General features: G+C 39.7%; 1 protein-coding gene and 2 pseudogenes across 1 annotated transcript; 1 reads left to right on the top strand and 2 right to left on the bottom strand.

Moving 5' to 3' along the window:
* Positions 1–10,763: 10,763 nt before the first annotated feature.
* LOC103010140 (pepsin B-like) lies at positions 10,764–21,224 on the bottom strand. Its single transcript, XM_028163338.1, is given in 4 exon segments — positions 10,764–10,867; positions 10,870–10,953; positions 20,481–20,641; positions 21,169–21,224. Coding segments are annotated over 4 exon segments (405 nt in total).
* LOC103021097 (proteasome subunit alpha type-3-like) lies at positions 13,509–14,395 on the bottom strand (annotated as a pseudogene).
* A 17,596-nt stretch (positions 21,225–38,820) lies between the features above and the next one.
* LOC103010725 (acidic mammalian chitinase-like) lies at positions 38,821–64,767 on the top strand (annotated as a pseudogene).
* Positions 64,768–64,974: the final 207 nt, after the last annotated feature.

The following is a 64,974-nucleotide window of genomic DNA, read 5'->3' as shown; positions in this document are numbered from 1 at the left end:
GGGAGTTGTTTTAGGATTTAAACAATCACAGACTTTTCAGGCTAAGCTAGAGTGCTTTGAAAATATAAATTTCCCAAGGCATGGCAGGCTTTTAGTCAATTTACATATATACTTGACTCTTGAAAAACATGGAGGTTAGGAGCGCTGACCCCTGTGCAGTTGAAAATCCACATATAACTTTTGATTCCCCCCAAACTTAACTACTAATAGCTTACTGTTGACCAGGAGCCTTACTGATAACATAAACATTGATTAACGCATATTTTGTGTATGTATTATACATTGTATTCTTACAATAAAGTAAGCTGGAGAAAAGAAAATGTTATTAAGAAAATCATAAGGAAGAAAAGTACATTTTCAGTACTGTACTGCATTTATCAATATTATAAGTTTACATTGTCTGTTTACAAGTTGAATTGTCTGTCAGTTTCTACATTAATATTGTCTTACATGACACAATATACTGTAGATGTTACATGTGTTACTAACACTGGACATCAAAAATGAAAAGAGAATGTGAAAAAATTCATATTTATTTACAGGTATAACAATTTATGCACTGATAAAGAAACAGCAATTTGTTTGCTGTATGTTAGCCTAGTGCTACTGATGTGACCACTTCATGGCAACCTAGCCTATCCACTAAAAAATGAATCATAAATCGTAAAATTTTTATGGCATACAGTATTATAGTCATATTCATAATACAGTATTGGAAACATGGTTACATTTTTTTTAAAAGCCACTGAATTGTGATGATAGGTTGATACACAGTCTCTCCTATTGTGAGAGAGAGCGAGAGAAAGGGGTATACTGTATGGTAATGTAATTCCTTGAATGCAAAGTTATGAAACAGTAAGAAAGCTAACACATTATTAATTTATATTAAATATCACTTACCTTATGCCTATGTAAGGATAGGGCTATCCACTTCAATACAAGTCTTGAACACGATGTTCTACATGATGAATATTTAGGCAATGATGATGATGATGATGAAGACACAAAAACATCTCATACAGTTCTTGCCATACAGTTATTAGATTTTTTCACATGAAGACACACATGCATACACCATAGGCAAGCTTATTAACTGTATAGCATGATGATTATTTACTGTTCATTAGGTGAAAGTGGATTGTCAAAAAGGTCTTCATCTTCATCATCTTCATGTTAAGTAAGCTGAGGAGGAGGAGGAAGAGGAGGGGTTGGTCTTGCTGTCTCAGGGGTGGCAGAGGCGGAAGAGGTGGTGGAGGTAGAAGGGGAGGCAGGAGAGACAGACATACTCAATATAACTTTACAGAAATACATAGTAATTTCTGTCTGACTTTTTGCTTTTTCATTTCTCTAAAAATGTTTCTATATGTTACCAATCCTCCTTCCACCATTTGCTTTAATTTCAGTGCCCATATAATAGAAGTGTCATGTTGTAAAAGAAATCAAACGTAGTCTTGAGTAAACGGAATAGTTCTGCCAAACTGTCTAATGTCAATTTGTTTACTGGTACTGCTTCTTCTGCATGTTCCTCCTCATTGTCTGGCACTGGTTCGGAAGCACTCATCTCCATCAAGTCATCTTCTGTTAATTCTATTAGCTTCATTGCAGCTCTATTTACAATAGCCAGGACATGGAAACAACCTAAGTGTCCATCAACAGATGAATGGATAAAGAAGATGTGGCACATATATACAATGGAATATTACTCAGCCATAAAAAGAAACGAAATTGAGTTATTTGTAGTGAAGTGGATGGACCTAGAGTCTGTCATACAGAGTGAAGTAAGTCAGAAAGAGAAAAACAAATACCGTATGCTAACACATATATATGGAATCTAAAAAAAAAAAAAAAGGTCATGAAGAACCTAGGGGTAAGATGGGAATAAAGACACAGACCTACTAGAGAATGGACTTGAGGATATGGGGAAAGGGAAGGGTAAGCTGTGACAGAGTGAGAGAGTGGCATGGACATATATACACTACCAAATGTAAAATAGATAGCTAGTGGGAAGCAGCCGCATAGAACAGGGAGATCAGCTCGGTGGTCTGTGACCACCTAGAGGGGTGGGATAGGGAGGGTGGGAGGGAGGGAGACGCAAGAGGGAAGAGACATGGGAACATATGTATATGTATAACTGACTCACTTTGTTATAAAGCAGAAACTAACACACCATTGTAAAGCAATTGTACTCCAACAAAGATGGTAAAAAAAGAAAAAATTTCTATTAGCTCTTGAATTTCTCCAAGATCCATATCTTGAAACCGTTCATCCCCCCTCTTTTTTGCCATATCCATAATATCTTTCATGATTTCCTTGACTGGCTCTGTTGTAAATCCTGTTAAGTCATGCACAACATCTGGACGCAGTTTTCTCCAGCAGGAGTTTATTGTTTCGGACTTGATGGCTTTCATGGCTTTCTCTGCAACAACACTGATGACATCTTCAATGGTTTAATCCTTCCAGACTTCCATGATGTTCTCTCTATTGGGGGTTCTCTTCCACAGCATTGATAGAGTTTCCATAGAGTACTGTGTGTAATGAGCCTTAAGGGTCCTTATGACCCCATGATCTAGCGGTTGAATGACAGACACTGTGTTTGGAGGCAACTAGATCACTTCAATGTCTTCAGTGTTGAACTTGTGGGCATCTGGGTGGCCAGGGTAATTGTTCAATATCAAAAAAAAACCTTAAAAGGCAGTCCCGTATTGGCAAAGTACTTCCTGACCTCAGGGACAAAGCACTGATGGAACCAATCCAGAAAAAGTGTTCTCAATGTCCAGGCCTTCTTGTTGTACAAAGACTGGCAGTTGGTGTTTATCTTTTCCCTTCAAGATTCAGGAGTTAGCAGATTTGTAGATAAGAGCAGTCCTGATCATAAATCCAACTGCATTTGCACAAAACACTAGAGTTAACCTATCCCTTCCTGCTTTAAATTCCAATGCTTGCTCTCCTCCTTACTAATAAATGTCCTTTGTGGAATTATTTTTTTTTCCAGAATAGGGCACTTTTGTCTGCATTAAAAACCTGTTCAGGCTGATATTCTTTCTCCTCAATTATTTTCTTAATGGCATCTTGGAATGAGTCTGTTGCCTCTTGGTTGGCAAAAGCTGCTTCTCCTGTTATCTCGACATTACTCAAGTAAGCCAAGCCTCTTTCTAAAATTATAATCCTTTATTGGCATTAAATTCTCCAGGTTTAGATCCTTCACCTTCCTTTTGTTTTAAGTTGTCATGTAATAACTTCATATTTTCTGGAATTATATTAGAATTTAGAGGTATGCCTTTCTTTTTTATTGAATATAGTTAATTGACAATGTTGTGTTAGTTTCAAGTGTACAGCAAAGTGATTCATATATATATATATATATATATATATATATATATATATATATATATATATTCTTTTTCAGATTCTTTTCGAATACAGGGTATTATAAGATATTGAATATAGTTCCCTGTACTATGCAGTGGGTCCTTTTTGTTTATCTAGAGGTATGCCTTTCTTATATCAGTCCTGCACCCACATAAAAGTTGCATTTTCAATATGAGATAAAAAGGTTATTTCACAAAATGTGTGCATGGTTTTTGTGCCTGCTGGCCTAGCTGCAGAGATGGCTTCACAAATTTCCTTTCTTTTCTTTTCTTTTTTCTTTTCTTTTCTTTCCTTTTCTTTCTCTCTCTCTTTCTCTCTCTTTCTCTCTCTCTCTCTTTTTTTTAATGGTTCTTACGCTGGATCATTTATCTTGAAATGGAGGGCAAATGCAGCTGCAGACCTCAATCTACAGGACACATCAAGCAATTCAAGCTTTTCTTGTAATGTCATGACTTTTCTCTGCTTCTTGGAAGAATTTCCAGCATCACTAGCAGCACTTTGTATGAGTCCCATGGTATTATTCAAAGTTTACAGTATTGCAATAAACACAATGAAAAATACAGGAGAACTGCAAAAGATCACTTTTTACGCAATACAAAATTTACCAGAGAGACAACTTCTAATGTGGAGATGATTAGCATTACACAGTATTGTAAGCAGGTACTCACAGCACTTGAGCTCACCACAATAGCAACTGGAGGTGGCTACGAGATTATTACAGTAGTACAGTATGTACTGCAGTTAATTCTATGCAGTTATGATTTAATACTGCATCTTTACATTTGTTTACATTTCTCTTGACTGCGAATGGCACCATATACAGTCTGTGTGTGCATAAGTTTTGATAAATTTTAACTTTCAATGATAGATTTATGTGTGTATTATTTTAGTAAATGATACATATATTTTAAACATTCATGACAGACCTAGTTTTTTTTTAAGTTTTTTCAATATTTTTAGGCTAGGTGATTCGTCTGTGAGTTTTTTCAAATTGTCACAAATCTCCAAAAAATTTCCAATACATTTATTGAAAAAAATCCACATATACGTGGACATGTGCAGTTCAAACCTACATTGTTCAAGATCAACTATAGTTAGTTCCAACTGTGAGTAACCACAGTCAATGATTTCCTCTGGATACAGTTTTAATCCTGGAAGTTGTGGTCTTTTGATTTCTTGGCTGTGTACTCTACCTATCTTTCCCCACCCCTTAACTTAAAGGTGACTATCTATAGGTTACTGAAACATAGATTTAATTGAGGAAGTCAACATACTGGCTCTGATCTGTGCTCCTGGCTTGGGTCCCATTGTCTGGCCAAGAACTTATTTGGGAGATTCTTTTTTTTTTTTAACTTTGATTTCTGAGTTTCCTGGTACCTCCTTTATTTTTATTTTATTTTTTTGGGATTTTTGAATTTTATTTAATTTATTTATTATACAGCAGGCACTTATTAGTTATCCATTTATACATATTAGTGTATATATGTCAATCCCAATCTCACAATTCATCACACCACCACCACCCCGCCCACCACTTTCCCCCCTTTGTGTCCATACGTTTATTCTCTACATCTGTGTCTCTATTTGTGCCTTGCAAACCAGTTCATCTGTACCATTTTTCTAGGTTCAACATATATACGTTAATATATGATATTTGTTTTTCTCTTTCCGACATATTCACTCTGTGTGACAGTCTCTAGATTCATCCATGTCTCTACAAATGACCCACTTTTGTTCCTTCTTATGGCTGAGTAATATTCCATTGTATATATGTACCACAACTTCTTTACCCATTCGTCCGTTGATGGGCATTTAGGTTGCTTCCATAACCTGGCTATTGTAAGTAGTGCTGCAAAGAACATTGGGGTGCATGTGTCTCTTTGAATTATGGTTTTCTATGGGTGTATGCCCAGTAGTGGGATTGCTGGGTCATATGGTAATTCTATTTTTAATTTTTTAAGGAACCTCCATACTGTTCTCCGTAGTGGCTGTATCAATTTACATTCCCACCAACAGTGCAAGAGGGTTCCCTTTTCTCCACACCCTCTCCAGAATTTCTTGTTTGTACATTTTCTGATGCTGCTTTTTCTAACTGGTATGAAGTGATACCTCATTGTAGTTTTGATTTGCATTTCTCTAATAATTAGTGATGTTGAGTAGTTTTTCATGTGCTTCTTGGCCATCTGTATGTCTTCTTTGGATAAATGTCTATTTACATCTTCTGCCCATTTTTGGATTGTTTTTTTTAATATTGAGCTGCATGAGCTGTTTATATATTTTGGAGATTAGTCCTTTGTCTGTTGATTCGTTTGCAAATATTTTCTCCCATTCTGAGGGTTGTCTTTTCGTCTTGTTTATGGTTTCCTTTGCTGTGCAAAAGCCTTTAAGTTTCATTAGGTCCCAGCTTTTTATTTTTGTTTTTATTTCTGTTACTCTAGGAGGTGGATCAAAAAAGATCTTGCTGTGATTTATGTCAAAGAGTGTTCTTCCTATGTTTTCCTCTAAGAGTTTTATAGTGTCCAGTCTTACATTTAGGTCTCTAATCCATTTTGAGTTTATTTTTGTGTATGGTATTAGGGAGTATTCTAATTTCATTCTTTTACATGTAGCTGTCCAGTTTTCCCAGCACCACTTATTGAAGAGACTGTCTTTTCTCCATTGTATATCTTAGCCTCCTTTGTCATAGATTAGTTGACCATAGGTGCATGGGTTTATCTCTGGTCTTTCTATCCTGTTCCATTGATCTATATTTCTGTTCTTGTGCCAGTACCATATTGTCTTGATTACTGTAGCTTTGTAGTATAGTGTGAAGTCAGGGAGTCTGATTCCTCCAGCTCCGTTTTTTCCCTCAAGACTGCTTTGGCTATTCGGGGTCTTTTGTGTCTCCATACAAATTTTAAGATTTTTTGTTCTAGTTCTGTAAAAATTGCCATTGGTAATTTGAAAGGGATTGCATTGAATCTGTAGATTGCTTTGGGTAGTATAGTCATTTTCACAATATTGATCCTTCAAATCCAAGAACATGGTATATCTCTCCATCTGGTTTGTAATATCTTTGATTTTTATCATTAGTGTCTTAGAGTTTCCTGCATACAGTTCTTTTGTCTCCCTAGGTAGGTTTATTCCTAGGTATTTTATTCTTTTAGTTGCAATGGTAATGGAAGTGTTTCCTTAAATTCTCTTTCATCATTAGGGTATAGGAATGCAAGAGATTTCTTCATTAATTTTGTATCCTGTAACTTTACCAAATTCATTGATTAACTCTACTAGTTTTCTAGTGGCCTTTTTAGGATTCTCTATGTGTAGTATCATGTCATCTGCAAACAGTGACAGTGTTAATTCTTCTTTTCCAATTTGTATTCCTTTTTTGTCTTTTTCTTCTCTGATTGCCATGGCTAGGACTTCCAAACCTATGTTGAATAAGAGTGGTGAGAGTGGACATCCTTGTCTTGCTCCTGATCTTAGAGGAAAGGCTTTCAGTTTTTCACCATTGAGAATGATGTTGGCTGTGGGTTTGATGTATATGGCCTTCATTATGTTGAGGCAGGTTCCCTCTATGCCCACTTTCTGGAGAGTTTTTATCATAAATGGGTGTTGAACTTTGTCAAAAGATTTTCTGCATCTATTGAGATGATCATATGGTTTTTATTCTTTAATTTGTTAATATGGTGTATCACATTGATTGATTTGCATATATTGAAGAATCCTTGCATCCCTGGTATAAATCCCACTTGATCATGTTGTATGATCCTTTTAATGTGTTGTTGGATTCTGTTTGCTAGTATTTTGTTGAGGATTTTTCACCTATGTTCATCTGTGATATTCGTCTGTAATTTTCTTTTTTTGTAGTATCTCTGTCTGGTTTTGGTATCAGGGTGATGGTGGCCTCATGGAATGAGTTTGGGAGTGTTCCTTCTTCTGCAATTTTTTGGAAGAGTTTGAGAAGGATGGGTGTTAGCTCTTCTCTAAATGTTTGATAGAATTCACCTGTGAAGCCATCTGGTCCTGGACTTTTGTTTGTTGGAAGATTTTTAATCACAGTTTAAATTTCATTACTTGTGATTGGTCTGTTCATATTTTCTGTTTCTTCCTGGTTCAGTCTTGGAAGGTTATACCTTTCTAAGAATTTGTCCATTTCCTCCAGATTGTCCATTTTATTGGCATAGAGTTGCTTGTAGTAGTCTCTTAGGATGCTTTGTATTTCTGCAGTGTCTGCTGTAACTTCTCCTTTTTCATTTTTAATTTTATTGATTTGAGTCCTCTCCCTCTTTTTCTTGATGACTCTGGCTAGCTGTTTATCAATTTTGTTTATCTTCTCAAACAACCAGCTCTTCGTTTTATTGATCTTTGCTATTGTTTTCTTTGTTTCTATTTCATTTATTTTTGCTCTGATGTTTATGATTTCTTTCCTTCTATTAACTTCCGGTTTTGCTTGTTCTTCTTTCTCTAGTTCCTTTAGGTGTAAGGTTAGCTTGTTTATTTGAGATTTTTCTCGTTTCTTCAGGTAGGCTTGTATTGCTATAAACTTCCCTCTTAAAACTGCTTTTGCTGCAACCCATAGGTTTTGGGACATTGTGTTTTCGTTGTAATTTGTCTCTAGGTATTTTTTTTATTTCCTCTTTGATTTCTTCAGTGATCTGTTCGTTATTTAGTAACGTATTGTTTAGCCTCCATGTGTTTGTGTTTTTTACGTTTTTTCCCCTTTAATTGATTTCTAATCTCATAGCGTTGTGGTCAGAAAAGATGCTTGATATGATTTCAATTTTCTTAAGTTTACTGAGGCTTGATTTGTGACCCAAGATGTGATCTATCCTGGAGAAAGTTCCATGTTCACGTGAGAAGAAAGTGTAATCTGCTGTTTTTGGAGGGAATGTCCTTTAAATATTAATTAAGTACATCTTGTTTAAGGTGTCATTTAAAGCTTATGTTTCCTTATTCATTTTCTTTTTGGATGATGTGTCCATTGGTGTAAGTGAGGTGTTAAAGTCTCCCACTATTATTGTGTTACTGTCGATTTCCTCTTTTATAGGTGTTAGCAGTTGCCTTATGTATTGAGGTGCTCCTATGTTGGGTGCATAAATACTTACAATTGTTGTATCTTCTAGGATTGATCCCTTGATCATTATGTAGTTTCCTTCTTTGTCTCTTGTAAGTCTTTATTTTAAAGTCTATTTTATCTGATATGTGTATTGTTACTCCAGCTTTTGATTTCCATTTGCATGGAACACCTTTTTCCATCTCCTCGTTTTCAGTCTCTATGTGTCCCTAGGTCTGAAGTGGGTCTCTTCTAGACAGCATATATATGAGTCTTGTTTTTATATCCATTCAGTGAGCCTGTATCTTTTGGTTGGAGCATTTAATCCATTCACGTTTAAGGTAATTATCGATATGTATGTTCCTATGACCATTTTCTTAATTGTTATGGGTTTGTTTTTGTAGGTCCTTTTCTTCTCGTGTGTTTCCCACTTAGAGAAGTTCCTTTAGCATTTGTTGTAGAGTTGGTTTGGTGGTACTGAATTCTCTTAGTTTTTGCTTGTCTGTAAAGCTTTTGATTTCTCCATCGAATCTGAATGAGATCCTTGCCAGGTAGAGTAATCTTGGTTGTAGGTTCTTCCCTTTCATCACTTTAAGTATATCATGCCACTCCCTTCTGGCTTGTAGAGTTTCTGCTGAGAAATCAGCTGTTAGCCTTATGGGAGTTCCCTTGTATGTTATTTGTCATTTTTCCCTTGCTGCTTTCAATAATTTTTCTTTGTCTTTAATTTTTGTCAATTTGATTACTATGTGTCTCGGCGTGTTTCTCCATGGGTTTATCCTTCCTGGGACTCTCTGCACTTCCTGGACTTGGGTGGCTATTTCCTTTCCCATGTTAGGGAAGTTTTCTACTATAATGTCTTCAAATAATTTCTCAGGTCCTTTGTCTGTCTTCTTCTTCTTCTGGGACCCCTATAATTCTAATGTTGGTGAATTTAATGTTGTTGCAGAAGTCTCTGAGACTGTTCTCATTTCTTTTCATTTATTCTTTATTCTGCTCCTTGGCAGTGAATTCCACCATTGTGTCTTCCAGGTCACTTATCCGTTTTTCTGCCTCAGTTATTCTGCTATTGATTCTTTCTAGTGTATTTTTCATTTCAGTTATTGTATTGTTCATCTCTGTTTGTTTATTCTTTAATTCTTCTAGGCATTTGTTCTTAAATTCTTCTAGGTCTTTGTTAAACATATTTTGCATCTTCTCGATCTTTGCCTCCATTCTTTTTCCCAGGTCCTGGATCATCTTCACTATCATTATTCTGAATTCTTCTTCTGGAAGGTTGCATATCTCCACTTCATTTAGTTGTTTTTCTGGGGTTTTATCTTATTCCTTCATCTGGTACATAGCCCTCTGCCTTTTCTTGTTTACCTTTCTGTGATTGTGGTTTTTGTTCCACAGGCTGCGGGTTTGCAGTTCTTCTTGCTTCTGCTGTCTGCCCTCTGGTGGATGAGGCTATCTAAAATGCTTATGCAAGTTTCCTGATGGGAGGGACTGTTGGTGGGTAGAGCTGACTGTTGCTCTGGTGGGCAGAGCTCAGTAAAACTTTAATCTGCTTGTCTGCTGATGGGTGGGGCTGGGTTCCCTCCCTGTTGGTTGTTTGGCCTGAGGTGACTCAACACTGGATCCTATCCAGCTAATTGGTGGGGCTAATGGTGCACTCTGGGAGCACTCATGCCAAGGAATACTTCCCAGAACTACTGCTGCCAGCGTCCTTGTCCTCATGGTGAGCCACAGCCTCTCCCTGTCTCTGCAGGAGATTCTCCAATACTAGCAGGTAGGTCGGGTTCAGTCTCTTATGGGGTCACTGCTCCTTCCCCTGGGTCCTGATGTGCACACTATTTTTGTGTGACCTCCAAGAGTGGAGTCTCTGTTTCCCCCAGTCCTGTCGAAGTGCTGCAATCAAACCCCACTAGCCTTCAAAGTCTCATTCTCTAGGAATTCCTCCTCATGCTGTTGGACCCCAGGTTGGGAAGCCTGACGTGGGGCTCAGAACCTTCACTCCAGTGGGTGGGCTTCTGTGGTATAAGTGTTCTGCAGTTTGTGAGTCACCCACCCAGCAGTTATGGGATTTGATTTTATTGTGATTGCTCTCCTCCTACTGTCTCATTGTGGCTTCTCCTTTGTCTTTGGATGTAAGACATCTTTTTTGGTGAGTTCCAGTGTCTTCGTGTTGATGATTGTTCAGCAGTTAGTTGTGATTCCAGTGCTCTCCAGAGGGACTGAGTGCCCGTCCTTCTACTCTGCCATCTTGAACCAATCCCCAGGACTTCTCAAATGTAGACCAATGGCAAGATTTCCAGATGTTTTAACTTAAGGAGCATGAGATAATGTTTATGCACCAAGAACTCTGGACTTGGCGTTATCAGCCTGTGCTTAATTCAGATGGTGCCCCTCCTTCTGCTCCCATCCAGGAGGTGGTAGTGATAGTGGTATACTCACAGTAAGCCTGGGTCTGGCAGTAGGTAGAGGCACCCATAGGTTGGAGGAGCCCATGTCAAAGAGGACCAGGAAATTTTGGGGTGGTGTCCTAATGTTGATATCCCCAAAATAGACTGAAAAGAAAGTTTTATCACCCTCATTAAGCAACCAAGCCTTGTCCTAAGGATGGGGAAGAATTTGGCCCACTGGAAGCCATATTTTGCCCAAATGATTTCCTTGAGGAATAAGAGACTTCTCTCTCAAGTTCGTCTTTCCACCTGGAGCCAGTTGATCTCAATATTCTACTTTTGTGTCCCTAATTGAAAACCTTTGACCAGCTGAGACTTAGTCTGGAAAGACAATATCCTCTTTTATTTATTTTATTTTATTTTTTAAATTTCTATTTTATTGCTTTCCTTTCCATTATCAATATTCTGAAAGAAAAATTAATAATCATCATAATGTCCAAAAGGTGAACAGGAAAAATATAAACACATGTATAACTTGCCAGTTCAGAAATTAGGAATTAACTAAACAATGACATGTATTTTTCATAAGAACTCATATATTCATGATCCTGAAAACAGTTGACCATAAATATTTTACACAGAATTTTCTTTTCTCCTCTGTCCTTTGTAAGTTTTGTGTATTTTGTCCAGAGTCCTTAGTCTGACCAAGAAAAAAACAGTGATTAGTTAACTCTATTTTGGCAAAAATCCTAGGGTATTTTTTTTAAACATCTTTATTGGAGTATAATTGTTTTACAATATTTGTGTGTTAGTTTCTGCTTTATAAAAAAGTGAATCAGTTATACATATAAATATGTTCCCATATCTCTTCGCTCTTGCGTCTCCCTCCTCCCCACCCTCCCTATCCCACCATCTAGGTGGTCACAAAGCACTGAGCTGATCTCCCTGTGCTATGCGACTGCTTCCCATTAGCTATCTATTTTACGGTTGGTAGTGTATATATGTCCATGCCACTCTCTCACTTTGTCCCAGCATACCCTTCCCCCTCCCCATATCCTCAAGTCCATTCTCTAGTAGGTCTGTGTCTTTATTCCCGTCTTGCCCTTAGGTTGTTCATGACCATTTTTTTTTCTTAGCTTCCATATATATGTGTTAGCATACGGTATTTGTTTTTCTCTTTCTAACTTACTTCACTCTGTATGACAGACTCTAGGTCCATCCACCTCACTACAAATAACTCAATTTCGTTTCTTTTTAAGGCTGAGTAATATTCCATTGTATATATGTGCCACATCTTCTTTATTCATTCATCTGTTGATGAACACTTAGGTTGCTTCCATGTCCTGGCTACTGTAAATAGAGAAGCAATGAATATTTTGGTACATGACTCTTTCTGAAATATGGTTTTCTCAGGGTATATGCCAGTAGTGAGATTGCTGGGTTGTATGGTAGTTCTATTTCTAGTTTTTTAAGGAACCTCCATACTGTTCTCCATAGTGGCTGTATCAATTTATGTTCCCACCAACCATGCAAGAGTGTTCCCTTTTCTCCACACCCTCTCCAGCATTTATTGTTTCTAGATTTTTTGATGATGGCCATTCTGACCGGTGTGAGATGATATCACATTGTACTTTTGACTTGCATTTCTCTAATGATTAGTGATGTTGAGCATTCTTTCATGTGTTTGTTGCCAATCTGTATATCTTCTTTGGAGAAATGTCTATTTAGGTCTTCTGCTCATTTTTGGATTGGGTTGTTTGTGTTTTTGATATTGAGCTGCATGAGCTGCTTGTAAATTTTAGAGATTAATCCTTTGTCAGTTGCTTCATTTGCAAATATTTTCTCTCATTCTGAGGGTTGTCTTTTGGTCTTGTTTATGGTTTCCTTTGCTGTGCAAAAGCTTTCAGTTTTCATTAGGTCCCATTTGTTTATTTTTGTTTTTATTTCCATTTCTCTAGGAGGTGGGTCAAAAAGGATCTTAATGTGATTTATGTCATAGCGTGTTCTGCCTATGTTTTCCTCTAAGAGTTTGATAGTGTCTGGATTTACATTTAGGTCTTTAATCCATTTTGAGTTTATTTTTGTGTATGGTGTTAAGGAGTTTTCTAATTTCATACGTTTACATGTGCCTGTCCAGTTTTCCCACCTCCACTTATTGAAGAGGCTGTCTTTTCTCCACTGTATATTCTTGCCTCCTTTATCAAAGATAAGGTGATGATATGTGCATGGGTTTATTTCTGGGCTTTCTATCCTGTTGCATTGATCTATATTTCTGTTTTTGTGCCAGTACCATATTGTCTTGATTACTGTAGCTTTGTAGTATAGTCTGAAGTCAGGGAGCCTGATTCCTCCACCTCTGTTTTGCTTTCTCAGGATTGCTTTGGCTATTCGGGGTCTTTTTTGTTTCCATACAAATTGTGAAATTTTTGGTTCTAATTCTGTGAAAAATGCCAGTGGTAGTTTGATAGAGATTGCATTGAATCTGTAGATTGCTTTGGGTAGTAGAGTCATTTCCACAATGTTGATTCTTCCAATCCAAGAACATGGTATGTCTCTCCATCTATTTGTATCATCCTTAATTTCTTTCATCAGTGTCATAATTTTCTGAATACAGGTCTTTTGTCTCCTTAGGTAGGTTTATTCCTAGGTATTTTAGCCTTTTTATTGTAACGGTAAATGGGAGTGTTTCCTTTTTTTTTTTTTTTTTACAAACAAAGATTTAATGAAAGTTGGTCAGTGGGTATGTATTAATCCAAAGGGCTAAATAGTTAAATAGAAGTAAATAAAGTAAATGTTACATGTCATCATCATCTGATTCGTCTTCTTCCTTCAAAGATTCCTTAACATATTTCTCTGTCTCTTCCATTATATCTTTTGGAACAATTTCATGTCTTCCATTAGTTATTTCACCAACCCAGCTGAGCTCTAGTTCAAAAGCTTTATCCTTAACTTCATCATGTACTATGTAAATTATTTTTGCAACTTCTTTAACAACATCATGGCAGGTCATTTCTTTCATCTGAAGCTTTTTGATTTCTGTCTTTGCAGTTTGTCTGGCTTTGCCAATGGCACAGGCCCAATAACCATATGAAACACCAGATAGGTCAATCATGTAGAGTTGTGCACCATCATTCACACTGTAAGACCCTAACATGAAACTGCAGCCAAAAGGTCTAACAGCAATGTAGAGTGTATAGGCATGTACATACATGGCCACTCTGTCTGCAAGATGTTTTAGTGGAATGTTATATCCAAAGCTAGATCTAAAGTTGGAAGCCTCTTCTCTCACAATGTCTGCTAAAGAATGAGCACCTGCCAACAAACCTGCTACTGCCATTTCGACATGCCAATCAACATTAAAAAGTCATTTGTTAGAACCTTCTTCATAAAGTTTAGAAAGGACTAATTTTTCTACCCCAAAGACAATGCCGTCTTTATATCTGATTCCAATAGCTACTATTGTCCACAGCCTTCATAGCATACTCAACTAGAAAAACTCTTCCATCAGGAGAGAATGTAGAGGCTGACAGGTCATACCCGGTGCCAATTGAGCTCATCGTGCTAAAAACCACTGGGACGCCTAGGTCTTCAGGGTCTAAAACAATCCCCCTACCTGGGAGTGTTTTCTTAATTTCACTTTCAGATTTTTCATCATTAGTGTATAAGAATGCTGTATATTTCTGTGCATTAATTTTGTATCCTGCTACTTTACCAAATTCATTGATTAGCTCTAGTAGTTTTCTGGTAGCATCTTTAGGACTCTCTATGTATAGTATCATGTCATCTGCAAACAGTGACAGCTTTACCTCTTCTCTTCTGATTTGGATTCCTTTTATTTCTTTTTCTTCTCTGATTGCTGTGGCTAACACTTCCAAAACTATGTTGAATAATAGTGGTGAGAGTGGGAAACATTGTCTTGTTCCTGATCTTAATGGAAATGGTTTCAGTTTTTCACCACTGTGGTCAATGTTGGCTGTCGGTTTGTCATATATGACCTTTACTATGTTGAGGTAAGTTCCTTCTATGCCTACTTTCTGGAGGGTTTTTGTCATAAATCGGTGTTGGATTTTGTCAAAAGGTTTCTCTGCGTCTATTGAGAAGATCATATGGTTTTTCTCCTTCAATTTATTAATATGGTGCATCACATTGATTGATTTGCGTATATGAAGAATCCTTGCATTCCTGGGATAAACCCCACTTGATCATGGTGTATGATCCTTTTAATGTGCTGTTGGATTCTGTTTGCTAGTATTCTGTTGAGGATTTTTGCACCTATGTTCATCAGTGTTATTGGCCTGTAGTTTTCTTTTTTTGTGATATCTTTGTCTGGTTTTGGTATCAGGATGATGGTGGCCTTGTAGAATGAGTTTGGGAGTGATCCTCCCTCTGCTATATTTTGGAACAGTTTGAGAAGGATAGGTGTTTGCTCTTCTCTAAATGTTTGATAGAATTCGCCTGTGAAACCATCTGGTCCTGGGCTTTTCTTTGTTGGAAGATTTTTAATCACAGTTTCAATTTCAGTGCTTGTGACTGGTCTGTTCATATTTTCTATTTCTTTCTGGTTCAGCCTCAGAAGGTTGTGCATTTCTAAGAATTTGTCCATTTCTTCCAGGTTGTCCATTTTATTGGCATAGAGTTGCTTGTAGTAATCTCTCATGATCCTATGTATTTCTGCAGTGTCAGTTGTTACTTCTCCTTTTTCATTTCTAATTCTATTGATTTGAGTCTTCTCCCTTTTTCTCTTGATGAGTCTGGCTAATGGTTTATCAATTTTGTTTATCTTCTTAAAGAACGAGCTTTTAGTTTTATTGATCTTTGCTATCGTTTCCTTCATTTCATTTTCATTTGTTTCTGATCTCACCTTTATGATTTCTTTCCTTCTGCTAACTTTGGGATTTTTTGTTCTTCATTCTCTAATTGTTTTAGGTGTAAGGTTAGGTTGTTTATTTGAGATGTTTCTTGTTTCTTAAGGTAGGATTGTATTGCTATAAACTTCCCTCTTAGAAATGCTTTTGCTGCATCCCATAGGTTTTGGGTCGTCATGTTTTCATTGTCATTTGTTTCTAGGTATTTTTTAATTTCCTCCTTGATTTCTTCAGAGATCTGTTGGTTATTAAGTAGTGATTTGTGTAGCCTCCATGTGTTTGTATTTTTTACAGATTTTTTCCTGTAATTGATATCTAGTCTCATAGCGTTGTGGTCAGAAAAGATACTTGATATGATTTCAATTCTCTTAAATTTAACAAGGCTGGACTTTTGACCCAAGATATGATCTATCCTGGGGAATGTTCCACGAGCACTTGAGAAGAAAGTGTATTCTGATGTTTTTGGATAGAATGTCCTATAAATATCAATTAAGTCCATCTTGTTTGAGGTATCATTTAAAGCTTGTGTTTCCTTATTTATTTTCATTTTGGATGATCTGTCCATTGGTGAAAGTGGGGTTTTTAGTCCCCTACTCTGATTGTGTTACTGATGATTTCCCCTTTTATGGCTGTTAGCATTTGCCTTATGTATTGAGGTGCTCCTATGTTGGGTGCATAAATATTTACAATTTTTATATCTTCTTCTTGGATCAATCCCTTGATCATTATGTAGTGTCCTTCTTTGTCTCTTGTAATAGTCTTTATTTTATAGTTTATTTTGTCTGATATGAGAATTGCTACTCCAGCTTTCTTTTGATTTCCATTTGCATGGAATATCTTTTTCCATCCCCTCACTTTCAGTCTGTTTGTGTCCCTAAGTCTGAAGTGAGTCTCTTGTAGACAGCATATATACGAGTCTTGTTTTGGATCCATTCAGCCAGTCTATGTCGTTTGGTTAGCACATTTAATCCATTTACATTTAAGGTAATTATCGATATGTATGTTCCTATTACCATTTTCTTAATTGTTTTAGGTTTGTTACTGTAGGTCTTTTCCTTCTCTTGTATTTCCTGCCTAGAGAAGTTCCTTTAGCATTTGTTGTAAAGCTGGTTTGGTGGTGCTGAATTCTCTTAGCTTTTGCTTGTCTGTAAATGTTTTAATTTCTCCATCAAATCTGAATGAGATCCTTGCTGGGTAGAGTAATCTTGGTTGTAGTTTTTTCTCCTTCATCACTTTAAATATGTCCTGCCACTGCCTTCTGGCTTGCAGAGTTTCTGCTGAAAGATCAGCAGTTTACCTTATGGGGATTTCCTTGTGTGTTATTTGTTGTTTCTCCCTTGCTGCTTTTAATATTTTTTCTTTGTATTTATTTTTTTGATAGTTTGATTAATATGTTTCTTGGCATGTTTCTCCTTAGGTTTATCCTGTATGGGACTCTCTGTTCTTTCTGGACTTGATTAACTATTTCCTTTCCCATATTAGGGAAGTTTTCATCTATAATCTCTTCAAATATTTCCTCAGTTCCTTTCTTTTTCTCTTCTTCTTCTGGGACCCCTATAATTCGAATTCTGGTGTGTTTAATGTTGTCCTAGAGGTCTCTAAGAGTGTCCTCAATTCTTTTCATTCTTTTTTCTTTATTCTGCTCTGCAATAGTTATTTCCACTATTTTATCTTTCAGGTCACTTATCCGTTCCTCTGCCTCAGTTATTCTGCTATTGATCCCTTCTGGAGAATTTTTAATTTCATTTATTGTGTTGTTCATCACTGTTTGTTTGTTCTTTAGTTCTTCTAGGTCCTGTTAAAAGTTTCTTGTATTTTCTCTATTCTATTTCCAAGATTTTGGATCATCTTTACTATCATTATTCTCAATTCTTTTACAGGTAGACTGCCTATTTCCTCTTCATTTGTTTGTTCTGGTGGGTTTTTGCCTTGCTCCTTCATCTTCTGTGTGTTTTTCTGTCTTCTCATTTTACTTAACTTACTGTGTTTGGGGTCTCCTTTTCACAGGCTGCAGGTTCATAGTTCCTGTTGTTTTTGATGTCTGTCCCCAGTGGCTATGTTGGTTCAGTGGGTTGTGTAGGCTTCCTGGTGGAAGGGACTAGTCCCTGTGTTCTGGTGGATGAGGCTGGACCTTGTTTTTCTAGTGTGTAGGTGCACGTCTGGTGGTGTGTTTTGGGGTGTCTAGAGCCTTATTATGATTTTAGGCAGCCTCTCTGCTAATGGATGGTGTTGTGTTCCTGTCTTGTTAGTTGTTTGGCCTAAGGTGTCCAGCACTGTAGCTTGCTGGTCGTTGAGTGAAGCTGGGTCTTGGCATTGAGATGGAGATCTCTGGGAGATTTTCGCTCATTGATATTTCATGGAGCTGGGAGGTCTCTTGTAGACCAGTGTCCTGAAGTTGGCTCTCCCACCTCAGAGGCACAGACCTGATGCCTGGCTGGAGTCTTTCATCCTCACGGCTCAGAATAAAAGGGAGAAAAAATAGAAAGAAAGAAGATAAAATAATATAAAGTTATTAAAATAAAAAATATAAAATAATTATTAAGGAAAAAATTTTAAAAAGTAATAAAAAAAAAAAAAGGACAGACAGAACCCTAGGACAAATGGTAAAAGCTAAGCTATACAGACAAAATCACACACAGAAGCATACACATACACACTCACAAAAAGAGAAAAAGGGAAAAAATATATATATGTATCTTTTCTCCCAAAGTCCACCTCCCCAATATGAGATGATTCGTTGTCTATTCAGGCATTCCACAGATGCAGGGTACATCAAGTTGACTGTGGAGATTTAATCCTCTGCTCCTGAGGCTGTTGGGAGAAATTTCGCTTTCTCTTCTTTGTTCGCACAGCTCCCAGATTTCAGCTTTGGATTTGGCCCTGCCTCTGCGTGTAGGTCGCCTGAGGGCGTCTGTTCTTCACTCAGACTGGACGGGGTTAAAGGAGCAGCTGATTCGGGAGCTCTGGCTCACTCAGGCTGGGGGGAGGGAGGGGTAGAATGCGGGATGAGCCTGCCGGCAGAGGCCAGTGTGACCTTGCAACAGCCTGAGGTGCGCCGTGTGTTCTCCCAATGAAGTTGTCCCTGGATCACGGGACCCTGGCAGTGGCGGGCTGAACAGGCTCCCGGGAGGGGAGGTGTAAATAGTGACCTGTGCTTGCACACAGGCTTCTTGGTGGCTGCAGCAGCAGCCTTAGCGTCTCATGCCCGTCTCTGGTGTCCGTGCTGATAGCCACGGCTCACGCCTGTCTCTGGAGCTCCTTTAAGTGGCGCTGTTAATCTCCTCTCCTCATGCACCAGGAAACAAAGAGGCAAGAAAAAGTCTCTTGCCTCTTTGGCAGCCCCAGACATTTTCCCGGACTCCCTCCCGGCTAGCTGTGGCACACTAGCCCCCTTCAGGCTGTGTTCATGCAGCCAACCCCAGCCCTCTCCCTGGGATCCAACCGAAGCCTGAGCCTCAGCTCCCAGCCCCTGCCCGCCCCAGCGGGTGAGGAGACAAGCCTCTCAGGCTGGTGAGTGCTGGTCGGCACCAATCCTCTGTGCGGGAGTCTCTCCGCTTTGCCCTCCGCACCCCTGTTGCTGTGCTCTCCTCTGTAGCTCCGAAGCTCCCCCCCTCCGCCACCCACAGTCACCGCCTGCGAAGGGGCTTCCTAGTGTGTGGAAACCTTTCCTCCTTCACAGCTCCCTCCCACTGGTGCAGGTCCTGTCCCTATTCTTTTGTCTCTGTTTTTTCTTTTTTCTTTTGCCCTACCCAGGTACGTGGGGAGTTTCTTGCCTTTTGGGAGGTCTGAGGTCTTCTGCCAGCGTTCAGTAGGTGTTCTGTGGGAGTTGTTCCACATGTAGATATATTTCTGATGTATTTGTGGAGAGGAAGGTGATCTCCGCGTCTTACTCCTCCGCCATCTTGAAGCTCCTCCCCCAATATCCTCTTTTAAATGTGTTTTCTGCCTTGTAATAAGGTGATACCTCCATGGATTTACCATGCTCTGCCAGAGTACCCAAAGATGGAGAAGAATCACTTTTCCCTCTTTTCCCAGTGTCTATCCATGCTCCCACTTCACACACACACACACACACAAACACACACACATATTTGCACACACACTCGTTTCCCCTTCATTTCTAGTGTTAGATACTCCCACTACTGTTCTCCTCTCTCCTGGTCATATACTTGCAAAGAGTTCTTGGAAGTCTAAAGTGAGAGGTAGCATGGAAAGCAAGAAGAAAATTTCACTGAGAGGTAGTTTAAGTTCTAAATGGATTTGTGTCAGCCATGTCATTTACCTGCTTCCAGTTCCTCTATCTGTAAAACGTGGTAGTTGAAATAGGAGATCCCTAACGTGGCTTCCAGCTCTAGACTCTATGTAACATTTCACTAAGGACAGTCCATAGGACACCAGTACGTTGTGATGCCCTGAGCAGTTACTGTAGCCTCAAGACCATTCAAGTATTTGCTGTGGTCACCTGTGTGTCTTTCCAGAAAAGGGAGATATATAGTGTCTGGAGCCACTGGAGATTTTGTCCAGTGGCTTGCATGTGTTTTCCTTCTTTCCCCTGCAACTCATTGCTAGGACCTCCTTTGGATCTCTCAATCAGCTTGAACATTCCCTCTATGAATCCCTTAACCATATAAATGGGACTTTGGGAAGCAGGAAGGAAAAAGAACTACTATACTATTAGCACCAACTCATAACTCTTTCAGATAGTTTCCATAGGAAAGTGAGACTTAGGTTCTGTAACTAGTCCAAAATCAGAGCTAATAAGAAGTATAAATGAGTATTTAAGAATGGTTATTAGCCAAGGGTCATGGACACCACCTCCCAATTCACTCACATCCAAGTAGTTGGTGAAGGGCTCATAAGCAACAGCAATATTATTGAAATGATACTTGGCAGCTGGATTAACCTTTGGGTGTTTTTTAAGGAATTTCTCCATTACACCCTGCTCCTCCATCACCTTGCAGATAGACTTTCCTTTCCTCAGCATGATTCTGCAGAGAATATGGTAAACAAAAAGAATGAGCTTCACCTTGTCCCATTACAACAATTCCTTCAATGACCTGACCTGGAGTTTTCAAACCTCTTCAGTACTCTGCTAAAGACGAGCCTCTTATAGGAAATCCTCCCAGATTTTAGCAACTTCTGATCTCCACAGTTACTCCAGCATTCCCAGCATGGAAATACACTATTCCATATATTTGGGTTTTGTACTTATATATTGTTTCCAGAGAAGAAATGTCTGTTTCTTCCCAGACCCTCCTATAAGCTGAGGCAGGGATCGTGTATCCTTCATTCTTAAGCAAAAAATACACCCAACTCACTCCTACACACACACATCCATCCATCCATCCATCCATCCATTTAAGTCTTGGCCCCCAGCAGGTTTTCACTTTATGGTATCAAGAAACAATCTGACTGCCTTTCGAAGAGATGTACAGATGGATTACTTTGCTCTTCTCTGGCTTGTCATTCTCTTTAAAGACTGGAATTCACAATGAGCCTGAATCCCAATACAAACCTTTCCACACCCTCTGAGAGGTGTAGACAAACCAGGACCAAGACAAGAATCTTCATGGTGACAATTTTTCACTGTCCACCAACACACAAGACACAGTGGCAGACCCAAGGGTTAGGATACACAGAAGGAAGTTGAGTCTCTCTCTCCTCTCTCTGCACTTTTAAAAAATTTTTATTTTTATTTTTGGCTGCATTGGGTCTTCGTTGCTGTGCACGGGCTTTCTCTAGTTGTGGCAAGTGGGAGCTTCTCTTCATTGCGGTGCACAGGGTTCTCATTGTGGTGGCTTCTTTTGTGGTGGAGCATGGGCTCTAGGCATGTGGCTTCAATAGTTGTGGCACATGGGCTCAGTAGTTGTGGCTTGCAGGCTCTAGAGCACAGGCTCAGTAGTTGTGGATCATGGGCTTAGTTGCTCCACAGCATGTGGGATCTTCCTGGGCCAGGGCTTGAACCCGTGTCCCCTGCATTGGCAGGCGGATTCTTAACCACTGAACCACCATGGAAGCCCTCTCCCTGCACATTTAATCTCTAGGCACATGAGCTTTCCTATCTTTGTACCAGCTTGTGTCCCTACACAAGCTAATAATCTGTTTGTTTTTCCCTCTGGCAAGTATCAAGTACTTTAATGTTCATTTTGTAGCCAATTTAAAAGGCAATCAGTGGCTTTGCTGATGGAATATAAATATTAGGATGTGATAACTAACGTAAAATGCACTGGGGACAAAGAATCCTGGTGCCCCTGTCTACACAGAAATGGCTGCTGGCAACTTTTGCCAGAAGAGTAGAACAATTTGCTCTTTGGCTCCAGAAGGCATGTGATTTTTGAGATTTACAATCTACTCTCTACTTCTTCTTTCCCTCTCTCTTCCTCTGATCACTCTCATCTAGCCATCCATATGTGATTATTATAGTCTATGACAATCTGATCTTTATTTTCAAATTATTAGTTCAGAAATTAGCCAATATTTATGGAAGGACTACTCACCTCTGTACTAAGCTCTGGCACACAAAGATAATTAAGAAATGATCCTTGCATGTAAATGTCTGCATTCTTTTAAAAATTTTTTTTTATATTGAAGTATAGTTGATTTACAATGTTGCGTTAGTTTCAGGTGTACAGCAAATGATTGTTATATGTATTCATATATCTGTTCTTTTTCAAATTCTTTTCACATATAGGTTATTACAGAGTATTGAGTATAGTTCCCTGTGCTACAAGGTAGGTCCTTGTTGATTATCTATTTTGTATATAGTAGTATGTATGTTAATCCCAACCTCCTAATTTATCCCCCCCATTTTCCTTTTGGTATTGATTCATATTCAAATTATGAGACAATGTGATTACTCTAGGCATTCAAATGAGCATTGAATGAATGAGAGTGGTAATGAAAATACTGTATTCGATGGCCAAGTGACACATGAAAAGATGCTCAACATCACTAATTATTAGAGAAATGCAAATCAAAACTATGAGGCATCAACTCACACTGGTCAGAATGGCCATCATAAAAAGATCTACAAACAATAAATCCTGGAGAGGGTGTGGAGAAAAGGGAACCCTCTTGCACTGTTGGTGGGAATGTAAATTGATATAGCCACTATGGAGAACAGTATGGAGGTTCCTTTAAAAAATAAAAATAGAATTACCATATGAAACAGCAATCCCACTACTGGGCATATACCCAGAGAAAAACACAACTCAAAAAGACACATGCATCCCAATGTTCGTTGCAGCACTATTTACAATAGCTGGGTCATGGAAACAAGCTAAATGCTCATCGACAGATGAATGGATAAAGAAGATATGGTACATATATACAATGGAATATTACTCAGCCATAAAAAGGAATGAAATTGGGTCATTTGTAGAGACGTGGATGGACCTAGAGACTATCATACAGGGTGAAGTAAGTCAGAAAGAGAAAAACAAATATCATATATTAACGCATATATGTGGAACCTAGAAAAATGGTACAGATGAACTGGTTTGCAAGGCAGAAATAGAGACACGGACGTAGAGAACAAATGTACAGACACCAAGGAGGGAAAAGGGGTGGGATGAATTGGGAGATTGGGATTGACCTATATACACTAATATGTATAAAATAGATAACTAATGAGAACCTGCTGTATTGCACAAGGAACTCTACCTCACCTCACTGTACAGTAGAAGCACAACATTGTAAAACAATTATACCCCAATAAAAGTACCGTATTCATAAAGTAACCCTGTGTGCTACTGTCACCTGATACCAATATTCCTAACTTACAAAAGCAGGTTGCTTCTATGGAATACAAAAAAAAAGTAAGGCAGTGTAGGAATACCAAAGTGTGGCGGCAGGACAAAACAACCAGAAAATAATTAACAAAATGGCAGTAAGTACATTCCTATCAATAATTACTTTAAATGTAAATGGACTAACTGCCTTAATCAAAGACATAGAGTGGCTGAATAGATTAAAAAAAAAAAGACACATAAAATACTGCCTACAAAAGACTCACTTCAGGTCTAAAGAAACACACTGAAAGTGAAGGGATGGAAAAAGGTATTTCATGTGAATGGAAATGAAAAGAAAGCTGGAGTAGCAGTTCTTATACCAGAAAAAATAGACGTTAAGACTAGCACTCTAGCAAGAGACAAAAAAGGACATTACATAATGATAAAGGACTCAATCCAATAAGAAGACAAAATAATTGTAAATATATATGCACCCAACATAAGAGCACCTAAATTTATAAAGGAAATATTAACAACCATAAAGGGAGAAATTGATAGTAACACAAACATAGTAGAGGACTACTTTGTCTAACACCACACTTACATCAATGGACAAATCATTCAGACAGAATATCAATAAGGAAATACTGGCCTAAAATGACACATTTGAGCAGATGAACTTAGTAGATAAATATAGAACACTTCATTCAAAAGCAGCAGAATACACATTCTTTTCAAGTGTAAATGGAACATTCTCCAGGATAGATCACATGCTGGCCACAAAACAAGTCTCAATAAATTTGAGAAGATTGAAATCATATCAAGCATCTTTTCTGACCACAGTGGTATGAGACTAGAAATCAACTAAAATAAAAAAACTGCAGTACACAAACACATGGAGGCTAAACATTATGCTTTTTTAATTAATTAATTAATTAATTAATTAATTAATTAATGGCTGTGTTGGGTCTTCGTTTCTGTGTGAGGGCTTTCTCCAGTTGCGGCAAGCGGGGGCCACTCTTCATCACAGTGCGCGGGCCTCTCACTATCGTGGCCTCTCTTGTTGCAGAGCACAGGCTCCAGACGCGCAGGCTCAGTAATTGTGGCTCACGGGCCTAGTCGCTCCCTAGTCTCGCGGCATGTGGGATCTTCCCAGACCAGGGCTTGAACCCGTGTCCCCTGCATTGGCAGGCAGATTCTCAACCACTGCGCCATCAGGGAAGCCCTAAACATTATGCTTTTAAACAACCAGTGGTCACTGAAGAAATCAAAAAATACCTGTAGACAAATGAAAATGGAAACACAATGATCCAAAATCTATAGTATGCAGCAAAAGCAGTTCTAAGAGGAGAGTTTATAGTAATACAAACCTACCTCTAGAAACAAGATGAATCTCAACTAAATAACCTAACTTTACACCTAAGGAACCAGAAAAAGAAGAACAAACAAAACCCAATGTTAGTAGAAAGAAATGATAAAGATCAGAGCAGAATAATTGAAATAGCAAAATAAACAAATAGAACTATAAACACCAAAAAGCTTTTGCACAGTGAAGGAAACCATTAACAAAACAAAAGGCCACCTACTAAATGGGAGAAGATATTGCAAATGATATATCTGATAAGGGAGGAATATCCAAAATATACAAAAAACTCTTACAACTCAACATAAAAAAGTCTTTTAAATGGGCAGAGGACTTGAATAAACATTTTTTCCAAAGAAGACATACAGATGGCCAACAGACACATGAAAAGATGCTCAAAATCACTAATCTTCAGGGAAATACAAATCAAAACTATAAGGAGATATCATCTTACACCTGTCAGAATGGCTATTATCAAAAAGACAACAAATAACAAGTGTGGGCAAAGATGTGGAGAAAGGGAACCCTTGTGCTCTGTTGGTGGGAATGTAAATTGGTACAGCCACTATGGAAAACAGTATGGAGTTTCCTCAAAAGTAAAAATAGTACTACCATAATATCTAGTAATTCCACTTCTGAGTATTTTTCCAAAAAAAAAAAAAGCACTAATTCAAAAAGTTGTATGCAGCCCTATGTTAATTGCAGCATTATTTACAATAGCCAATATGTGGAAGCAACCTAAGTGTTCATCAATAGATAGATGGATAAAGATGTGGTATATATATATATATATATATATATACAATGGAATATTACTCAGCTACAAAAAAAGAATAAAATCTTGCCATTTGTGACAACTTGGTTGGATCTAGAGGGTATTATGCTAAGTAAAATAAGTCAGACAGAGAGAAAGACAAACGCTGTATGATTTTTTAAAAACTTTTTATTGAAGTATAGTTGATATACAGTGTTGTATTAATTACTGCTGTACAGCAAAGTGACTCAGTTATACATGTATATACATGCAGAATGTGTGTGTGTGTGTGTGTGTGTGTATATACACACACACATTCTTTTTCATATTCTTTTCCATTATGGTTTATCACAGGATTTTTCTTTTTTTTCGGTGGAAGATATTTATTTTTTAACTTCTTTATTGGAGTATAATTGCTTTACAATGGTGTGTTAATTTCTGCTTTATAACAAAGTGAATCAGCTATACATATACATATATCCCCATATCTCCTCCCTCTTGCATCTCCCTCCCACCCTCCCTACCACCCCTCTAGGTGGTCACAAAGCATCGAGCTGATCTCTGTTATCACAGGATATTGAATATAGTTCCCTGTGCTATACAGTAGGACCTTGTTGTTTATCCATCCTATATATACCAGTTTGCATTTGCTAATCCCAAACTCCCAATCCATCTGTCTCCCACCCCGATCCCCCTTGGCAACCACCAATCTATTCTCTATGTCCCTGATTCTGTTTTTGTTTCATAGATAGGTTCATTTGTGTCATATTTTAGATTCTACATATAAGTGATATCATACGGTATTTCTCTTTCTCTTTCTGACTTACTTCACTTTGTATGATAATCTTTAGTTGCATCTAAGTTGCTGCAAATGGCCAAATGTCATATGATTTTACTTATATGTGGAATATAAAAAGCAAAATAAAAGAACAAACATAACAAAAAGAAACAGACACATAGATACAAAGAACAAACTGGTTTCTGTGGAATTGGGGGAATAAGTGAAATAGCTGAGGGAGATAAAGAGGTACAAATTTCGAGTATAAAATAAATGTCACAGTTATAATTTACAGCATAAGGAATATAGTAATAATATTGCAATAACTTTGTATGGTGACAGAAGGTAACTAGACATCATGGTGATCATTTTAGAATGTACAAAAATATCAAATCACTATATTGTACACCTGAAACTAATACAATATTGTAAGATAATTATACTTCAAAAAAGAAGTGTAGGGGCAGGGAATGTGCAGTTGGCAGTATTCAATAGGGTGATTAGTGTATGCCTTGTTGAAAATATGCCATTTGATAAAAGGCTAAAAGATAAGGGCATGCACTATGGGGATATATGGGAGAAGAATGTTCCAGACCAAATGAACAGCCTTGCAAAGGTCTTAAGGCAGAGTGTGCCTGGGTGTCAGTGAAGAAGAAGGAGCTGGGCAGAGCTGCAGCACAGTGTGTAAGGGAGAGAGCTGAGAGAGCCCCTTCTAGAGGTCTGGGAAGCCTGACCATGGAAAGTTTTTGCTGGTCATTCTGAAGGCTTTGTCTTTCATTCTGAGTAAAATCAGGAACCACTGTAAAGGAACACCATGATCAGACTTCAGTTTGGGTGCTGGGCTGATAATAGACTGTAGGGGACAAGGATAAAAACAAAGAAGCCAAGATTATCTTAGTAACACAGATGAGAGGTGATGCGGGGTCTCAGGTCAGTGAAGGAGCAGTGGATGTGTCAAGAACTTGTTCAATACAAGCTCTATTTTGAAGGAAATGCCTCTTTCTGGTCCAGAATTCAATCTGGGATCCTACAGTGCATTTAGTTGTCATATCTCCTTAGTTTCCCCCAACCTGGGTAGTTCTTGTCTTTCATGGCTTGGACACATTTGAAGAATATGGCCAGTTATTTTGTAGAATGTTTTTCATTTGGGTTTGTCTGATATTTTCTTATGTTTAAACTCAGGTTATGCATTTTTGGAAAGAAAGTCAGAGGACGGATATTGTGTCTTCCTCAGTGCATCATATCAGGAGTTACATGATGTTGGCATGTCTCATTGCTGGTGATATTAACTTTTTGATCTCTTGTATTATATGCTGTCTGCTGTGTTTCTTGCATTGTAAAGTTACTATTTTCCTTAGTAATTACAAATATCTTGTGGTGAAATACTTTAAGACTATGCGAATATCAAGTTTCTTGTCATACTTTCATCCAAAATTTCGGACATCCATTGATTCTTTCTTGTCTCCAACAATTATTACTGGGTGCTATTTGTCAAATAGTGATTTTTTACTTTCCACTCTTTCTTCTAGATTCATTAACTGACATCTTGTAAGTAACATCTGTCTCTTTTTCCCCATTTGTTTATTTGATTATTCATTGGTAATAGTATTTACTCAGTATTTACTTTATTCTGTGGGTCATATTTCATCATTATCATTATTTTGTTACTCAGATTGTTCCAATTCTGGCCACTGGGAACTCCTTCAAGGTGGCTCTTGTGTCCCTCTGACATGACCTCATCATTTTTTAGTACTTCCTTACTTCCTGGAAACATAAGCTGCTCCAGTCTTTTTTTGTATTTTCCCTGCTCCAGCACCCAAATCAGACATTTCTTCAAGATCTCTGGTTCTTTTATTGGAGAACAGGATTTAGAAATCAAGATTTTGGCATTAGATGTACTTATTGCTTCTGTGATGTCATTATTTCTAGGCCCTTTCAGTGGTCAAAGCTAGGAAATATATTTATGTATACATATATTTCGATATCAATTTTATGTATTAACCTATCTATATGTTTTTAAAGCCATAATTTCATGCTGATACCTCTGATTTCAACACCACAGTGTTCATTCTAGCCTTTCCCATTTCCCTATTTGTAATTTAATTCTCTGCCAGTGAGAAACCTGGCTTTCATTATCCACAAAATATTTACTTATTTGTTTAGTTCTGGAACACACATCAAATAGTTTCAGAATTGCTAACACATACACCTATAAAAAACAAATTTGCTAACTAGAGTATAGTATTTGTGCATAGTTCTTTTTGTCTTCAGCCTTTAGGTATGTAGGCAAAATCTTACTTTCCAAAGTTAATATGGTTAATTCTTTTCTTCCTTAATCCCTTCATTGTGGTTATGTTGTTCTATTTTTAAAAAACAGTTAAGTTCATTCGTCACTGTTTGTATTGCAGATTTGAGTTGCCCCACCACCACCACCTCTATTATATCCTTGATTTTATTTACTTATTTTTGGGTTATGTGAAACATCATTTATAGTTTTCTAAAAGTCAAAATTACACAAATGGGGAGCTTCAAGATGGTGGAAGAGTAAGACGTGGAGATCACCTTCCTCCCCACAAATACATCAGAAATACAACTACATGTGGAATAACTCCTACAGAACACCTACTGAACGCTAGGAGAAGACCTCAGACTTCCCAAAAGGCAAGAAACTCCCCACGTACCTGGGTAGGGCAAAAGAAAAAAGAAAAAACAGAGACAAAAGAATAGGGACGGGACCTGCACCAGTGGGAGGGAGCTGTGAAGGAGGAAAGGTTTCCATACACTAGGAAGCCCCTTCGCAGGTGGAGACTGTGGGTGGTGGAGGGGGGGAGCTTCAGAGCCACGGAGGAGAGCGCAGCAAGAGGGGTGCAGAGGGCAAAGTGGAGAGATTCCCGCACAGAGGATGGGTGCTGAACAGCACTCACCAGCCCGAGAGGCTTGTCTGCTCACCCGCCAGGACAGGTAGGGGCTGGGAGCTAAGGCTCGGGCTTCGGAGGTTGGATCCCAGGGAGAGGGCTGGGGTTGGCTGCATGAACACAGCCTGAAGGGGGCTAGTGTGCCACAGCTAGCCAGGAGGGAGTCCAGGAAAAGGTCTGGATCCGCCAAAGAGGCAAGAGACTTTTTCTTGCCTCTTTGTTTCCTGGCACACGAGGAGAGGGGATTAAGAGCGCCACTTAAAGGAGCCCGAGAGACAGGCGCAAGCCGCGGCTATCAGTGTGGACCCCAGAGACGGGCATGAGACGCTGAGGCTGCTGCTGCAGCCACCAAGAAGCCTGTGTGCAAGCACAGGTCACTATCCACACCTCCCCTCGCGGGAGCCTGTGCAGCCCACCACTGCCAGGGTCCCGTGATCCAGGGACAACATCCCCAGGAGAACGCACTGCGCGCCTCAGGCTGATGCAACGTCACGCCGGCCTCTGCCACTGCAGGCTCACCACGCACTGCATACCCCTCCCTCTCCCTGGCCTGAGTGAGCCAGAGCCCCCAAAGAAGCTGCTCCTTTAACCCCGTCCTGTCTGAGTGAAGAACAGATGACCTCAGGCGACCTACATGCAGAGGCAGGGCCAAATCCAAAGCTGAATCCGAGCAGCCGTGTGAACAAAGAAGAGAAAGGGAAATCTCTCCCAGCAGCCTCAGGAGCAGCGGATTAAATCTCCACAGTCAACTTGATGTACCCTGCAACTGTGGAATACATGAATAGACAACGAATCAACCCAAATTGAGGAGGTGGACTTTGGGAGCAACGATATTTTTTTTTCCCCCTTTTTCTCTTTTTGTGAGTGTGTATGCATATGCTTCTGTGTGTGATTTTGTCTGTATAGCTTTGTTTTTACCATTTGTCCTAGGGTTCTGTCTGTCTGTTTTTTGTTTTGTTATTTTGTATAGTTTTCAGTGCTTGTTATCATTGGTGGATTTGTTTTTTGGTTTGGTTGTTCTCTTGTTTCTTTCTTTTTTTTTAATTACTTAAAATTTTTTTTAAATATTATTTTTTGTTTTTTATTTTAATAACCTCTTTTAAAATTTCTTTCTTTCTTTCTCCTTTCTTTCTTTCTTTTTTTCTCCCTTTTATTCTGAGCCGTTTGGATGACAGGCTCTTGGTGCTCCAGCCAGGTATCACGGCTGTGCCTCTGAGGTGGGAGAGCCAAGCTCCGGACATTGGTTCACCAGAGACCTCCCAGCTCCACGTAATATCAAATGGTAAAAATCTCGCAGAGATCTCCATCTCAATGCCAAGACCCAGCTCCACTCAACGACCAGGAAGCTACAGTGCTGGACACCCTATGCCAAACAACTAGCAAGAGAAGAACACAACCCCACCCATTAGCAGAGAAGCTGCCTAAAATCATAATAAGGTCACAGACACCCCAAAACCCACCATCAGACATGGTCCTGCCCACCAGAAAGACAAGATCCAGCCTCATACACCAGTACACAGGCACTAGTCCCCTCCACCAGGAATCCTACACAACCCACTGAACCAACCTTAGCCACTGGGGACAGACACCAAAAACAATGGAAATTACGAACCTGCAGCCTGTGAAAAGGAGACCCCAAACACAGTAAGTTAAGCAAAATGAGAAGACAAGGAAATACAGCAGATGAAGGAGCAAGGTAAAAACCTACCAGACCTAACAAATGAAGAGGAAATAGGCAGTCTACCTGAAAAAGAATTCAGAATAATGACAGTAAAGGTGATCCAAAATCTTGGAAACAGAATGGGGAAAATACAAGAAACGTTTAACAAGGACCTAGAAGAACTAAAGAGGAAACAAACAATGATGGACAATACAATAAATGAACTTAATAATTCTCTAGAAGGAATCAATAGCAGAATAACTGAGGCAGAAGAATGGATAAGTGACCTGGAAGATAAAATAGTGGAAATAACTACCGCAGAGCAGAATAAAGAAAACACAATGAAAAGAATTGACAACGGTCTCAGAGACCTCTGGGAAAACATTAAACTTACTAACATTTGAATTATAAGGGTCCCAGAAGAAGAAGAGAAAAAGAAAGGGACTGAGAAAATATTTGAAGAGATTATAATTCAAAATTTCCCTAATATGGGAAAGGAAATAGTCAATCAAGTCCAGGAAGCACAGAGAGTCCCATACAGGACATATCCAAGGAGAAACACGCCAAGACAAATAATAATCAAACTATCAAAAATTAAATACAAAGAAAAAATATTAAAAGCAACAAAGGAAAAACAACAAATAACATACAAGGGAATCCCCATAAGGTTAACAACTGATCTTTCAGCAGAAACTCTGCAAGCCAGAAGGGAGTGGCAGGATATATTTAAAGTGATGAAAGGGAAAAACCTACAACCAAGATTACTCTATACAGCAAGGATCTCATTCAGATTTGATGGAGAATTTAAAATCTTTATAGACAAGCAAAAGCTATGAGAATACAGCACCAGAAAACCAGCTTTACAATAAATGCTAAAGGAACTTCTCTATGCAGGAAACACAAGAGAAGAAACAGACCTAAAATTACAAACCTAAAACAATTAAGAAAATGGTAATAGGAACATACATATCAATAATTACCTTAAATGTAAATGGATTAAATACTCCAACCAAAAGACATAGACTGGCTGAATGGATACAAAAACAAGACCCATATATATGCTGTCTACAAGAGACCCACTTCAGACCTGGGGACACATACAGACTGAAGGTGAGGGGATGGAAAAAGATATTCCATGCAAATGGAAATCAAAAGAAAGCTGGACCAACAATACTCCTATCAGATAAAATAGACTTTAAAATAAAGGCTAGGGCTTCCCTGGTGGCGCAGTGGTTGAGAATCTGCCTGCTAATGCAGGGGACACGGGTTCGAGCCCTGGTCTGGGAAGATCCCACATGCCGCGGAGCGGCTGGGCCCGTGAGCCACAATTACTGAGCCTGCGTGTCTGGAGCCTGTGCTCCGCAACAAGAGAGGCCACGATAGTGAGAGGCCCGCGCACCGTGATGAAGAGTGGCCCCCGCTTGCCACAACTAGAGAAAGCCCTAGCACAGAAACGAAGACCCAACATAGCAATCAATCAATCAATTAATCAATAAAAAATAAATCTTTAAAATAAAGGCTATTACAAGAGGCAAAGAAGGACACTACATAATGATGAAGGGATCAATCCAAGAAGAAGATATAACAATTATAAATATATATGCACCCAACATAGGAACACCTCAATACATAAGGCAACTGCTAACAGCTATAAAAGAAGAAATCCACAGTAACACAATAATAGTGGGGAACTTTAACACCTCACTTACACCAAAGGACAGATCACCCAAACAGAATATGAATAAGGAAACACAAGCTTTAAATGACACAATAGACCAGATAGATTTAATTGATATTAACAGGACACTCCATCCAGAAACAGCGGATTACACTTTCTTCTCAAGTGCACATGGAACATTCTCCAGGATAGATCACATTGGGTCACAACTCAAACTTCAGTAAAGTTAAGAAAATTGAAATCATATCAAACATCTTTTTTGACCACAATGCTATGAGATTAGAAATCAATTACAGAGAAAAATACGTAAAAAACACAAACACATGGAGGCTACATTACTAAATAACCAAGAGATCACTGAAGAAATCAAAGAGGAAATGAAAAAATACCTAGAGACAAATTACAATGAAAACGCAATGTCTCAAAACCTATGGGATGCAGCAAAAGCAGTTCTAAGAGGGAAGTTTATAGTAATATAACCCTACCTGAAGAAACGAGAAAAATATCAAATAAAATATCTAACCTTACACCTAAAGAAACTAGAGAAAGAAGAAGAAACAAAGCCCAATGTTAGTAGAAGGGAGGAAATCATATAGATCAGAGAAGAAATAAATGAAATAGAAACAAAGAAAACAATAGCAAAGATCAATAAAACGAAGAGCTGGTTCTTTGAGAAGATAAACAAAATTGATAAACCATTAGCCAGACTCATCAAGAAAAAGAGGGAGAGGACTCAAATCTATAAAATTAGAAATGATAAAGGAGAAGTTACAACAGACACGGCAGAAATACAAAGCATCCTAAGAGACTACTACAAGCAACTCTATGTCAATAAAATGGACAACCTGGAAGAAATGGACAAATTCTTAGAAAGGGATAACCTTCCAAGACTGAACCAGGAAGAAATAGAAAATATGAACAGACCAATGACAAGGAATGAAATTGAAACTGTGATTAAAAATCTTCCAATGAACAAAAGTTCAGGACCAGATGGCTTCACAGGTGAATTCTATCAAATATTTAGAGAAGAGTTAACAACCATCCTTTTCAAACTCTTACAAAAATTTGCAGAAAGAATACTCCCAAACTCATTCTTTGAGACCACCATCACCCTGATACCAAAATGAGACAAAGATATCACACAAAAAAGAAAATTACAGGCCAATGTCACTGATGAACATAAACACAAAAATCCTCAACAAAATACTAGCAAACCAAATCCAACAACACATTTAAAAGATCATACGCCATGATCAAGTGGGATTCATCCCAGAGATGTAAGAATTCTTCAATATATGCAAATCAATCAGTGTGATACACCATATTAACAAATTAAAGAATAAAAACCACATGATCATCTCAATACATGCAGAAAAACTTTTGACAAAATTCAACACCCATTTATGTTAAAAACTCTACAGAAAGTGGGCATAGAGGGAACCTACCTCAACATAATAAAGGCCATATACGACAAACCCCCAGCAAACATTATTCTCAAAGGTGAAAAACTGAAAGCATTTCTTCTAAGATCAGGAAAGAGACAAGGATGTCCACTCTCACCACTATTATTCAACATAGCTTTGGAAGTCCTAGCCATGGCAATCAGAGAAGAAAAAGAAATAAAAGGAATACAAATTGGAAACGAAGAAGTAAAACTGTCACCGTTTGCAGGTGACATGATCCTATACATAGAGAATCCTAAAAATGTCACCAGAAAACTACTAGAGCTAATCAATGAATTTCGTAAAGTTGCAGGATACAAAATTAATGCACAGAAATCTCTTGCATTCCTATATACTAATAATGAAAAATCTGAAAGAGAAATTAAGGAAACACTCCCATTTACCATTGCAACAAAAAGAATAAAATACCTAGGAATAGACCTACCTAGGGAGACAAAAGCCCTGCATGCAGAAAACTATAAGACACTAACTAAAGAAATTAAAGATGACATCAACAGATAGAGAAATATACCATGTTCTTGGATTGGACGAATCAATATTGTGAAAATGACTATACTACCCAAAGCAATCTACAGATTCAATGCAGTCCCTATCAAATTACCAATAGCATTTTTACGGAACTAGAACAAATCATCTTAAAATTTGCATGGAGACACAAAAGACCCCGAATAGCCAAAGCAGTCTTGAGGGAAGAAAACGGAGCTGGAGGAATCAGACTCCCTGACTTCAGACTATACTACAAAACTACAGTAATCAAGACAATATGGTACTGGAACAAAAACAGAAACATAGATCAATGGAAGAAGATAGAAAGCCCAGAGATAAACCCATGCACCTATGGTCAACTAACCTATGACAAAGGAGACAAGAATATACAGTGGAGAAAAGACAGCCTCTTCAATAAGTGGTGGTGGGAAAACTGGACAGGTACATGTAAATGTATGAAATTAGAACAGTCCTTAACACCATACACAAAATTAAACTCAAAATGGATTAAAGACTTAAATGTAAGGCCAGACACTATCAAACTCTTAAAGGAAAACATAGGCAGAACACTCAGTGACGTAAATCACAGCAAGATCCTTTTTGACCCACCTCCTAGATAAATTGAAATAAAAGCAAAAATAAACAAATGGGACCTAATGAAACTTAAAATCTTTTGCACAGCAAAGGAAACCATAAACAAGACGAAAAGACAACCCTCAGAATGGGAGAAAATATTTGCAAATGAATCAATGGACAAAGGATTAATCTCCAAAATATATAAACAGCCATGCAGCTCAATGTTAAAGAAACAAACAATGCAATCCAAAAATGGATGGAAGACCTAAATAGACATTTCTCCAAAGAAGACATACAGATGGCCAAGAAGCACATGAAAAGCTGCTCAACATCACTAATTTTTAGAGAAATGCAAATCAAAACTACAATGAGTTATCACCTCACGCCAGTTAGAATGGACATCATCAGAAAATCTACAAACAACAAATGCTGGAGAGGGTGTGGAGAAAAGGGAACCCTCTTTTACTGTTGGTGGGAATGTAAATTGATACAGCCCCTATGGAGAACAGTATGGAGGTTCCTTAAAAAAGTAAAAATAGAATTACAATATGACCCAGCAATCCCACTACTGGGTATATACCCAGAGAAAACCATAATTCAAAAAGACACATGCACCCCAATGTTAATTGCAGCACTATTTACAGTAACCAGGTCATAGAAAGAACGTAAATGCCCATCGACAGATGAATGGATAAAGGAGTTGTGGTACATATATACAATGGAATATTACTCAGCCATAAAAAGGAATGAAATTGGGTCATTTGTTGAGACGTGGATGGATCTAGAGACTGTCATACAGAATGAAGTAAGTCAGAAAGAGAAAAATAAATATCGTATATTAACGTATGTATGTGGAACATAGAAAAATGGTACAGATGAACAGGTTTGCAGGGCAGAAATTGAGACACAGATGCAGAGAACAAATGTATGGACACCGAGTGGGGAAAGCCACGGGGGTGTGGGGGTGGTGGTGTGATGAATTGGGAGATTGGGATTGACATATATACACTAATATGTATAAAATTGATAACTAATAAGAACCTGCTGTATTTTAAAATATATAAAATAAAAGTTTAAAAATAGTCCTAATAGTAGATAGAGAGCAGAAATAGACTGAGGCTTCCATTCCTTTCTACATTGTTCCTTTCCATCCGTTCTTTCCTGTGGGCTGGAATTCCTGGCACTTTTGAAGAGATTTATCCCTCAGGGATGGTGGATTGGAAGGAATTTGGGCAATGTATGTTATCCAAGGGGACAGGCTTTTCTGTGGCTAACACAGTTTGTCCACAGTACAAAGGAAGTGAGGCTAAGGTCCTATCCCAGCCTTGGTCTGATGATCCTAGGCCATCGAGGGTAAGTTGTCTCCAAGTATTTGGAAAGTAATTAATGAGACTAATATTTCATTTTGTCTTTCTACAGCCAATCACAATAAGTTCAACCCCAGCCAGTCCTCCACTTTCAGAAACAATGGGCAAACCTATACACTGTCCTATGATTTTGGACGCCTGGTTGTGGTCTTGGTATTTGATACCATGACTGTGAGTAATATCCTCATATTACTGTGAGTAATATCCTCTGAGGTTCTGTGGTTTGGCTTTCATTTTCTAGAGCCTTAAGCTATGAGAGAAATCCACAATTACTAATTTGTACGACATTCCCAGAAGCTAGAGTTGGAAAGGATGTCAAAGTTCATCTAATTCAACCTTCCTCCCAAGACAGGCATTGCTTCCACAGAAATTCTGACTGCAGAAAGCTCTTTATGTGGTGCTAAGGTTGCTATGCCTTTTGACTTTCTTCCCTGGTTTCACTCTGCTGTTCATAATCAGATAGAATAAATCTGCTCCCTCTTCCACACAATTTCACTTTGGATATTTGAAGACATATCCTTTCACATTTTCCTTATTTCTTTACATCCAACTCCCACAGTTCTCTCTTGTTCTTGCACGTGGATTTTTCAATATAACACCAGTCACTGTTCTTTCCTTGCCCATGGATGTGGAAACTATAACTCCAGAACTCAGCTGCCTCTGCTTCCGTAACAGCCACACTCCTTTTTCCAAGACATATTTGGTTGGGTTATGTTGTTGCCCCTTCACCTTCCACCCTCACACTCATGTTTGAGCTTAGCATGAAAAAAGCCAACTTCCTCTCCTGGGAGAGGTTCTAGATTCCAGACCCTGGGCACCTAAGTCTGGGAAAGATTTGTCCACCTGAATTGTGAAACTCTTCTCTCTGCTCACCCCAGGTTCAGAACATCGTCACTGATAACCAGGAGTTTGGCCTGAGTGAGAGAGTGAACCCAGCTATCCCTTCTACTATTTAGACTTTGATGGGATTCTGGGAATGGCCTACCCCAGCTTGGCGGTGGGAGGTACCCCAACAGTCATGCAGAGCAGGCTGCAGCAGGACCAGCTCACCCAACCCCTCTTCAGCTTCTACTTCTCTCGGTAAGAACCTTTGTCCTGGGAAGGGCTCATCAAATGATGCACTGTGGGGGCTTTGGACAACTCAACATCAGACAGAGCCTAGGTAAAAAAGTTTCCTGATACAGTGAGTAAAACAATCCATGTATTTCTGAAAATTTGTAATTACATTGTGGGGGGAATTTTATTTTAAACACAGTAGAAGAATTTTTAATTATGACCATAAGCCATATGATGACTCTTTTCTTTAAAAATGCAATATTCCTTCAACATTTGTTTAGTAAATCTAGAGATTGCTGTGTTAGATTTGCACAACTGTAGAGCAATTGAACAAGCCACATGAGCATTTACTAGTAAGAGAACAGAAATGGAATGATAATTATAATAACATCTCTGGCTTTATAAAGTACTCTTGTAGCAATCCCTTCAAATGACATCTCAAAAATCCTGTTATTAGCCCAGGTTTGCCAATGAGGAAATGAAGGCTCAAACAGGTTGTTGATGTTGATCAAGGTCAGTCACTAGTAGGTGTGAAGCCGAGACTCAAGCTTAAATGTCTTGATCAGAAATCCAGTACTTTTCCTACTCCACCTGGCCTCGAACTTTTATGGCAAATTTTACTTCCTGATCTTTTTTCCTAAATATATCAAGCTCAGGGTACCTGATCCAAGGTAGTAAACACAGGAGGCCTAGATCTTCTTCACATTATATAGTTACCAACCTGACCACGATAGGAGCATGCCCATCATGGTATACTTGGTGTCTCTGTCAGGCCCCATTCCAGGTACTCTCAAAGGGGTTTCTTCTTATTCTCACCCTGTCCAGGAAAGGTCTCTCTGGTATACTTCTATAGTTTGTTTTCAGGTGCCTGTCCTCTCCTATATGATGGAGTCTGTGTTTCCAAGTCTCTGACACTTTGGGTGTTTCTCTAAGAATTCTCCTCTCTGTTGTACTTTGAGTCAGGTGGAATCTAAGGAGCAGCTCAGAGGACAGCACATCCTTGTTCTGCAGTACCTCTGTGTCTGAGGGAGAGAGGGAAGGCGGGAGGAGAGAGAGGAACTGCCTGACCCATTCATGTGGTGGAACTCATGCTCTTGTACCTTTCTCCCCAGCCAACCAATCTATCAATATGGTGAGAGCTCATCCTGGAAGGTGTGGACACCCAACTCTATTCTGGTCAGATCGTCTGGATCCTTGTCACCCGGGAAATGTACTGGCAGCTTGTTATCCAGGAATAAGTAGAGTGGACAGTTCCAATGGATTATGGACACTTCTAGGATGTTCCTCCAACATGACAATATTCCCCATTCCTCTCATGACACAGATTTCTTAAAGAATCATCAAACCCCCAGGCTGAGGTTGTCCTGGAGCTCAGTAGACTCTGGAGTCTAGCTCTTGACTGAACTTTTTGAACTGGTCCCTGAGCTTTGCCGTGTCAGCAGGTTGGTCATTCCTAGGCCCTGTGACTTCACGTCTTTGTTCTTAGAAGCTTCGTTATCCCATCAACATGATCTTTACCACTTCCATCATCAGTAAGAGTAATGGCTGTTACTATTGATGCATTGATGCTTTCCATGTGCCAGATACTGTGCTAAATATTTTACATATACTATTGCATATAATTTCCATAACACTATAAGGATGTCAGAACTGTATTTCATTCCATCGATAAAGAAATCAAGGCTCAGATGTTTGTAAATCATCAAAAGTCACACATTTCACAAGTTTCAAAATTTGAACCTGAACACAACACATCAGATCCCACTGATCATGAATCCACTGCTTCTACACTCAAAGCCCTCAAGAATTCTCCATCACATGCAAATTTAAGACAAAACGCCTTTTGCCTGTACTCAAGACCATACAGAATCTAGCCCCTACCTATCTATACAGCCTTTCCCCTACTCCCTGATCTGAAGCATAGACTTCATCAAGTGCTTGCACCTTGTCATGACTTTCTTGCTTCTTTTGTTAATATCACTTGAAGTGTCCCTCCTCTTCTCCATGCTTATTTGAATTTTAGGCAAACTTCAGAGCCTGGATTAACTCCTATCCCCTCCAAATTTCTCCTGGGGTCCCAGTCCACAGTGATCTCTCACTTTTAATCCAGTAGTATTTACCTGTGCCCCTGTCACAATTTATATGTCCAAATCACTGGGTAAGCACTGGAAAAACAGCCCAATGTTCAGGAGTGGAGAAAGGAAAAACTTGGCATGTCTGGGGACTAGCTTCATGCGCTTGGAATAGAAGCGTCTTTTTCACATGGACCAATTACTCTCACTCTTTAAGCATCACTTCCTTAGAACAACCCTTGTGTGAAACCCCAGAATAGCTCAAGTTTCCTCTTCTCTGAAACATTGCATTTTCTTCACAGCACATATCAGCACATACACCTCATATATGTGTGTTTTTGTTAAGTGTCTGGCCTTTCCACTAGGCTGTGGTGTCTGTCTTGCTCACCATTGTATCTCCAAGTGCCTTGTCTCATAGACAGCACCAGCAAACACATGAGAATGAAGAGGAGAGGTAGAGCAGCAGAAAAAGCTGGACAGGGAATGAGGGACTGAATCACATAGGACTTTATGTACCACATTATGGAGTTTATCACCTACTGCCTTATAGTGTTTGTCATGGCATGACATATTGTGTTGTGTCTTTTCAGTTAGAATAAGCTCCTTAAAAACAGAAAGTATGATTTACCCCCTCCTTATATCACCATGATCCCTATAGGAGTGTCTTGCACATAGTAGGTGCTCAACTTGTATATATCAATTAATTTCAAGCCCTGTGTTTGGCACTGTGTGCTGGGCCACACAACAGTAGATTAAAGAAGACAAGACACAGTATCTGCCTTCCAAGAGCTTCCAGTCAGAGCTGGAGAGGTCACCAGTACAAGACTGAGGCTATTATTCCAATAATCACAAAGGCCCAACACCATTACATGGGTAGATATGTCATAGGGTGGCCTTGCTTCCTGGAAGATGCAGAACATTGGAGCTCCTGGATTGGGGGCGGCGGTGGCAGTGATGAGGGGAGGACAGGGCTCATGGTTGTGGAAGAGGCACCTGACTCTCTTTGTACTGGTGTCCCTCTCAGGTTTGCCATCGGTGACCAGGCCACTGGCTGGTGTTCCCAGGGCTGCCAGGCCATTGTGGATATGGGGACCTTCCTGCTGGCTGTTTCCCAGCAGTACATGACCTCCTTCCTGCAGTCAACAGGAGCCCAGGAAAACGAGAATGCTGATGTGAGTAGCCAGAAGCCAAAGGTTTCTCTGCACATCCATGCAGCCTCAGCCAGGAGCCCAAGTGCCTGAGTTCATGAGAGGGAGGAGGAAGGGTTGTGTGGGGACCTGAACCCCTGGCAGGACAGAACAGGTGGGGACACAGCTTGGCATTTCATGAACCTCCAATGCACGGAAGGGAAAGGGGAGGGAATAATACCAACCCCATCCAGACTGTGAGTGAGGGCTGAATGGTTGTCTGGTGCTGCTAGTTCATTGTAGGTCCTAGGAGCACATTCAGGTTGGTCTGGCCACTGTCATTTGACTGAGTGAAATAGAGTCAGGGCACAATGCCCTTGTACATTCCACTTGGCTTTCTTCCTTCTCTAGAAATGCACCTTTGGGTTTTACTCTGAGGAGCCTCCTGTGCCCACATCTCCACCCCTTGGTACACATATGTAGTTTGCTTTTCCCTGCATGCAAGTGTCTGTGTGTGGATGTGTGTGTGCATGTGATGAGCACATGGACTGGTATACACAAATGTGGATATAAGAGTGTGTTATGAGTATACTTCTACAAATGTGTGCCAATGCCTTTTCTCTGTAATTTGTACTTTCTGAGGTTAGAATTTGGGTTTTGGAAGAGCCTAACTCCTTATGGCCATATCCATACTCCCCAAAACTAAGAGCTGAGGTATGTTTAAGGGGAGGAGTCAAGAAGCAAGAGGGCCAGTCAACATTGTGCCCAGGAGTCAGGCCTGGCCTTCCATGCTCTGAAACAGCCTCTGCTGGAAGATGGAGAAGAGAGTCTCACAGGAAAGGGGGGGGGGCTTGGGCCCTTTGTCTGGGCCCCCAGCCCCGGCGTTCTGCAGCATTGCCTCTTCTCTCTCTGTTTGTGGTCAACTGCGACTCCGTGCAGAGCATGCCCACCATCACCTTCATCATCAGTGGGTCCCATTTCCCACTGCCTCCCTCTGCCTATGTCTTCAACATACGTATTCACCCCAGGGTCCCTGGATTGTGTGTTTGGATGGGCCCAAGGCTGGTCTGTGTCCCAGCTCACATCTGGGTTGCTATGGGCAATCACCAGGGGCAGGGCTGAGGGTGAACAAGAAGTCAGGGACCCCCAGGCATCACGGAATATAGGGTGGGGGGCGTTCCCATGGGAAAGGCCTCTGCAGTGCAACTGGTGATGTCCTCATGTCCTCTGTCTCTTCAGAACAATAGTTACTGCATGCTGGGGATTGAGGCCTCTTACCTGCCCTCCTCCAGCGGGGAGCCTCTGTGGATTCTGGGCAATGTCTTCCTCAAGGAGTATTACTCTGTCTTCGATGTGGCCAACAATCATGTGGGCTTTGCCCTCTCCACTTAGACTAGTGCAAGGCAGATGCCTGCACCTGCCTGCAACCTCCCCAAGGACTCTGCAATTGCCCTAATGCCTTTGTGGCTGAGGGCAGCATTTTAAACTATCCTGATTCCTTCTGCCCACTAGAGTGTTTTTCTTCCTGAACCTAAGAAATCAGAAATCTCCAAACATTTTTGAGACTCCTTCCAACAAACAATTTAGTAGTTTATCCTAAATTGAAAGTTAGCAACAGCTGTTTGGAGGCTCTTTTAATCAATGGGAGAGAACAGGAGAGGCAGTATCTGGCTGCATGCAGCATGGGTGTCAAGGACACAGTGGTCTCTACATGATGGTCGTGGTTGGAGGTTTTCACCCCTCCCAGCACTCTCTCTTCCAAAATTATTTTCTCTCAATTCTTAAAAAAGACGTGAGCCAGATCAATTGCTGACTGAAGAATTTTGGAGAAGAAAAAAGAATCCTTAGAGAGCATTTCAAAAAGGTGCTTGGAAGGCCAAAATCTGATCAGAACGTAGTGTTATTGTTCATTTGTTTGTTTTTGTAAGGGAGCAACACAGTTGTAATAAATTTAAATATTATGGGACATTTCACAGACTCCATTCATTCCTACCAGTACTTTCAGGCTGCTTCACATATTCACTTTACCTGCACATATTCTCTTCTGAGATAGAGTATTTGAAGACTGGGAAGAGAGACAGGGGAAGAAGGAGAGGGAGAGAGAGGGAAATATCAATAGATTGAGAGAGAGCAGCAGGTCCACAAAGGTAGGAGGAAAGAGAAAAGTATTTAAATAGAGAGCTGCAAGGAAACAGGGAAGTGAGAAGAGGTAGAAGCTATGGAAGGTGGAGGTAAAGTTAGAGATCTGGGGTTTTTTGGGGGAGATGTTCCAGAGCAACATCTCTAGAGAGGAATGTAGGATGGAGATTCTGAGAAATGTTGCCTATGCTTACAAATTAGAGTTTTAAAAATATTCCTAAAGAGATATAAAGATTGGAATTATCCTTTAATTATTATTGGCAGTCATAATGTGCTCTTTAAATTGAATTCATGAAGACAGTGGCCACATGGGACCCCAGCCTATATTTGGGTTATACTTATAAAAGAGATTTCCATTTAATTATTTCTAATGGGGTCATCACAGGTCAAATGTCATTAATTTATTCATAAACTATTAATCAAAATCTTGGTTTGTGTAAATGAAATTTTCCCTGATCCCTGACATCTTTCTCCCTTTCCTCTGCCTATCCTCCCACTCTCTATGAAGAGGTACAATACTTTGTATCTCTGATAATGCATTACACAGTGCACTGGATTTTACCCATTTACCCAACTAGATTATGATCTCCTAGAGGAAAGAGACTGTGTTATTTTCTCTTTAAATCCCCAGATCTTAGATGTCTCGCAGAAAAGATGTACTTAGCAGAAACTTGTATTACTAAATTAATGATATACAATACAAGTGAGATTAATGCTGTTACAGTGAATTCTTCCTGAGAGTGTCAGGAAAGAAGAAGGTATCACAGAGGAAATTGTGTTAACTTTAGACCTTGAAGTAGGAGTAGTAACTCATCATGTATGGAAAGTAAAAAGGCATCTCATGCAGAAAAACAACGTAAGAACAACACAGAGGCTTGGAAGAGTTTGTGCCATTGCAGATCAGCAAAGAATCTGAACTGGCTGGAGCACACAGAACCTGGAAAGGATAGCAGGGAATGAGGCTGCCAGGTGGATTGGATCAGATGAGCAGGGCCTTGCTAAAAGTCTGGACTTTATTATCTAATCGATGGGAACCACAATGGGTTTAGAAAAAGAGAGAGAATGATCAGACCTTTGTTTGAGGAAGAGATGTCTGCTGGCAGGGCCCCTCTGTTCCACAGCCCTCATTTGGGGTTCCTCAGGTTCCTGTACCTGGTGGAGACACAACTCCAGAGAGATGCATATTCTTCATTCCTGGTAGAGCTTCTGCCTTAGGACCCTAGCCATTTTCTTAGCTCATGGTCATGGCCGAGAAACCTAAACAGAAGTGAAACACTCCTATACCCAGAATTTAGAGCTAACCCAAATCAGGGAGCTCTCAGCTTCCCTCTTTCTTAGTTCCACTGTGACTCTCCTCTTTACTATCCAAAAGTCACAGGAACCACAAAAACAGCTCCCCACAGTCCTGGTGGCCATGTTGACCAAGACCTCCTTCCCTGTCCCTCTCACGGTCAAAGACATGGCAAAAGGATTTTATCTTCTTGAGAAGATTTGATGCATTCTATGAACAAGTCCTCTGAAGTTGGCCACAGCAGGTGAGGAGTTGACAACACAATAGGCTGTTCTACTGTCACAGAGATAAAGAGGCCCGTCTCAGCTCAGATCTTACACAAAGCGACAGGACGCCAGGTCTTTCTTTGGGGACTGCAGCAGTGATGGAAAGGATGCTGCTTTGGACTGGTAAGTAGCACAGACCCAATTCCCTCTTCTCCTCTAAATCCAGAGAATACTCTCCATCAAGCATCAGAAAGCAGGGACCCAGAAGTTTGCTTCCATGTAAAAAGACTTTGTTTGGATTTTTCTATGTCATTTCTCTCTTGTCCTGGCATGTGCCATCCCATTAGGTCCCTGCTTTGTCAGGCTGCTGGCTTTTTCTTTCTCTTATACATGCCCAGGTTCCAGAATAAAAAGAGTGACACCATCTGTACATTGATAGGAAGTGCTAAGTAACAAAGTTCTGAATTTCGAAGGCTTAGCAGGTGTGCCCTAGCAAGTCAGGCATTCCCTGAATGCATCTAACCCAAAGCACTGCTTCTGTTGCTTCCAATCTAAATCTCACTGCCTCTCTCTCTGCAATGTCCCACTTAATAGAATGACTTTTACAATGATTCTACTCCTTCATCTATCACCTCTCTCACCACCCATATCTTGCCCAGTGCCACCTTCTGTAGAGGAAGAACTAACGCTCCCCTCAGTGCTCAGATCCTTAACTTGGCAACGCCCCACTCCCAAAGAGCTTTGGAAGGCTGTGGTCCATGAGCACCTGAGGATGCTGAACACCACCAGTGGTAGCAGCTGATCCAACAGATTCTGGGACATCCTGGGCCTCAGCTAGAATGCAAAGCTTTTCAGCTCTTGCCCCCACTAAAGATACAGCTGAGCTAAAACAAGAGTAGATAAGCTAGATCTTGGCTTAAGGTCATTGTCGGAAAGTGAGAATCCAGTCCATTGGAGCCTTGATGACTGTGCCAGGTAGATAGGCCACTGGTTTAATTAACACACATTTATTTTATTCTGACTGTACGTTAGGTAATGTCACTTCGGTTATCTCATCTAATCCTCACAATATATTTTGAAGTGGGTTTTAATCTCCCCATTTTTGTCAGTAAGCAAATTGAGGTTAGGTGTTGTGTGACAAGATATCCAGCATCCTGCAGCTGGAAGGAGAAGAGCAAGGCTTCAAGCACAACAGTGTCTGCTCAGAGCCCATGCTCTTTCTACTCACCACTCACTAGGTGGTGGGGAACGCAGCTCCAGGACCCCCTCCTCCCCAGGGTGGCTTAGGCACAAGCTGTGGAGAGGAAGATCTGTACAGGACTCACCAGTAGCTGACTGTTGATTGTTAGTTACCCAGCAGTGCAACAGGTCTGTAGCTTCCCTGGGAAGCCCCGAGCTGAGTCATGGATTTGTTTCTTGTCTTTTTACAGGTTTGGTTGTATTGCTGCAGCTGCAGCTTGGTAAGCATCATGAGTGTCTTTCCTTTTGATACAGGAGTTTCCACCATCAGCAGACTTAGACATATTTGAAAATCTGAGAGAACTGGAGTCTCTACCTCCTGTAGGATACTCAAAATTGTTACAAAAAAATAAATAGAGGAATGAAGGAAGGAAGGGAGGGAGGGAGGGAGACGCAAGAGGGAGGAGATATAGAAATATATGTATATGTATAGCTGATTCACTTTGTTATAAAGCAGAAACTAACACACCATTGTAAAGCAATTATACTCCAAAAAAGATGTTGAAAAAAAAAAAAAAACTAGCTCTGAAAATGACCTGAAGACTAGCAAAACAGATTTTCTACAACTAAGGATATAAAGGAAAGGCAACATCAAGACAGGTAAGAGGGGCAGAGATTCTGTCTAGTCAAAACCCCCACCCCCTGTCCAGTGACCACAGGGTCACGAGGTCACCGGACTGGGGAGCCTGATGTGGGGCTCAGACCTTTCTATCATGCTCTTTCTTGGTTCACGTACCCTGAGAGAACCAGCTGACATTCCAGCAGCCCTAAAGAGAGGCCACAAGGGGTACTGAGATCTTCTGCCAACAGCCAGTGCCAGCTTGCCCACCATGTGAGTGAGTTATTTTAGGAATGAATCCTTCAGACCCAGTCAAGCCTTCAATAACTGCTCTAGTCAACATCTTTTATATATATATATTTTTAAAATATTTATTTATTTATTTGGCTGCGTCGGGTCTTAGTTGCGGCACGCGGGATCTTCATTGCGGCAAGTGGGATCTTTTGCTGCCGCGCATGGGCTCTTCGTTGTGGCACGCGGCTTCTCTCTAGTTGTGGTGCGTGGGCTCCAAAGCGCGTGGGCTCAGTAGTTGCGGTGCACGGGCTTAGTTGCCCTGCAGCATGTGGGATCTTAGTTCCCTGGCCAGGAATCGAACCCACGTCCCCTGCATTGGAAGGCAGATTCTTAACCACTGAACCACCAGGGAAGTCCCCCTGCTCCAGTCAACATCTTGACTGCAACCTGCAGTTCTCATGAGAGAACCCAATCCAGGACCACTCAGCCAAGCTGCTCCTGAGTTATAGACTCTATATGAAATAATACATATTTCTTATTGTTTTAAGTGTCTACGTTTGGGGATAATTTGTTATACAGCAACAGATAATGAATAGAGTCAGGAATAGCTTGGTTGTTGATATTTGACCATGAGATTGCCCAACACCAGAACTGTTGAAGAAGAGACATCCATTTATTCAACCAACTTGTATCAAGTGCCTAGTCTGTGTCAACTTCCAGGGATCCAAAGATGAACTCAAGATGACTTAAAGGAGGCCAGATACACTGAAGAAATTCTTGGCTCAGCCTGGGGACTTGCTTTAAGGCCAAGGCTGACAGCTGCCCCTGCACCTGTGCCCACTCTTATCTGCCGGACTGGCTTAGGCCCAGGTTTGAGGGATGTGGCTGCTGGCAGTGGCAAGTCTATGGCCTTGGGACATCAGGTGAGATAAAACAGGCCCTGACCTCTGCAACTCCTTGTAGCACTGACTACTCTCCCAGCCACACCTCTCACCCCACCAAAACCCCAATCTCATATGTTTTTCCTAAGGAGTCAAGCTCTAGCAAAAATAGGACACAATGTTCTTTACACACCTAATGCCACCACTCCTCCCAGAATGAGGAGGAGAGGGCAGAGGTACAAGGTCCATGTTTCTCTGGCAGCAGCTTCTCTCTCCCTACCTCTTCCCTGAACTGGAATAAGGGGGGAGAGCTGGGAGCTGCAGCATCCTATGTCTGCCCCTGTCCTTCCCCTCCAGCACTGTGGTAGTAAAATCACTAGGAGACAAGGGGGAGAAGATGAGCAGGGCTAATCCTGCCCCTTCCATGAACCAGGTTCCTTCTAGGACCCTTGCCACTGGCCTTAAAAGTAGGGCCTGGTCCTGTAGGAAGAAAGTTACATGCCTTAAATGAATGCTTAACATCACAACTAAACCCTCCCACCATGTGTTTTTCTGGCCCTGGGCCTTGTACCTTGGGACCCTGATTCTAACACTGTGCCCTTCATTCCTTCTCTCGGCTTCCACATCCCCTGAGGGACTTGACCTCAGTGCTGAGCTAAGGCTTCCAATTGTAAGCAGTTCTGTCAGAGTAGCCAGGCCTGGGCTGGTGAGGGAACTCTCCTGGATTCTCTCCCGCTTAGATTCTCATGAATCTGGATGAAATGGGATGGGTGGCGATATGAACGTGACACCCTTGGGCACCTGTTGTCATGAGATGGCAGCTGTGCTGTTCCCATAGTGATAAAAGGGGTCTTCTCCTTATATACGGCTGGGTCAAGAGGCTGCCCAAGGTGGTCAGTGTGTAGGCACAATGGGAAGGATGCTGCTCTGGGCCTGTGAGTCTCCTTCTCTTTTTGTCCTTCTTCCTTCCCACAGGTCATGGGGTGTCCCTGGGGATGGGGAGGAGGGCAGGTTTCTGTTTCAGTGAGCCTTGTACATAGGGGATTCCCCCATGCCTCAGGCTGTGGATAGAGGAACTTGGGATCCACGCCTGAGAGTGATGAAATGGGGTCCTGGGGAAATGCCACTGATAAATCCAAAGGCCCTTGATGTCCTGGAAGTCTCCTGAGTACAGCAGGTCCTAACTGGGAAACCCATCTGAGGATGCCTGGTTTTTGTATTTTGTTTCTTTGTTTGTTTCAAGCTTGGCTGTTCTGCTGCAGGTACAACTAGGTAAGGAGTAACACAGCCTCCTATCCACACTCCAATTTTCCTGATAGTTACGCCTCTTTCCCTCCTTTCTTCCAAGTCTGCATTTCCTTCTCCTTTTGCTATGTCAGGACTAAGACCTGTTTTGTGATGTCAGGACTAGGACTAGCCCCAGCCTGTTTTGCTTGATCTCAGAAAGTCAACACTGGGAGGGGACATATAGCTCATCTAATCCAGAATGCCTCATTTTATAGGTGGGAAAACTAAAGCACAGAGAAGGGAAGCGACTTGTCCTTGGTTGTTCAGCACCAGAACTTAAACCAATATTCTAATGCCAAGAATAGTGTCTATTACCTGGTAGTCTATACTCTTCTTTGTGTTGTCTTCTTTTCCCCTCAAATGTCCTCACATTCTTTCTAATAACTAAGCATTGGTCTGTGGATGTGAAATATTACTAAGGCCCAGATATGGGGACTCAGGAGAGGAGAGTGGGAAGAGCGTGAGCTTCAGAGCAAGACTGCCTGGAAATAGTGCATGCACAATAAATATTTGGGGAATAAATGGATGAATGAATTGGTATTCATCTTAATCTTTCAGTCTTGAGTAGTTCTGAGTCTCATCTAAAAATGAGAATGTTTCCCCCATAAGGCCGTATGGGTATTAAAATTTAAGTAAAACAATGCATATAAAACCTCTAAATAAAGCATCAGTCACATCATATGCCATCTACAAAAGGTATTTGTTTTATTGGTAATGAACTTGAGTAGTCCTTGAAGTTATGAATAGTACCCAAGGAGCATAATTAACCTCACCACTTGCTGCTATGATGGTGAATTGATTTTATTTAATGTGTTGACTTGAATTGATTTAAAGCTTTCTGAGTCATGAAAGATGCATAGGTCTTGCTGAGATTCTGTTCACAAAAGTGTCATGACTGTTTAGCCAGGTCCTTCATAGGCCTGGGAAAGGAGTGCAGCAGTATCTACCAGGTATCTGTCATGTGAACACTTAGGTAGCCCTTCCCCTTGAAGAGGTCATCAGCAAGTGACACAGACAGTGGAGACTTGCACCACAATGGCTGCTGCTTTCTCTCATAGGCTCAGCCTATAAGATAGTGTGCTACTTTACCAACTGGTCGCAGTATCGACCAGAACCAGCCAAGTTCTTCCCCAAGGATGTGGACCCATGTCTGTGCACACACCTGATATGTGCCTTTGCCACCATGAATGACAACAAGATTGCTCCCTATGAATGGAATGATATTGATGTCCTGTATACTCAGTTCCAAACCCTGAAAGACTGTTCAATGGGAATTGAATCCATGGTGAGTGGGAGTCAGCGAGGGATAATGGAGAGCCCAAGTTCAGTCTCCAATTTATTCCCAAATATCATAAGATTCTGAGAGGTAAAGTCCCTTGCAGATAGTTTTTTCCTGAAAATAATACACAGATTTCTGACACATGTATGGTAAACTATGATGTAAAGACTAACGTGGGCAGATGGAGAGGCGCACTTGCCATGGGGATTTTAGAGCTTGTACTTGGTGGCTGCCTGTTTCCCAGAGAGTCAAGAATGAGGATAGCAGAGTTGTTTTTGCAGTACCTGTATCCTGCAAGCTCACAGAGGTCTCACTAAAAAGTGTCTGTTTGTTTCTTTCTGCAGCAACAGAGATCTGGTCACTTTGCTGGCTGTTGGTGGCTGGAATTTTGGCACTCAGAAGTAAGTCTTTCTATGGCCAGAATATGAGGGTGGAGGCAAAAGGAAGAATCCTTCAGGCTGGGGTGGGAAAATGTGATACCAGTGGGTAGGTGAAAATGGATATTCCAGGGGGAAAGAGACTGGTACTTAAGAAGATACTGTCTGCAGGTGGGAAGGGCTGACTGCAGCAGATGTGGAAACATAGAAATAGTATGGAGAAAATGGTGGGCAAACACTCAAAAGAATGTGAAGAATGGTGAGTGAGAAAGAACTGGCGTGGTGATGGAGAAGCACTTGGGTCCTCATGAGAATATGAGCCCTGGGTTGAGTCATAGGCTTTTCTTCCGGGAAGCAGTGAGAAAGGATTGGTAACCTCACAGGCTTTTTGATTCTGAGTTGGAAAAAAGAGATGATGAGGTTAGACTAGATTTGTATGTAAAAAGTTATGCAAGTCAGTGGTAAACTACTTTTTAAATTCTGAAAGTAAGGCCTTCCTATAATTATTTTGAAATTAGAGATCACAAAGTTATTTGACATGAAAAGTAACTTGCCTCTCTCTTCTTCCCTCCAAAATTCTTCAGAGGTAGGCAGCTACTCCTAAAATGCAATGATGGAACAAGTTGCAATGAGTGTGTTTATTCTCAAATAGCCAAGTGAACTTTCTGGCAGTTACCTATCAGGTAACAAGCTAATTCTCACCTTTGGTATTTGATCAATATTTCTTCTGCCTCAAGTCCACTCCACCAGTAGAGTTTTTTTCTTATCTTGCTCACAAATCACTTATATAGGAAAATCTTTGCAGGTCAATTCCCATAACTCCAAACAATATGTCCCCCCTCCCTTTTTAGGTAACTAAGTTTGCACTAGTCAGTTTATTTCAATTAAAAAAAAAAACTTAATTGCTATTGAATACCTGAACTAAAAGCAAAAAGAAAAGAAAAAAAAGAAGATAAATTAGGGAGGTTTTGATCCAGGTTACAAAGGGTTTACCACAGGCTCGTTATAATCAAGAACTAACCAAGAGGGTTTAAAAATGTGTTTATAGAGTATAAAATTGCTGACTATGACAGATGAACTAATTTTTCTAGATTTCAAGGCAACTTTAAGTACAAGACTCAGTATATTTAATAGCACATCTTTGGGAGTCAGAAGGGCTTCATTAAACGTATTCACATATTATAAATCACATCTTAATTTTAGAAACAGTAAATATAAAAAATGAACATCTTAGGATCAAAGAACTGTGATATCTAAACCACTGCCCCTGAAAGATCTCACTAATAATTTAAGTGCACATGTACCATTGATATTATAAATAAATAGAGAATATTATTGAATGGGTATACTGAAGAAAATAAAGTTTTAATTATAAACACTTATCTACTAGTTAACATTAACACTTTGAGTTCACCTTAACTGTAAAAATCCAATGGTGGCTACTATAAAATGCATAATAAAAATTGATATCAGAGATGTTGTGGGGATTATTCCTGGATCTGTGATGTTAATACAGACAAACTCTCTGCCTAGATTCACCACCATGGTCTCCACAGCTGCCAAAAGCAAAGTCTTCATCTGTTCTGTCATTGACTTCCTTCGTCAATATATATGCTTCATCAATATATATGCTTTTATATATGCTTCGGGTATACAGCATGATAGTTCAACATCTGTATACATTACAGAGTGATCACAGTCATAAGTCTAGTTATTAGCCATCACCATGCAGTTAATGTCCTTCACCCATTTCACCCACCCCACAACCCTCTTCCCCTCTGGTAACCACCAGTTTGTTCACTGTATCTATGACTTTGTTTTTGTTTTATTTTGTTTGTTTGCTGGGTTTTTTCCTCAGATTCCACCTATGATTAAAATAATATGGTATTTGTCTTTCTCCATCTCACTCATTTCACTTAGCATAATACACTCAAGTTCCATCCATGTGGTTGCAAATGGCAGAATTTCATTCTTTTTTAAGGCTGAATAGAATTCCATTTATATATATATACACACACGTATACCATGTTTTGATCACTTAGGTTTGCTTCCATATCTTGGCTATTGTAAATAATGCTTCAGTGAACATAGGGGAACATATTTTTTTTAATTCGTGTTTTCATTTTCTTTGGATAAATACCCAGAAGTGTAATAGCTGGGTCATATGGTAGTTCTATCCTTAATTTTTTGAGTAATCTCCATACTGTTTTCTACAATGCTTGCACCAATTTATAATCCCACCAACAAAGTATGAGGGTTCTCTTTTCTCCACATCCTGTCCAACATTTGTTATTCCTTGTCTTTTGAATAATAGCCATTTTAACAGTTGTGAGAGGATATTTTATTGTGGTTTTGATTAATGATGTTGAACATCCTTTCATGTGCTTGTGGGACATCTGTATGTCTTCTCTGGAAAAAATATCGATTCAGATCCTCTGCCCATTTTTTAATTGGAGTGTTTGGGGTTTTTTGGTCTTGAATTTTCTGAATTCTTTACATATTTTAGATATTAACCCCTTATCAGATATATGATTTGCAAATATTTTCTCCCATTCAGTAGGTTGAATTTTGTTTTGATGATGGTTTTGTTTGTTGTAAAGAAGCTTATTAGTTTAATGTAATTTTGTTTGTATATTTTTGCTTATGTTTCCCTTGCCTTGGAGTCAGATCCCCAAAAATGTCTCTGTGACCAATGTTAATGAGGTTACTACCTAAGTTTTCTTCCAAAAATTTCATGGTTTCAAGTCTTGAATTCACATCTTTAATCCATTTTGAGTTATTTTTTGTATATGGTATACGAGAGTAGTCGAGTTTAATTCTTTTGTGTGTGGCCATCCAAGTTTCCCAACACTATTTATTGAAGAAAATGTCTTTTATCATTATATGTTATTTGCTCCTTTGTTATAGATTAATTGTCTACATGCATGGATTTATTTCTGGGGAATCAATTCTTTTCCATTGATCTATGTGTCTATTTTTGTGGCAGTACCATACTGTTTTGATTACTATAGCTTTGTAGTATAGTTTGAAATCAGGGAGTATGATATGAGAATATAAGGTCTTTTGTGGTCCCATACAAATTTTAGAATATTTGTTCCAATACTGTGAATATGCCATAGGTATTTTGATAGGGATTGCATTGAATCTATGAAGTGCTTTGGTATGGACTTTTCAACAATATTAATTCTTCCAGTCCACAAGAATGGCTTATACTTTCATGTATTTTCATTGTCTTCAATTTGTTTCATCAATGTCTTATAGTTTTTAGAGTACAAGTCTTTCACCTCCTAGGTTAAATTTATTCCTGGCTATTTTATTCTTTGAGATGCAATTGTAAATGGGATTGTTTTCTTAATTTCTCTTTCTTAGTTAGTTTATTATTATTGTATAGAAATGTAACAGATGTCTGTATATTAATTTTGTATTCTGCGATTTTACTGAATTCATTTATTCTTAATTTTTTTTTGGTGAAGTCTTTACGGATTTCTATATATAGCATCATGTCGTCTACAGATAGTGACAGTTGATTTCTTCCTTTTCAATTTGAATATCTTAATTTACTTTTCTTGCCTAATTGCTGTGGCTAGGACTTCCAAACACTATGTTAAGTAGAAGTGGTGAGAATGGGCATCCTTGTATTGCTCGTGATCTTAGAGGAAAAACTTTTAGCTTTTCACTATTGAATATATTGGAGGTAGATTTATCATATATGGCCTTTTTATGTTGAGATACATTCCCTCTATGCCTCCTTTATTGAAAGATTTTATCATAAATGGATCTTGAATTTTATCAACTGTTTTTTCTACATCTATTGAGATGATCATATGTTTTTTATCCTTCATTTGTTAATGTGATGTATCACCTTGATTGATCTGTAGGTGCTGAACCATCCTTGCATCCCTGGTATAAATCACACTTGATAGTAGCATCTGATCCTTTTATTGTATTGTTGGATTTGGTTTGTTAATATTTTTATTGAGAACTTTTGCATCTATGTTCATCAAGGGTATTGGCCTATAGTTTTTTTGTGTGTGTGGTCCTTGTCTAGATTTGGTATCAGGGCAATTCTGGCTTCGTAAAATGTGTGAAAATTTTCCCTCCTTTTCAATTGAGTTTGAGAAAGATAGGTATTAAATAGCCATGTGGGGGCTTCCCGGGTGGCGCAGTGGTTGAGAATCTGCCTGCTAATGCAGGGGACACGGGTTCGAGCCCTGGTCTGGGAAGATCCCACATGCCACGGAGCAGCTGGGCCCGTGAGCCACAATTGCTGAGCCTGCGCGTCTGGAGCCTGTGCCCCGCGACGGGAGGGGCCGCGATAGAGAAAGGCCCGCGCACCGCGATGAAGAGCGGTCCCCGCACCGCGATGAAGAGTGGCCCCCGCTTGCCGCAACTGGAGAAAGCCCTCGCACGAACCGAAGACCCAACACAGCCAAAAATAAATAAATAAATAAATAAATAAATAAGAAAATCCTAAAAATAAATAAATAAATAAATAAATAAATAGCCATGTGGTCCTGAGCTTTTGTTTGTTGGAAGATTTTTGATTACTGTTTCAATCTCCTTAGTAATCAGTCTATTCAGATTTTCCATTTCTTCATAATTCAGTCTTGAAAGATTGTATGTTTCTAGAAATCTATCCATTTCTTCTAGGTGACCAATTTATTGGCTTACAATTGTTCTTAGTAGTATCTTATTATCCTTTGTATTTCTGTGGTATCAGTTGTAACTTCTCCTCTTTCATTTCTGATTTTATTTACTTGTTCTCTCCCTCTCTCTCTCTCTGTTAGTCTGCCTAATGCCTTATTGATTCTATTTATCTTTTCAAAGAAACAGCTCTTAATTTCATTGATCTTTTTGGTTCTTCTTCTAGTTCCTTTTGGTAAAGTTAGATTGTTTACTTGAGATTTTTCTTTTTTCTTGATGTAGGTCTGTTTTACTATGAAGTTCCCTCTCAGAACCACCGTTGCTGCATCTGATGGATTCTGGCATGTCATATTTCTATTCTCATTTGTCTCTTGGTATTTTTTGATTTCTCCTTTAATTTTCTTGATGGTCCATTGGTTATTCATAGCATTGTTGTTTAATCTCCACATTTTGTTGTTTTTCTCATTTTTGTCTCATGATTGATTTCTAGTTTCATATCATTGTGGTTATAGAAGATGCTTTATATAAGTTCAATCTTGAATTTATTGAGACTTGTTTTATGACCTAACATGTGATCTATCATGAAGAACCTTCCATATGAAGTTGAAAAAAATGTGTATTTTGCTAGTCTGGATGGAATGTTCTGTATATATCTCTAAAGCTATGTGATTTAATGTGTTAAGTCCACTGTTTTATTCTTGATTTTCTGTCTGGATGATCTGTTATTGATGTAAGGGGTGATAACTCCCCTACTATTATTATTGCTTTAAATTTCTCCCTTTGAGTACGTTAATAATTGCTTTATATATCTTGGTGCTCCTCTGTTGGGTGCATATACATTTACAAATGTTACAGCTTCTTATTGGATTGACCCCTTTGTCATTATGTAATGCCCTTCTTTGTCTTTATTACAGTGTTTATTTTAAAGTCTATTTTCTCTGGTATGAGTTTAGCTACTCTAAATTTCTTTTTAACTTCCTTTTGCATGAAATATTTTTTTCCATCCCTTCACCTCAGTCTACGTGTGTCTTTATTTTTGAAGTGAGTCTCTTGTAGGCAGCATATAGATGGATTTGTTTCTTTATTCATTCAGCCATTCTATGTCTTATGATTGTGAATTTAGTCCATTTACATTTAAAGTTTTTTTTTCATGTAGTTACCATGAAGTTCATATATAACATTCTATGTAAATATCCCCTTTTAATCTCTCCCACATTTTATACTTTTTTTTCTTTTTTAATTTTTATTTATTTATTTATTTATTTATTTATTTATTTTTGGCTGTGCTGGGTCTTTGGTTCGTGCGAGGGCTTTCTCCAGTTGCGGCAAGTGGGGGCCACTCTTCATCGCGGTGCGGGGACCGCTCTTCATCGCGGTGCGCGGGCCTTTCACTATCGCGGCCCCTCCCGTCGCGGGGCACAGGCTCCAGAAGCGCAGGCTCAGCAGCCGTGGCTCACGGGCCCAGCCGCTCCGCGGCATGTGGGATCCTCCCAGACCAGGGCTCGAACCCGTGTCTCCTGCATTAGCAGGCAGATTCTCAACCACTGCGCCACCAGGGAAGCCCCACATTTTATACTTTTGCTTACATCTTATTTTATGTAACTCTTAACTGATTATTGTAATTTTAGTGAATTTTATTACATTTGTCTTTTAACCTTCACATTTACTTTATTAGTGATTGATCCACTACTTTTTAAGAAATATATTTACATTTTCAAGTGAGATTTTTGCTTTCATATTTTTAAAAATTATTAATTAGTGCCTTTTTTTCATCTTAAAGAAGTCCCTTAAACATTTCTTATAAGGCCAGTTTAGTGGTGGTGACCTCCTTTAGCTTTTGTTTATCTTGGAAACTCATAATCTCTCCTTCAATTGTGAATGATAACCTTGCTGGGTAGAGAATTCTTTGTTGGAAGTTTTTTCCTTTCAGTACTTTGAATATGTCATGACACTTCCTACTGGCTTGTAAGGTTTCTGCTGAAAAATCTGCTGATAGCCTTATGGAGTTTCACTTGTATGTAACAAATTGTTTTTCCCTTGCTGCTCTCCTAAAAGCAGCAGATTCTTTTTCCTTAACTTTTGCCATTTTAATTACAATGTGTCTTGGTGCATGTCTCTTTGGGTTCAATTTATTCGAAACTCTCCAAGCTTCCTGGACCTGGATGTCTGTTTCCTTCCCCAGATTAGGAATTCTTCAGCTACTATTTCTTCAAATAAGTTTTTCTGTCCCTTTCTCTTTCTCTTCTACTTCTGGGACCCCTATAATGTGAATGTTATGCTACTTGTTGTTGTACCAAAGGTCCCTTAAAGTATCTTCACTTTTTAAAATTTTTTGTTCAATTTGCTGCTCTGTCTGGATGAGTTCCATTGCTTTGCCTTTTAGCTCACTGATTTGTTTGACTACTATTGTAATCTGTTGTTGAACACATCTAGTGTATTTTTCTGTTCAGTTATAACTTCTGTTTACTTTTTAAAAATATTTTTCTATCTCTTTGTTGATGCTGTCATTGTGTTCTTCCCTTCTACTCCTGAGTTCAGGGAGCATCTTTATGACCATTATGTTGAACTCTTTATCAGGTAGGTTGGTTATCACCATTTCATTTCATTTTTTTTCTGAGATTTTTGTCTTGTTCTTTTGATTGGAACATATTCTTCTGTCTACTCATTTTGCCTAATTCTCTGTGTTTGTTTTGATGTATTAGGTAAATCAGCTACCACTCCCAGTCTTGAAAGACTGGCTTTATATAGGAGATGTCCTGTGGAGTTCAGAAGAACTATCCTAATTGGCCACCAGAGCAATGTGCACAAGCCATGTCCCCTATGTGGGCTGCATATGTTTTCCTGTTGTTGTGGGGTCACAGATACTATGACAGCACACTAGTATGCGGGATTGGCCCTGCAAATTGCCTATGGGGTCTCACCATAGTGGCTGCTGGATGCTGGTGGTCAGCGGTAGCCCCTGGAATGCCTGTGGGGCCGAGTCATGGTGGCTGCCAGTTACTAGTGGGTTGGCTGGTCCCAGAATGGCTGTGAGACTCATCCATGGTGGCTGCTGGGTACCTGTGGGCAGAGCTGGCCATATAATGGCTGCAAAGACTATTTTCAGGGCTGTCATATGCTGGGGGATAGGGCTGGCCCTCAGAACTGCAGTGGGGCTGTGCCCACCAGTGCCCAGCAGGGTTATTTCCTGGCTGGCTATGAGGCACTGCCAAAACACAGAGGTAGGCAGGGCTCTTAGCAGTGTGCACCCACAGATTAGATGGAGATTTCCAATATGGTGCCACCAGTGCCAGTATTAGTAAGGTAGCCTGAGATGGCAAAAATAGCTCCCACTAGGGTCTCAGTCCCCAGGGATCATCCCAGCTGGTCCTTACTCTATAGCAGATGCTTCAGGATTAGAAAGTGTGTCCCTTTCATCTATGGTCCATGCACTTTTCAATCTGGTGATTTTGTGCAGGTTTTTGTGTCAAGAGAGACTGTGTGTGGGCCCTTTAAAAATGAGTTTTCCTTTCCCTGTAGTTCTATGGTTTTCCTGGGAGTATTTCACATTGGTTTTTAAACCCAGTGGTTTGGGGAGGGCAGGGTTTATATCTCCTGAGAAGGATCTAAGGCTTAGTTTGCCTGATGTGGAACTCGAAACTTTTATTCCTCAGGGAAAATAACTGTACTTTTAAAAAAAAATTTATTTGAGTATAGTTGATTTACAATGTTGTGTTAGTTTCAGGTAACTGTACCTTTGTTATACTTCATGATTGTGGATCACTGTGGCTGGAGTGTGGTTTTTCCTTGATGTGACTGTATCTCTGTTTCTTCTACCCATCTCAATGCTGTCCTTTTACTCTTTGTTGTGGAGACTCTATTCATCCAGTTTTCAGGCCCTTTCTGGAGGGAATTTTTCCATATGTAGTAGTAGATTTGTTGTATCCATGGGAGGAGTCAGTTCAGAGTCCTTCTATACTTCCATCTTGAATCCTCTCTTCCAAGAAATTCTTGAATCAAGAAGAAGGAACCTTTCATTATGTCATTCATTCAATAAGTATTGAGTGCATTCTATGATCCAGACACTGTGCTTCACACTGGATACAGAGCAGTGAGTAAGATAAATGTGATACTTGCTCTTGTGGGGATTACAGCATAGTGGAGGATACAGAGCAAAACAAACAAATAAATGAATAAGTAATTGTCAATCATGATAAGAGCAATGATAGCAGCAAATAAGATGGTCAGGGGAGTCTACTCAGAGAAGCGACATTTGAGCAACAACATGAAGATATAAAAGCAACCAGGAATACAAAGGATAGGAAGAATTTTCTAAGGAAGCGATAAAAGCATTTGCAAAGCCTAGAGGCAGGAAAGAACAAATGCTGAGGATAGAGATTCAAAAGGGAGAACGAAGTCACAGCAAGGAAGAGAGTTTCTAGATCCTCTGCCAGGAGTTCCTGGTCTTTTTCTCTAGAATTGTCATTAAATGAGACTTAGATTCAAGGACTCTTACTGTTTTTATCTTTGTTCCAAGTTATACCTTACCAGAATCTATCCCTATATTTCAAGGGCTATTTCCAGAAATGGGGAATTGCTGTGAGCTGGAAACCATCTCAAGAAGTACTCACCATAGGAAATACATAATGAAGACAGCCACTAAAATTCACCCTCTCTTCTCTCCAGGAAATGCTACAGGCTTTTGAAGAAGAGGCTAAAGAAAGAGAAAAACCCAGACTGCTGATCACAGCAGCTGTGTCTGCAGGCAAAGGGACCATTGATGCGGGATATGAAATTGCAGAGATTGGAAAGTGAGTGTGAGGAGTCTCTCAGGTTCTCCAAATCCCAGAGCAGAGATACCTAAACGTTTTGGTAGAAAGCATTCCAAGTAGTTGTGTAAACATAATGTTGAGAAAGTTGGTACCATCAATTGCCAACAATGTTTGAAGTGGTTCTGGGATAAGGTGGTGACCCCTTTAAATTGTCACTGTAGTAGGCTTTGGGGGAAAGAGGAACAAGATTCAAGACCTTGGAAAATCTTTGTATGTAACAGCTAACCTCATTAACAGTTTCTTTTGAAAAGGCTATAAAATTTTTTAAAAAGCTATTATTGACAAAACAATAAGAGAGCTATTCACCTGCAACTATGGCCCTAGAGACATGTGTTTCTGAGACACATGCTCTAACTACCATGTTTTCTTACCTTCTGCTCTGGATTTGCCCTGTTTATTTCAAGAAAGTAAAGGAGACTTTCTATCTAGCCCTATGGAAGTCACAGAAGATAACACCCAGGAAGCCACATTAGTGGGGCCATATGGATATCTACTTGACATCATGAGTTTCCACAGCTACCATTTCTTGCTCTTAAATTGTCCATAAGACAATGCTCCCAGGATCTTGATGGCTCAAAATCTCTTGCTCCAGGCTTCTTGATTTCATCAGTGTGATGACCTATGACTTCCATCATGGCTGGGACACGAGTACAAGACACAACAGCCCCCTGCATGTAGGATCCAAGGATCAAGGCGACATATGTTCTTTCAACTGTGTAAAAAAGAAAAGATCCAAATCATATGCAGACGGAAGACAGGGAAGGGATTGGGAACCTTGGTTGTTGGAAAACAGGGTTTCTCTTTGGGGGACAATTAGCTAGACTTTGTTAATCATATGGAGAAAACACTGGTAAGGAATAATGTCTGTGTTACCTTCTGCAGGAATATGCCATGAAGCCCTGGAGAGACAATGGGGTCCCTTCAGAGAAGCTCATCATGGGGTTCCTCACCTATGGGAGGACTTTCTGGCTCAGCACTTCTGACACCTCAGTCTGTGCCCAGTCTCTGGAGCAGGGTCATCTGGTCCTTACACAGGTGAGGCTGGATTCTGGACTTACTATGAGGTAACTAACACAGCTAATTCAGGCTAAAATGCCCTGGGGAAAATTCTTCCACTCTCCAAGTCATTTTGTTACTCCTCTGCTCTTGAGATCCTATATCCCAGCTTTCACAGATCTAACAGCTCTGAGCATAGCAGCCTGTGGAAAGGCAGGTTGATGACTGTGGAATACTTTTCACTTAAAAAAACCAAGCTGAATTTCCTTTTTGGGTTTTAAAGTGTATGGGACCATATTTTCTACAGTCCAAAGCTATACTGAATTCTGTTACATCCATGTAAATAGATGGAGAAGGATTTCAGTAGTTTAGCCTAGTGATGGCATATAATTGGATCTTCTTTCCAACCTGAATTGATTGCATGTACTCAAATCTTGTGTTAAAAATTCAGACTGATAGGTGAATAGTTAGCAGTGTTTGCCAAAGACTCGAGTGTTTGTGGAAGAATGACCTCAGCACATTTGGTCATGCTTACCATTTCTCAACTAACCTGTGGTTATAGAATTAGAATTTCACTTCTTTGTACCTGGTTTCATATAAATTTGTGTCTTCATTTTATGAAACAAAATCACTTTCTAGAGAAATATGTGAAATTAAAGTAGATATTTCACAATGCCCCCTTTTCCATCTGTCTCCCATTTCTTACTATTTTTCTCCCATTTAAGTCCTTTCTCCTCCAATACATGACATAATCTGTGACATACTCAATGTTTCCTTCTTCACTCCCCCCATAGATCTGCACATTCCTAAGTGAAGTCACAAATGCCTGGATAGAAGACCAAAAAGTTCCATATGCTTATAAAAACCCTGAGTGGGTTGGCTATGACAATATTAAGAGCTATGGATATAAGGTATGAACAGTGTAAAAAATTACAATTCTAGCTTCAAATCCTAAGTGGTTTCAAAGTTTTAAATATGTACAAAGTGGAGTAGACCAACCTCATTATGACTTACCTTTCCACCAAGACAGAGAAAACAATATGATTAAATATAGATTTAATGATACAGTGTACAATATATAGGAGAATACACTGACATATAGTATAATATTCTAATATGTTTAAAATTTATTGCCCAATTTTTGTCCAATATGAATCTATACTAATTCATGTGAAATGGTTATAAGCTAAATCTAAGACCAACATTTTCATGGACAATAATGAAAATAATCCTTTACATTTTTACCTAAATGCCTTGCAACCATTATCTTACTTGATTCTACACAATCCAGTGAAGTAAGAAATAGCATCTCCATTTTACAGATGTGTAAGCTGAGGTTCATAGATTCTGTGACTAATCCAAGGGTACATAGTTGGAGAATGCAAAGGCAGTAATTGAACATGTTATCTGGCTCAGAATCTAGGCTCTTTCCATCGCACTGCTCTGTCAGTTCATCTTTACAGAATCCTGGTCAGGAGAAAAGTGGTCAACATGGAGGAGAAAGGGGCTGTATGGTGCAGTGGTTAACAGTCTAGACTTTGGTGTCAGATATACCTGGTTCTCAAGTCCTGATCTAGGATTGGGTGAGTTCCCAGAAATCTGTGAAAGAGTAGTAATAATAGGATCTACCCAGTAGTTCCTGTGAAGATTAAGCAAGTAATGAATGTTAAAATGTAGCTTAGCTTGGACTACTAGTATTAAATAAATATTAGCTTTGTTTATATTAATACCCAAGAGTTTATTAACTGGAGCAAGAAAACAAAAATAGAACTGAGTTAGACAATCATACCTTGAATTCACAAAGCACATATCCTTTCATAAAAAAAAAAATTCATAGGGTTTCAACCCACTTGCAATTTTCTCCCTTATATCCCCTTGTCACCCTGTACTCCATTCTTTGTTGTGTAGATGCCATTTGATTCTGGCTACCAAGTGCTCTTTGTGTCTGCAGGTTGACTTTCTCAAGGAGAACAATTTTGGTGGGGCCATGATTTGGGCCATTGATCTGGATGACTTCTTAGGCTCCTTCTGCAATAAGGGCAAATATTCACTCACAATCAAGCTGAAGTCACTCCTGGGCTTGTCCTCAGGTGCATCACTACTAAGTTCACCACATTGTTCTAAAGATGATGTAGGTCAAGCTGCAAGAATGGCAACTGCAGAGGGACAAGAGTGCATGGAGGCAGCCACAGAGCATCATGTGAAAAAGGGACAGATTTACAGGAAGAGGCTTTTTAGAAATACTTTTTTCAATCAAGAGGCCAGTCTAAGTTCAGTAGCTATGTGGGCAAAGATTTGAATCCACCTTATACCCTAGAGGTGGGCCTTTCTTCTCAGGAAAATTTTGTCTGGGAGGAAGAATCTGATATCTTGAAAGTGAGTCTGATGCATGTGCTGACATTTTCTCTAAACTAGACAGCTTGCCTGTCAGTGCAGTGCACCATATCATAACTTAGACATAAGCAGTCCAGTTAGCCACTTCCCACCTGCTTTAGTTACAGATTTTGTCTTTGGGTGCTAGTGGGGAGGGTTGGAGGTAGGTCTTGAAGAAGAGCAGGCACAACGGCTCACATTGCTGATTGGTCCATGACTCAGCAGTGTGAGGAGAGAAACCCCTGCTCTTCACATGGCTTTGCATGTTCCTTGGTTAAGCATCCCTGGGGTAAGGCTAAAGATGGAGGTAGAGAAGTAGAAGATATGAGGGTTCCGTATGTCTCTACTCTCAGGAAATTGACAGAATAATTGATTTTTTAAATTGTAAAACCTGTTAAGAGATGATTATAAAAAGATGGGCTCAAATTATAAAGTGAGGGAGTAAGAGGTAGCAAATTCTAGTGGTGGAGAGGGTTCTAGTAATAGAGTAAAATGAAATATAAAATGTCTGAATTGCCAGAGGGAGAAAAAGGGGAGAAAAAGCAATGTTGAATGGAAACAAGCAAAAATAAAGCATAAAAAACAAAACATAACAAGATGATAAAATCTAAGTATAATACTTGCGGCTAACAAGATGACAAAATGCAGATGTATTACTTATGACAGAAATATGGATAAGCTTCCTCTACAAAAACACAAGTATTAATTAGTCCCCCACATAAAATCCTTGGTCAATCATGGTAGGGTTGGGTTCACTTCTCCCTCAGTGGAAACGTAGCATAAGCCCAGGGCTGACATCCTGCTAGGACCCCAATGGCCCTTGTTCTCCCTTCCTGCTTGCTTTGGACATCTGTCCCCTTGTAACATTCTTCCCAACCATAACTTGGAACTCTCACAGGGCTCAAGTTCTTGGAGAACAAAACTGATATAAGAGGAGGTCTATAGTTTTTGCCTCTACATTCAAAAACAGCTTATGATGATGTTCTGAAATGGTCTTTTTGTTCTTTTAGAATGCACTCCACCAGCCACCAAGACCTGGTACAACCCACCAGTGACAACCGGAAATGAAGTTTCCTGTGCCAATATCGGTGGAGACAACCCACCAGTGACACCGGAAGTGAAGGTTTCTGTGCCAATATCGGTGGAGACAGCAGCAGTGGTGGAGAAGGTGGTGGTGATGGGGGCAGTGGAGGAGATGAAGGTTTCTGTACTGGTAAAGCAGATGGCATTTTTAGCAATCCTAAAGACACCATCAAGTTCCACGAGTGTGTTGGAGGCAAGACCTTCCACTCCCAGTGTGCTCAGGGTCTGGTGTTCCACCAGAACCACAAGTGTTGTAATTGGCCTTCAATTTAAAATGTTGGAAAAATTCTACTTTGTCACAAATGCTCTTGTGCTGCATGTCAAACTTAATCTTCCAATACTCCATGTAGTCTACATATTATATCAATCTATCTGTCAGTTTGGAAGCCCTACGTTACTAAAGCAGCATTATAATTAGGTTTTACTCCATTAAGATCTAAAAAAAAACTGTAAACCCCTTGAACAAAACCCATATGTAAAATAAATGACACTGTATACTTTATTTTTTTGTATTCATTTGTATTCTTTCTTAAGTACTTGTATATACAATTAAGCATTTCAAGGGACCCTGGAGGTTAACTGAAGCTATAGTAAAATTTTTACTTTTTGTCAAATCAGGTTACTATTTTAGAAAGAGGAGTTGCCTTCCCTGGCAAAAGCCTTGAGAGTATGAACCAAAAAACAGTGTGAAAGATGTTCTCTCATCCCTGTCAATATCCTCCAAAGAAGGGGCCCAAGACCCTAAGTCAGAAAAAATAATGAATGCTAAATTACCACCTCTGAAAAAAGCAGCATGTGTGTGGATCCAAAGGAGAAAAGGGAGGGAGGTGTGCTAAAGCGGTGAGAAATGTTAATCTTGATTTATCTCAAGTCATAAAAATACTTCTTGACAAGATA

This window comes from Balaenoptera acutorostrata, chromosome 1 (genome assembly GCF_949987535.1).
Source record: "Balaenoptera acutorostrata chromosome 1, mBalAcu1.1, whole genome shotgun sequence".
NCBI lineage: Eukaryota > Metazoa > Chordata > Mammalia > Artiodactyla > Balaenopteridae > Balaenoptera > Balaenoptera acutorostrata.
The sequence above is the reverse complement of the archived record's forward strand: the minus strand, read 5'-3'. Positions and strand labels throughout refer to the sequence as shown.